Source organism: Schistocerca americana, chromosome 4 (assembly GCF_021461395.2).
Source record: "Schistocerca americana isolate TAMUIC-IGC-003095 chromosome 4, iqSchAmer2.1, whole genome shotgun sequence".
In the NCBI taxonomy this organism is placed as follows: domain Eukaryota; kingdom Metazoa; phylum Arthropoda; class Insecta; order Orthoptera; family Acrididae; genus Schistocerca; species Schistocerca americana.
Window position 1 is genome coordinate 196,105,187 of NC_060122.1, and position 72,089 is coordinate 196,177,275.

Below are 72,089 nucleotides of genomic sequence, written 5' to 3' on the forward strand. Positions count from 1 at the left end.
ACATCCCCAGATCTGACCCCAGAAATACATGGGTGGAACTAGTTTGGGCGTGAACTCTGCCGCGGACATTTTCAGTACATAAGGGCTACTTTTGGGTCAGATTGCTGCTGGAGAGAATACAACGGCTTTCTGACACGCTTAAACGCTTAATCAGTGCATGCATCCAGGTCAGAGTGAGGGCAATGTCTTACTGATATGTGGGCACACACTGTCTAAACCTTTGTAAATTTTACTCTATTTTGTAATAACTGAAATGGCATGATATACACTCCAACGCGTGAAAATTCACTCCGTTTGCTCCTCCCATTGTAACTGTTCCATCTTCGTCGTCAGAGAGAGTATTTAAAGTGAACTACCTTAAAAGTAATTGATTTAACTCAACTACTCGTTTCCAGAGACAATGCTCTCATCATCAGCCTACTGTCAGTCTGTGACATTTACTAAATAAAATAAAAGTCGCACTGAACAATGGCTCGTGAAGCCGTCGACTTACCCTGTCCAACCAGTGTAACAGACCCCTTCCAATTCTTCAGCGTTGGGTACGAATAATGCCCACTTGGCGCTTCATTGCCCGTCCAGCGATGGTCGTGTGCTGCTACTCCTGAGGTATTACTGTGTATACGCACCTTGAGTTTATATTTCCAAAGACGTTGTTTGGCCAGACTTAACTATTACTTCTCTGAAATACAATGTACCTCCAATCATTCATCAGCAATAAAATTTATGTAAACGTCATTAAATTACGTGTTCTACAGTCATTCGCTTGTATAATATAACACTGCTGAAGTTTTCTTCATCAATGGCTATTTCCAATTGTTCCAGCAAGCAAGTTTCCTTATTTTCTTTTCCATGTGCAAGAAGTCAGAATAGTCTTCGATACTGCATAAAATCCGTTAACTCTCTTCAGGGAAATACGAAGGCTGTTCGGAAAGTAAGGTCCGATCGGTCGCGGAATGAAAATCACAGCGAAAATCAAAAACCTTTTACTCGCAACAGTTAGCCACACCTTCCAGCTACCTTTCTAAATAATCACCGCCCCGACTAAGACATTTGTCGTGGCGTTGTACAAGTTTTTGAGTACCCTCGTCACAGAAAGTCGCCGCCTGTGCTGTCCGCCAATTCTCTATGCTGGTCTGCGTTTCGTTGTTTGTGCCAGTATGTTGTCTTCGTAGCCAGCGGTTCATGTGAGAAGAGATGAACAGCAGAGAGAGCCAATAATGGGCTGTAATATGAGTGATCAAACACGGCTCATACAAAACGTTGCAGAAGCATTTTCATTGCCCCTGCAGAATGCGGCTGAAAATTGTGTTGAAGGAAGAAACGCATGAAATTACTTAACATGGGCTGCATAGCTTCAGGCGAAATCTCTCACCAGATCCACGTACTTGGCGGGAGACACTGTTATTTTAGGCATTTCTCCGTGATCACCTTAAGCTCTGAACTTAACACAGCGACGTGAAGCGATCAACAGGCACACTAAAGACACTGCCCAACACGTCTGAACAAAGTTCCATTGGATTCTCACAGTGGCTTCCATTTCGCGCCTAATCGAGTCTTACTTTCCGAATACGTCTCATAGAATAGTATTAAATTGTAGTATTACTATGTGTTCATAAATTTTACTGTATTAGTAGACTATGTGATTCTATCCTCACTTACCTTGCAGCTCTTTAATCAATAAAACCGTACCCTTTGATTCAGAGCATTTCTACAGCGATAAGTGGCCCAGTTATTTTTGAGGAATCGTTCAATAACAGAAATCTAGGTGCCGTATTTTATTCGATTATTTTGTGCCGTGAATTGAGGCACGTTCGTCTTTCCCTACACTGGCGATACGTTTTGAGAGTGCTGTGGCAGCAGAAGACGTGAGAGTTTGCAAGCAGGGAGCGGCAAGTGCTCGGCGAGCCACAATCGGTCAGTGACATGCAGCTGCGGTGGAATGGAAGCGAATTTGGGTTCGGCCAGAAAACCTAATACCACCAAGCAGGTTTGAGGGCGAAGATCCCGTCCTGCAGAGAAGATGCGGGCAACTTGTGACGATCAGCAAGGCAGCCTGTCGGACGGGTGGTCGAGGGTGACAGGCGTTTGTGTCACCGCAGAGCGTCGTTCTGGCTTAAGCACTGGATGGCACTGGCCTCCGCGGATCTAAGGAATGCAGCACTGCCGAGAGTAAAGAGCTGGTTGGGCTGTACGTTTTCTGGTACAACAATTAGGTGAATGGGTGCTTGCTGTGATAGGTGCTGGCAGTAGGGAACTTGGCACTCAAGTGGCCTGCTGACTGTATAGAAAAATAAAACTTTGATTGAAAACTTAAGAAACCTCGACACTAAAGACCTCTGAAAGATAGAAAAAAAGTATTGCCCCTTCAAGCTTAATATAAGTAGTAATATTTTGATCCAACCGACAACGCGTCAGGGTAGTGCTAAGTAAATAAATTAAAAAAAGAAATTAATAGCAGTTATCCTTTCTATAGAAGTACGAGTATACTTTCATTATTGCTGGGTAAATCAGTCCCTTGTTAATTATCCTAACACTGTTAAAGAATAGAGTTACCTACTTATTTTGTACCATGTTTTTACATCATCATGTACGAACTTAGTTTGATACAGTACTCTATCTTACGAGGCGTATGACCTGCAGTGGTCTGATGATAGTGTACTAACTCACACTTCATTAAAACACGAGGGTGAGTCGCGGAGCGTGACGAAGTGCGGCGATCCGAACGGGCAGTAGAGTGTGGGGCAGGCGTCGTTGGCGGTGGCGTCCACACTGCGTATTTTTCTGAGATAATTAATTAAGACTTAGACTTAACGATTCGATGTCGTTGTTTTGATATTTACCTACGTTGGCTAGATAGCTTACATGTATTTAAATTTAATACTTTACCATTTCTAGATGTACTCTACTTTTATTTTATTTACTTGCCGATACCCCGACAAGTATATTGTAAGTAGGCTGTTTAGGGTTTTATATTGGTAACGTCACGTAGCGCTCTGTATGAAAATCACTGGTTGTGCTGTGTGCAGTCTGTGGCTGGTTTGTATTGTTGTCGGCTATTGTAGTGTTGGGCAGTTGGCTGTTAACAGCGCGTAGCGTTGAGCAGTTGGAGGTGAGCCGCCAGCAGTGGTGGATGTGGGGAAGTGAGATGGCGGATTTTTGAGAGCGGATGATCTGGACGTGTGTCCATCAGAAACAGTACATTTGTAAGAATGGGTGTCATGAACTGCTATATATATATTATGACTTTTGAACACTATTAAGGGAAATACATGGTTTGTTCTCTATCAAAATCTTTATTTGCTAACTATGCCTATCAGTAGTTAGTGCCTTCAGTAGTTTGAATCTTTTATTTAGCTGGCAGTAGTGGCGCTCGCTGTATTGCAGTAGTTCGAGTAACGAAGAGTTTTGTGAGGTAAGTGATTTGTGAAACGTATAGGTTAATGTTAGGGCCATTCTCTTGTAGGGATTATTGAAATTCAGATTGCGTTGCGCAAAAAAAATATTGTGTGTCAGTTTAGTGTTGATCAGAATAAGTAAAGAGAGTAATGTCTGAGAACGTTCAGTTCTGCTCAGCTGTTTGAAAAGCAAATAACGTAAGAGGTTTATCAGCACAGTAATTGATTAATTTTTCTAAGGGGACGTTTCATTATATATATATATATACACTCCTGGAAATTGAAATAAGAACACCGTGAATTCATTGCCCCAGGAAGGGGAAACTTTATTGACACATTCCTGGGGTCAGATACATCACATGATCACACTGACAGAACCACAGGCACATATACACAGGCAACAGAGCATGCACAATGTCGGCACTAGTACAGTGTATATCCACCTTTCGCAGCAATGCAGGCTGCTATTCTCCCATGGAGACGATCGTAGAGATGCTGGATGTAGTCCTGTGGAACGGCTTGCCATGCCATTTCCACCTGGCACCTCATTTGGACCAGCGTTCGTGCTGGACGTGCAGACCGCGTGAGACGACGCTTCATCCAGTCCCAAACATGCTCAATGGGGGACAGATCCGGAGATCTTTCTGGCCAGGGTAGTTGACTTACGCCTTCTAGAGCACGTTGGGTGGCACGGGATACATGCGGACGTGCATTGTCCTGTTGGAACAGCAAGTTCCCTTGCCGGTCTAGGAATGGTAGAACGATGGGTTCGATGACGGTTTGGATGTACCGTGCACTATTCAGTGTCCCCTCGACGATCACCAGTGGTGTACGGCCAGTGTAGGAGATCGCTCCCCACACCATGATGCCGGGTGTTGGCCCTGTGTGCCTCGGTCGTATGCAGTCCTGATTGTGGCGCTCACCTGCACGGCGCCAGACACGCATACGACCATCATTGGTACCAAGGCAGAAGCGACTCTCATCGCTGAAGACGACACGCCTCCATTCGTCCCTCCATTCACGCCTGTCGCGACACCACTGGAGGCGGGCTGCACGATGTTGGGGCGTGAGCGGAAGACGGCCTAACGGCGTGCGGGACCGTAGCCCAGCTTCATGGAGACGGTTGCGAATGGTCCTCGCCGATACCCCAGGAGCCACAGTGTCCCTAATTTGCTGGGAAGTGGCGGTGCGGTCCCCTACGGCACTGCGTAGGATCCTACGGTCTTGGCGTGCATCCGTGCGTCGCTGCGGTCCGGTCCCAGGTCGACGGGCACGTGCACCTTCCGCCGACCCCTGGCGACAACATCGATGTACTGTGGAGACCTCACGCCCCACGTGTTGAGCAATTCGGTGGTACGTCCACCCGGCCTCCCGCATGCCCACTATACGCCCTCGCTCAAAGTCCGTCAACTGCACATACGGTTCACGTCCACGCTGTCGCGGCATGCTACCAGTGTTAAAGACTGCGATGGAGCTCCGTATGCCACGGCAAACTGGCTGACACTGACGGCGGCGGTGCACAAATGCTGCGCAGCTAGCGCCATTCGGCGGCCAACACCGCGGTTCCTGGTGTGTCCGCTGTGCCGTGCGTGTGATCATTGCTTGTACAGCCCTCTCGCAGTGTCCGGAGCAAGTATGGTGGGTCTGACACACCGGAGTCAATGTATGTCTTCTTTTTTCCATTTCCAGGAGTGTATATATATATATATATATATATATATATATATATATATATATGTGTGTGTGTGTGTGTGTGTGTGTGTGTGTGTGTGTGTGTGTGTCAGTGTATTAGAGGTTTCTTTGTATGGATTTTTTAAACTTTTGATATAATTTATTTTATGCTTGTTGAACTTGATATTTTATTAGTAGATCGATACGGTCAACACACTATCCCACATTTGCACGAATACTTTCCAGGACGAAACACGAAATTTCATTATGGGACCTTTTTCATTTACGCAGTTTACGTGTTTCTTTTTTAATTGACACCTATATTCATTGATTTTTCAATTCAAGAATCTTTACCAACAGCCGTACACTTTATTTTTAGGTATTTTATTTTATTTAGAACGCAACCAGTTTCGGAAATTCCATTTGCCACCTTCAGTCCCCTGCATAATAAAAGAGTATACATGTAATAATATAAAGGTGTACAAATCAAGTTTACAAGTGACAGGTAATCATAATGCCATTTAAATTTAAAAATTATGGACGTACTGGCGTTAAATCAAATCTATGTGTACATTCCAGCACAATAGACTAAAACATGTTTATATACGAGTTGTTAGTACTATTAAAACAAACCTCTATGTATATCCAGCACAATAGATTAAAAGATGTGTACATACGTGTTAGTCATAAAACTATTTAACATCACAGATTTTACTAGGGAACAAATAAATTTATTAAAAAATCGGCACCGACAGGGTACAACCAAGAGCTCCGTAGAAACAAAGTTCGTCAGTGTTTTTAAAATAAAGTCCTACAAAATTCCTTTAGATGAGGAACCGCCTAGTGTATATGAGTACCAATCTTCATTCAAAGTAAAATGTCATGAATTACAATAGTATGCGTATTTAAAGCCTAGGCAATATCACGGATGGTAAGACAAGTAGTTGTCACAGATTAAAAACAACTTGATGCAAAAACCCAACGGCAGTCGAGATATTAAGAGAAAATAGCATGCATAGCGAACATTAAGAATATTCACAACTATCTTGTGACTTTAGTTGTACAGTAAATCGGAGTAAAAGATATGACTGGTTTCCTTTATATCACGTAACAGGTCGGTATTACCACAGCGAAACAAATCAATAGGAAAGTCAAATCATATTTAAGCAAGGCGAGTTCTCTAAATTCACAGCTGACAACTTCATACAATTATACTGGGAGTATAAGGCAATACCTAACACGACCTATCTATAGATGCCAAATTGTCTAAATTCTAAGACAATCAAGTTGTGTCGCGATAAAGTGTACGGCTGTTGGTAATGTTTATTGAATTGAAAAATACATACCAGCCGATGTTTCCCGCCCACAATGGACCGACAGAGACTATACTCACTGAAGATGCTTTAAATAGTTTTAGCTAATTTAGGTTACATATGTAATAAGCAGTGGCGATAATTCATCAACGAGGAATAAAGTGGGCTATCATTGCGCTCTCCTGCTGACTAAACTATTAGGGTAAAATCATTTGATTTAGTACTGAATTGTAGACCTCAAAAGGTACTACAAAAAAGTCTACTTAGTTTACTTTTATCTATCACATTTGAGTCACCGTCTCCCATTTTTTGCTCTATAGGTGTACAAATGGGCGACTTGAAAAGACAAAAATCAATATTCTTGGTTCAACCGTAAGAGATAAACGTATGTCCTCGCGGATTCCTACATAGATCTTTCTGAATTGTAGAAACAGGTATCACGTAACTTGATGTAACTCTTATGTATTAGCGTGTATCAACAGATAACAATGGCGGGAAACATTTTTAATTAATTTACCTGATGAATTTAAAAAGCTGAGCAACGTTTCATGGAACATAGCTAAGAGCCATCGACATTAAACTAGCTTTTAAATAAAAACTGCATTAAAATCGGACCTTTCATTTTGGAGCTATGGTGGCACAGACAGATACACATATGCATATAAAAGGTAGCCGCTGCTGCATGTAGTGTACAAACAGAAACTGTAATAGCTGAAGGAAGTGAGCCTGTCACAATCGAACTGCCGTTGTTGCTGGAGCTCATTGCTTCTTTTTTTCTCTTTTTAGTCTTCAGTCTTCTAAGTGATTTGATGCTGGCTGCCAAGAACCGCTAACCTTTTCATCTCAGATTAGTACCTCAATTATTTGCTGGATGTACTCCAGTCTCTATCTTCCTCTCAGTTTTTGCACTCTAAAGCTCTCTCTAGTACCATGGAAGTAATTCTTAACAGATATCCTATTATCCTGCCTTTCTCCTTCTCAGTGTTCCCATATATTCCTTTCCTCCCCGATTCTGCGTGAAACCTCCTCATTCCTTACCTTACCAGTCCCACAAATTTTCAACATTCGTCTGTAGCAGCACATCTCAAATGTTTCGCTTATCTTCTGTTCCGGTTTTGCGCCAAGCGTAGATTCTAAGAAATATCTTCTTCAAATTAAGGCACATCTTTGATACTAGTAGACTTCCCTTGGCCAAGAATACCTTTCTTTCCAGTGCTAGTCTGCTTTTGATGTCCTCGTTGCCACGTCCGTCATAGCTCATTTTGCTGCCTAGGTAGGAGAAATCCTTAACTTCATCTTCTTCGTGAACATCAATCCTGATATTACGTTTCTCGCTGTTCACATTTCTGCTACTTCTCATTACTTTTGTCTTTCTTCAATTTTCTCTCTATCCATACACTCAACTAATTAGGCCAATCCATTCAACAGACCATGTAATTCTTCTTCACTTTCACTCTGGATAGCAATGTCATCAGCGAATATTATCATTGATATCCTTTCACATGGAATTTTAATCTCATTCCTGAATCTTTCTTTTATTTCCATCTATCTTTCGCTCCAGGGAAATGCGGGGATGGTTCCTCTGAAAGGGCACGGCCGACTTCCTTCCCCATCCTCCCCTAATTCGATGAGACCGATGACCACGCTGTCTGGTCTCTTTCCCCAACCAACCAACCAACCATCAATCTTTCTCGATGTACAGGCTGAATAGTAGCGGCGAAAGACTGCATCTTTGCCTTACATCGTCTTTAAACTGAGAGCTTCTCTCTTATTCGTCTACTCTTATTATTCCCTCTTGGCTCTTGAACATATTGTATACTGCTCGTGTCTTCCTAAAGCTTGCGCTCATTTTTCTCAGAATTTCGAACATCTAGTACCATTTTACACTCTCGAACGCTTTTTCCATGTCTTGATTTTTCTTTATCCTTGTTCGCACTATCCACCGCAACGTCAGAATATTTTCTCGGGTGCCAATCCCGTTCCTAAAGCCAAACGCATCGTCATCGGCCGCGCGGAGTAGCCGCACGGTTTGAGCGCCTTTTCACGGAATGTGCGGCTGCTCCCACAGGAGGTTAGATTTCTCCCTCCGGCATTGGTGTGTGTGTGTGTGCGAGTGTGTGTGTGTGTGTGTGTGTGTGTGTGTGTGTGTGTGTGTGTGTTGTTCTTAGCAGAAGTTAGTTACAGTAGTGTGCAAGTCTAGGGACCGATGACATCAGCAGTTCGGATCTTTAGGGATTCACACACATTTGAACATTCATCGTCATCTAACACAACCTCTATTTTCTTTTCCGTTCTTGTGTATATTATTCTTGCCAGCAACTTGGACGCGTGAGTTCTTAAGCTTATTGTGAGAAAATTCTCTCACTTGTCACCTCTTAGAGTCTTCGGAATTGTGTGGATACTTTCCGGAAAGTAAGATAGTATGTCGCCAGAGTCGTACATTCTACACACCGATGTGAATAGTCGTTTTGTTGCCACTTTTCCAATGAGTTTTGAAATTGTTATGGAATGTTATCCATCCTTTCTGCCTTATTTGATCTTAAGTCCACCAAAGCTCTTTTGAGTGCTGATTCTAATACTGGACCCCCTGTCTCTTCTAAATCGGCTCCTGTTTCTTCTTCCCCCACATGAGGCCTTCAGTGTTCTGTTTCCAAGTATCCTCTCTCTCCTCTGTATTTAACAATGGAATTCCGGGCAGCAATCCTAATGTTACCACCCTTGCTTTTAACTCTACCGAAGGTTATTTTGACTTTCCTATATGCTGAGTCAGTCTTCCGATAATCAATTCTTTTTTGATTTCCTTACATCTCTCATGCAGCCACTTCATCTCAGCTTCCGTCTGCACTTCCTATTTATTTCATTCCTCAGTGACTTGTATTTCTGTTTTCCTAAATTTCCCTGAACATTTTTGTACTTCCTTCATTCATCGATCAACTGAAGTATTTTTTTCTGTTAATCATGTTTTCTCCGCTGTTACTTTCTTTGTACCTACACTTTCCTTTCGAACTTCTGTGATTGCCCTTTTTAGAGATATCCAATCCTCTTCACCTATGCTGTCTACTGAGTTGCTCCTTATTGCTGTATCTACAGCATTAGAGAAGTTGAAGCGTATCTCGTCATTCCTTAGTACTTCTGTTTTCGCATTGATTATTCCTGCATGGTCTCTTTAACTTCAGACTACTCTTCATCACAATAACATTGTGATCTCAGTCTGTATCTGCTCATGGGTACAACTTACAATCTAGTACCTGATTGCGGAATTTGTGTGACCATGATGATATCTAACTGAAATCTTCCTGTACCATCCGGCCTTCTCCCAGTGTACCTTCTTCTCTTGTGATTCTTGAACTCAGTATTACAGGACTCAATTAGTCTTTATCCTCTATCAGTCCTTGTCCCAATCCCATATTCGCCTTTAACCATTTCTTTTGCTCATTCCCCTACAACTGCATTCCAGTTTCCCATGACTGCTACATTATCATCTCGCTTTACATACTGTGTTACCCTTTCAATATCCTCATATACATCCTCATATACTTTCTCCATCTCTTCGTCTTGTCTTGGAATTTTGCCTTTTTTTTTGTTGGCTTTCGTCAGTTACTTCTGGAATTTGCTTTTGGCATGAGATCTGGTATCGAGTGACTTGATTCTTTCAGTGCGCATTCTTATTTGTGTACCTTAATTCATGGACTTACGTGCAGCCTGAATGTACTCAGAGAGTTTCATTTATCGGCACTGTCTATTGCGTACTGTTCTGGTGAATTATTTATTTGCTTGTGCCTTGTTATTGTAATGATCACTGATTCTATTAGGGCAAGTTAATTAAAAATGCACTGTCTGTATTAGGTCGTAATTCTGATTTTGGTTTCTCAGCATTGAGGTCGTACGTTGGCTTTCTTAATCTCAGTGTTGAGTACCTTGCTCACTGCTTATTCCGCAAGAATCCTGGGATGTTTGTACTTTTCAGTGAATTGAATTGAAATTTGTTGGAAGTTATGCCAACGTAATTCCCAGCCACTTATCACTCCCATAAGTTCCTGTGCCGCAACTGGCAGAAGAGTTTGGTTGTGGACTGTGTGTACGTGCAGTTAGTCGTAGTGTAATTTGTAGAGATATTATAGTTCTGTGCCCTTGCACGCTTTTGCTATGATGTTGCAATAATAGCATTTACGAACGCTCCATCTGTCAGCTGGTTGAGAAGGCATGAGTTGGCCAATAAGGTTGCTTTCTATGGAAATCTTACCTACAGACAGGCGTCTGAGTTTTGTTACGCGATGGGGGACTAGCATGACGTCAGTAACGCATTTCCTGCCGTCCAATCAGCGCAGATTGAAATAAACTATGTTGTCAAATTTTTCGAAGATGAGGTGCCGTCCCTTGCAGAGATAAGAATGTTATAATCTAGGGTGACTCATTATGTGTACTGGGTGAGTGATATGAAGTTCTTAAGAAGACTCGCAGGCCACCACTGTACAGATAAAATTGGTAATAAAAAATATTATGTCATCCAAATCGCTGCAGATTAGTTGGTTAAACCTTGATATGTTGCAGGACGAAGATAGCAGTCAGGGGACGAATTAGTGACTTCAGAGGTTGAGAATCAACATTGGAGTAAGCAGTTCACCAGCTTACGTCATCCTCTGTTAGAAATGATGAAGGCACGAGAGTTATAGAGTCTGGAAACGGTACGGTTTTTGTATTACTTGGTATTATCGAATGAACAGAAAGAAGTGATCGGTTTAGGAGACAGAGAGACATTACAAGTGTTTTCTCCACTTACTAGAGAGAGCTGAGAGGGCTACAGAGGTTATATTGGTAGACAGTCAGTTAGAAGCTTTCATCAAAAACTGTGTAAAAGGATGCCTCTCACTACGGCAATGAGAAAATAAACAGTTTCACATTATGGGCGTAAACAGTGAGTGAATGAACGACACAGGGTATACACGAATAGGATATTAATAGCTGTCAATGTATTGTGCCTTTCACATTCAGAGGCAGAGATTGTAGTGAACACTGTGTAAGGAGTTAATCCAAAAGAACGGCCATTCATACTATTTGCTCAACTCTTGCCTCCCAAACATTCTGCGATATGGAGGAATAAACCTACAAAGTCAAGGATGTTACGTTCACTGATCAAAAACGAATTTGGGGGCGGGGGGTCGGGGGGGGGGGGGGAGGCGCAGGTGGGGAAGTTAATGGAGGTAGAGGGAATGGTGCGAGGGTGTATGAAGTGACGTCAAGTGATTGTCTCTTTGGCGACTGTCCACAGAGAAGGGGCATACTCGAGTGAGTAAATCACAGTTTCACAAGGGTTGAGTGTTAATTCAATTGCTGCCCCAGGTGATATTAGGGTCACATTTGTGCACCAATGTAAAAACCCCGCATATTTGCTCTGAGGTCAGTAATGAGTCAATGTATGCCACCATGGATATTGGTAGCTCAGCAAATGTGTTAAGTGTGAAGTGGTTCCGAAAACATTAAGTGCTGGGTGACTGGGTACAGTAGAGTCAGTAGGTTGCTTCACATGTTATTGGACTTTTACTTGCTTACATATGCTGGGCTGAGTAAATGTGAAATTAAGAACTCACGATTATAACCTGAAAGGTAATTTGAGGGTTGCGGAAGGGCTTTCTACTGACGTTCCGCGATAAGGATGTGATCTTCCTTCGGCGACTCCCATTTGAGCTCACATAGCATCTCTGTAAAACTCCCACGTTGATCGAACCTACCGATAACAAATCTAGTAGCACGCCCATGAACTGCTTCGATGTCTTCCTGTAATTTGACCCGGTAAGGATCCCAAACATTAGAGCAGTTCTCAAGATTGCATTAGCGTTCCACCCACGGTCTTCTTCACGGAAGAACCACACTTCCCTACAATTTTCCCAACAACCAGAAGCAGCCAGTCGCCGACTCACCTCAGAAGATGTTGTCCGCAGTAGGCAACGAAACGTCAGAAAGGAGAAGAAATTTTATGTGTGGGCCATGGCAGTAAATCCAGGAAGTTTTAATTAATGAACCAGATGGCGACCATATACCTTCCTTACTAAGAACGTGACGTGCTCGTTCCATTTGATATTACTTTGCAACGTTACGCCCAGATGTATAATCGACAAGACTGTATCAAGCAATACACTACTAACGTTGTATTACAACATTACGGCATTGTTTTTCCTATTCGTCTGCATTATCATTTTTTTAAATTTAGAACCAAAATGTCGTTCATCACGCCGAAAAGAAAGTATTTTCCAAATTTTGTTGTATCCTCGTACAGTCACTCAAGTAAAACGCCTTCCTCTAGATCATAGTACAGCTGACAGCCACTGATCATGGAAGTTATTCACTGATGTCTTAACGTATGTCCTATCAGTCTGGCCCTCCTTCTTTGCAGTGTTTTCCTTACACTACCTGCCTTGCCGATACTACTGAGAACCTCTTCATTCCTTATCAGTCAACCTTTCAACATTCTTTTCTAGCACAACGTCTCAAATGGTGCGATTCTCTTATGTTGTACTTTTCCCACATTCTGTGTCTCGCTACCATACGACGCTGTATCCAAACGTGAATTCTCAGGAATATCTTCCTCAAATTACGGCGTATGTTTGATACTAGTAGACTTCTCTTTCCGAAGAATGGTCTCTTTGCCAGTGCTGGTTTGCTTTTTATGTCCTTCTCGCTCCGTCCATCACCAATTACTTTGTTGTCCAGGTAACAGAATTACTTATCTTCACATACTTTGTGATCAACAATTATGACGTGAAGTTTCTCGCTGTTCACATGTCTGCTACTTCTCATTACTTTCGTCTTTGGTTGGTTGGTTTCAACGCGGGGAAAGAGATGAGACTACGAGGTCATCGGTCCCTTGTTCCTAATAAACAATCCCATAAGTGTGAGAATAAAACGGACGAAGCATATAACAGAAAACGGAAAGAAAGGAAAAGCCACAAGAACGAAGGGAAGGCAACGAACACTGAAAGGAACGAAAGAGTACAATAAAACAACAGAGAGACACTAGAATCAGAAGAGAGTAAAACATGAAAGTAGATTACAGTGGCTGGCCAACCACGACTTTCGTCTTTCCTCGATTTAATGTCAACCCATATTCTGTTCTCACTAGCCTGCTCATTCCAGTCAACAGTTCCTGTAGTTCTTATTCACTTTCAATGAGGATAGCAATATTGTCAGCGAATCTTTTCATTGATATCCTTTCTACTTGAAGTAAATTCCGCTCTTGAACCGTTTGCTTCCGCCATTGCTTCTTCATCATATAGAGAGTACATCCGTGTCTTACACCTTTTTAACACGTGGACTTCGTTCTTGGTCATCCACTTTTGTTCATCCATCTTGATTCTTTTTTGTGAGTATTGTACTTTACCCGTCTTTTCCTCAGGATTTCGAACGTCTTGCACCATTTCAGGTTATAGAACGCTTTTCCCAGGTCGACAAATTCTATGACAACATACTGGAATCAATTACTTATGAAGTCTTCGAGCACCCTAATGCGTATGATCGTTCCTTCGTTAACAGTCTGCAATGAGGCACCGTGTCCAAAGCTTTCCGGAAAAGTAGGAAAGTGGAAACTACCTAGTGTCTTTCATCCATGGTTCGCAGAATGTCATGCGAGAAAAGGGCAAGCTGACTTTCGCACAAACGCTGCTTAAGTGAAAAACCTGTTAAGATTTGTAGACAGTCCGAACTACTTCTGTTGATCCATTATGGATGGGGGACATCAGCTGGTTAAATAAATGTCAATATCAATGAAAATCACGAACAGCCATGTAACTAAATTGTAATTTTTATTGTATTTTGATGACAACCACTTTCGTCATTCCACTAGGCCATCTTCAGGCACCACATGTATCTCTCAAAATAACCGATAATGCCATACAGTGCCATATATGCCTGGATTTCGTGAATATATAGCACGGCATGACATATCGTTTCTCGCTGGACTTTGTGTATATATGGCACTGTATGGCATTATCATTTAATTTGAGAGCTGCATGTGGTGTCTGAAGATGGCATACTGGAACGCTGAAACATGTTGTCGTCAAAATAAAATAAAATAACATCTTAGTTACACAGCTGTTGGAGAATTTCACTGATATTGAAAGTCCGAACAACCGTAGATTTTTCACAGCACACAAGTCGTTGCAGCTGATGAGGTTGTCAGCAGCCGTCGCGGCAGTGTCAGCTTCCCTCCGACCAATTTAGCGCCGTCTCGGCCTCCTGACCCTTCGGCCCAGTCTGAGTACGAAGAAAGCGTCGGCGGTCATCGTCCTCGGAGCGTCGCGACGGCCGTCCCCGGCGTCTGGCGGCTGTCCGCCGGCGACGGAGCGTGGGCGGCCGCTGTGTGTCAGGTGGTAATTGGGGTGGCTGGCTGGCCGGATGGCGGTTGGACGAGCGGCAGCCAATCGATAGGCTGCAGGCCGGGGCGCCGCTGACACCGGCGGCTTCGCGCTCCAGATTCCGCGCGGCACGACCTGCACAAAGGTCTGGTCGCAGAGGGGCCACTCCCAGGGCCACCGAGAGCCGACGCGTACGTCTATCCCGTGTCCAACGTCAGTCGCCCCATAGCGGCATTCTCTAATACCTACATCCAAATTTACATGGATACTCTGAGAATCACACTTAAGTGCCTGGCAGAGAGTTCATCGAACCACCTTCACAATAATTCTCTATTATTCCAATGTTTAACAGCACGCGAAAGAAAACGAACATCTGTATTTTTCCGTGTGTGGTCTGATTTCCCTCATTTTATTATTATGATCGTGTCTTCCTATTTAGGTCGGGGTCAACAATATATTTTCATATTTGGAGGAGAAAGCTGATACTTAAAATTTCGTGAGAATCTTCCGCCGCAACGGCCTTTATTTTCATGGTATCCAACTCAGATCCTGTATAATGTCCGTTACACTCTCTCCCTTATTCCGCGATAATACACAGGCGTGCTGCTCTTCTTTGAACTTTCTCGATGTACTCCGTTAATCGTATATCTGGTAAGGATCCCAGATCGCGCAGAAGTACTCTAAAGAGGACGGACAAGTGTAGCGTAGACAGTTTCTTTAGTAGATCTGCTACATTTTCTAAGTGTTCTGCCAATATAACGCAATCTTCACAGCCTTTGGTTTCCTTTCCCCGAAACATTTTCTTTGTGCTCTTTCGTATTTGAGTTTTTCATAACTGTAACTCCAAGGTACCTAGTCGGATTTACAGCCTTTAGATTTGACAGATTTAGCGTCTAACCGAAGTTTAACAGATTCTTTTCAGGACTCATGTGGATGACCTCACAATTTTTCCTCAGGGTATCACAATATACTTCACAGCGGAACTTTGCACCTTGAGAGAGGATATCAGACCAACCCCTCACAGTCCCAGACGACCGCTGCCGATAGTGAGGATTTTAACCTTTTCTTCAGAGCAGAAGTGGTGTGGTGCCACTCCATGAATTTTCGTTTGGTTTCCGGTTCGAAATGATGAAGCCACACTTCCTCTCCTGTGACGACGTTAGAAAAATTATTGTCTTGATCAGCATCGTGATGCGCAAGCAGTTACGCACAAATAGTCCTTCTCTGCTATCCATGGTGTTCTTTTATGTGGGAAGGCATCCAGGGGCGCACACACCTCTGTGAGTACGCCAACTGGTGAACGAGTGTGTCAGCACTATCGACAGTGACGTCCAGTTGTGTAGCGAGGTGATCGCCTCGAATGAGCGTGTCCGCAAGTTCCAACACAGCAGGGATCACAGCTGTGTGCGGAGTCCAGTACTTGGGAGATCGGACAGGTTTGCGCGATCTTGTTGCGATAACGACAGACGCTACGCCCAACGACTCACCGTGCATTCGTCCAAAACCAGGTTTCTATATACATTCGGCAAGCACCTATGAATATCTGCGATGCTCTGTTTTTATGCCAAAAGAGACTCAACGCACCTCCAAACGTCATTGTGGAGGCTACGAAAGGTGCCGCCACCTGTCGGAACTTCATGAAACTATAGGGGCTGAAGAGGAATTGCTCAAGACGTCCTTTCATCCTGAGTACTAATACCACTTACGTACTTTACTTTTGTTTCCGTTTTGCTTCTTCATTGTATAGGTTGAACAGAAGGGGCGAAAGACTAAATCCTTGTGTTATATCTTTCCCAATGCGAGCACTTCGTTCTTGGTCTTCCATCATTGTTTTACCCTGTTCTCCGTATCCGTAAAGATAAACGACGTACCAATAAAGTAGAGTATGTACCTTTTCGACGTAAATCAGTATTTACGGAAATATCGCAACTGCTCTGTCTTTCAAAAATCACCAAATCCGGTAAATATAGATACAAAAATAAATTTTATAATGTAAAATTATCACATTATAAAGATTTGAGAACTTTATCCTCTGAATGAAACATACTGGTTGCGTAATGCACAAATAGATTCGCTACTGAGTGAAACAAAGTAAGGTCTTATCTTTGGAAAAGTTTAACAGGTCGCGTTCTTGGAACGTACTGCCTCATGGAGGATATGTAATTCACTGTATTAGTCCTAATTACTGAGAACACATACGAAGAACTCCCCGCGCGATTGATATTCCAACACGAGCTTGGTATCGCTGTTCCGGTTACAGGCGGCTTTTGGAAAACCTTACGATAAAAAATGACGTTAATTTTACTCTAAATATTAGCAAAACAAAATAATGACGCACGAGTTTCCCCTTTTCAGATTTTCTGTACTTTATGAAGACGACTTTTTCGGAAGTATCACGAATTCATAATGCATAACAACCTTAACCAACATCTGGTGAAACTATGTTAATATTAATGAAACAAGAGAAAGATTCTGGATAGCGTTGTTTTCTTCCAATAAATGCCTCCGCTCTCGTTACCGAAAATAGTTCGAAATCAATTGTTTGCAGCTATGTTTTTTCTGAGCAGTAGTTCTGCATGAGACAAATCCCGCGGAATAATCCCCTTTTAGATGTTAGTAATTATGAAAACTAGGCTGAAGTTTGAGAGACTCATATGGAAGAATCAGTGCGGAAGGAAGGCGGGTGGGTACCCAGGTACTGAGAATAAACGACACGCTTTTGAACTTCACTAACGATGTGGATACTCCGACAATGAAGACCACATTAGGCAGTTCAGTTGGAGAAGGATGGAACTCTCGAAAGAGAACAATCGCGGATGCTGGGAAGACAAACATAGGCAGTTAACTGCTTAGAAACCTTCGATAATAGAGGGATTATCGATCGACGAAAGAAGAAAGTACAAAAATATTCAGGGAACGATGGTACAGCAATATAAATCAGTTAGCATTGAAATTAATAGGAATTTTTGGGTGCGAACGGAAATGGTTGCAGAAAGAATGCGAAGAAATATAAAAAGAGATGAATGTCGGAAAGACTGACCGAGCGTATAGGAAAGTCAAAACAACCCCCAGTGAAATCAAAAGCAAGAACGGCAACATTAGGAGTGCAACAGGAATTCCTGCGTTAAACGCTGAGGAGAGAGAGAGCGGATATATAAAATGAAAATGTAATTGTGAGTGCGCCTAGTGCTTCCCAACTTGCAGACCGTTCCTCTGGTGCAAGTATTTTTAGTGGACGTCATTTCGGCGACTTGACCGTCGATGAGAATGAAATCATGATGAAGATAATACGACACCCAGTCGCCAAGCGGAACAAACCTCCGACCCGACCACGAATCGGACCCAGACCCCACGGTGACCATTAACCTATTGAGGATAGGATTCAAGAGTACATTGAAGGCCTCCATGACAAAGAATAGTTATCTGATGACGTGGTAGAGGAAAAAACTGTATACGTCAAAGTTAGGAGACCCAGCATTTGAGTAAGAATTTAAAACAGCTCTGGAAAACTAAGATCAAATCAGGCAGAAGGAATATCTAACTTTATATCGGAATTTCGAAAACCATCGAGGAAATGGCAATCAAACGATTAGCCACATTAGTGTGTAGGATGTACACTACGCGATCAAAATTATCGGGACACCTGGCTGAAAATGACTTACAAGTTCGTGGATTCCTCCATTTGTAATGCTGGAATCCAGTGTGGTGTTGGCCCACCCTTAGCCTTGATGACAGCTTCCACTCTCGCAGGCATACGTTCAATCAGATGTTGGAAGGTTTCTTGGGGAATGGCAGCCTATTCTCACGGAGTGCTGCACTGAGGAGAGGTATCGATGTCGGTCGGTGAGACCTGGCACGAAGGTGTTCTATAGTATTCAAGTCAGGATTCTGTGCATGCTAGTCTATTACATGGATGTTATTGTCGTGTAACCACTCCGCCATAGGTCGTGCATTATGAACAGTTGCTGGATCATGCTGACAGATGAAATCGCCATCCCCGAATTGCTCTTCAACAATGAGAAGCAAGAAGGTGTTTAAAACATCAGTGGACATTCTGTGCTGTGATAGTGACACGCAAAACTACAAGGGGTGCAAGACCCCTCCATCAAAAACACGACCACACCATAACACCAGCGCCTCCGAATTTTACTATTGGCACTACACATGCTGGCAGATGACGTTCACCGGGCGTTCGCAATACCCACACCCTGCCATCGGATCGCCACATTGTGTACTGTGATTCGTCACACCACACAAAGTTTTTCCACTGTTCAATCGTCCGATGTTTACGCTTCTTACACCAAGTGAGGTGTCGTTTGGCATTTACAGGGGTGATGTGTCGCTTATGAGCAGCCGCTCGACCATGTAAACCAAGTTTTCTCGCCTCCCACCTAACTGTCATAGTACTTGAAGTGGCTCCTGATGCAGTATGGGATTCCTGTGTCACGGTCTGGACAGTTGCCTGCCTATTACACATTAAGACCCTCTTCACCTGTCGGCGATCTCTATCAGTCAACAGACGAGGCCGGCCTGTACGCTTTTGTACTGTACGTGTCTCTCCACGTTTCCGCTTCGCTGTCGCATCAGGAACAGTGGACCTAGGAATGTTTAGGAGTGTGGAGCCCTCGCACAGACTTATGACATACATGACATACAATCATCTGACCACATTCGAAGTCCTTGAGTTCCGCGGAGAGCCCCATTCTGCTCTCTCACGATGTCTAATGACTACTGAGGTCGCTGATACGGAGTACCTGGCAGTAGCTGGATCTGTTTCTGAATGTGTCCGGATACTTTTCATCACAGAATGTGTGAGACTGGCCACGAACAATCAGACTTTCGGCCAAGGACCACAGAGCAAAGCACCACACAAAATTCCAACGATAACAAGAGCTGATAAGCACGAGAACTAAAGAATAATCTGCAGAACAGCTCGTGCTTACTGACAAGAATAGTGTACTGAAGGACGAAGAAGAAAACTGAGGATCTGCAAGACGACTATCAGTTTGTTTCCTGGAAAGGTAAAGACGCAAGAGAGGCAATTCTGACATTGCAATTGATAACTACAGTACGACTGAAAAAAAAAAAATCAAGGCACGTTCACATGATTTCTGCACCTGGAAAAAGTGTCAGACAGCATACAATGGTGTAAGAAGTTCGAAATTCTGCGAGATATAGGAGTAAGCTATAGGCTAGGACGGGTAGAACACAGTATGCACAAGAACAAAGATGGAATAATAATACTAGCAGGCTAAGAACATAGTTGTCGGTTTACAATGTGTGCAAGACGGGGACGCGGTACTGTTCAATCTGTACATTGAAGACGCAATGGAGGAAATAAAAGAAAGCGTCAAGAATGGGATTAAAATCCAACTAGAAAGGATGTCAATGTTAGGATTCGCTGATGCTATCCTCACTCAATGTGAAGAAGAATTACAGTATCCGTTGAATAGAACGAACAATTTAATGTAAGTAGCGAGGCGTGATAGGAATGAGAATAACGAGAAACTTATCAAAATTGCTGGTGACGAGCAGACGAAGTTATCAAACCTGCTACCTTGAAAGCAAAATAACCCACGACTGTCGAAGCAAGGAGAACATAAGAAGGAGATTATCACAGGTGAGGAGGCCACTCCTGCCTAAGCGAAGTTGAGTGACAAACACAGACCTTAATTTGAGGAACTAGTTTCTGGGATTGTGCGTCTGGAGCAGAGGGTTGCACGACAGTGAATCTTGGTAAATGCAAAAACTGAACAGAAGAGAATCAAAGCATTCGATATGTAGTGCTACAGAAGAAGGTTGAAAATCAGGTGGACCGATAAGGTAAGGAATAAGAGAATTCTGAGCAGAATCTTCGAAGTAACGAGTATAAGGAAAACACTGACGAGTAGAAGAGACATGTGTTAAGACAACAGGAAATAACAGTAGTGGTACTAGAGGGCTATACAGAGTGTAAACATTTTTGGGGAGTACATCCAGCAAATAGTTGAGGACGTAGGATGCAAGTGATACTGTGAGATGAAGAGTTTAGCGCAGGATAGGAGTTCGTGGCTGGCCGCATCAAGACTTTCGGATGACGGATGACTCAAAAATATGATTGGGAAATATAAACTGCATACAGTGAATGGTGCTTTTGCATTTCGTCCCCGACCGGAAGTTTACACAGAACGTCGTGGTGTAAACTAGCGCCGCTGAGGTAAAAATAGGCAACGTACTGTGTTCGAGAAGGTACTGCGCTTATATTAGAATCAGTTCTAAGTTATACAGTTATTATTTCCATCTGGTGTACAGCAAACTAAATATTGCACTTGAAACACATTCGTTCAATCCCAGCATACGTGTCGAAACGGAAACTGAAGCTCAAAACTTTGTACACGAGTTTTAATCACTGTTCAGAAGACAGAATGTGTCACGAATACAAAATTACAATAAAACCAAGTACTGCATTTTGGAACATATCGCTGTTAGACGACGTAACCAAGTCTACTGGTACATGTCGGCCCCGTTACTTTGATTGTGGAACCTTCCTGTTTTCTATCATTGTCCACCGGACCGGAGGCAGCAGTTATGAAGATAATCGTAATTACTTTAGAATCGACCACTAATTTTAGTAACACAGTAGTTAGCAACAGGTTTCTAAAGACAAGTCCCCATCATTTGGGTTTCCTATGTTAATCCTACATGAACAAGCACTCACAAAGTACACCAAGTCAAAAACTGAAAACAAGTAAACGTCCTGGCCTCACTTTAAAAAACGGCACCACCAATTTTCCGCTCCTGTTACTTATGTTACTGCCCATCCACCAAGCGTTCCTCTCGAATGGCGGTGAACGCCTGACACCAGCTTCAAGTTCGGTCAGCTGTCTATGGTTCCAAGAAACCGAGCCGAACCATCGTCCGTTCCATAGCAACCCACAAATGTTAAAAGAAACATTAAAAGACAAGATACAAAGATTATCAGCGAAATATTGCTGACATTTACCGTCCCAACACTAACTTTGAAAAAGAGTAAAATACCGTCGAAAAGAGCATGATCAGTGCCTCACAAAGCATGAAGTTTGGAACAGAATAAGTAAATACAGTGTTCAGTCAAATGTAAAGGTCCAGTTGCAGATACCGGACAACGTGTTGAGGAAGATGTTACTCATGTATGTAGTTTTTGTCCACTATGCGTAGCCCATAATAAATTTTAAATTGGTTGCACATGGGCATACTGTGCTTCGTTAGTAGAGGCTGGTTTTTTATCACACTTCCTTTCTCTCCTCCAGATAAGGTGTGACACATTGTGACACAGAAATGGGAATGCCAGTGACGAACGTTACCAAAGAAGAACAATGGGTTGTGACACGCTTTCTTCGTGCGAAAGTGTCCGTCCAGTGGACATACACAGGGGAATGCAGGGTATGTACGGTGCGAAGTGTGTTACAGACAAAACAGTGCGTAAGTGATGTCAGCGTTCTCTTGGTGGCAAGGAGACACTGACGAATGATGCGCAACCCGGGCATGTGACGAATCTAATTCCTAATGAGACAGTTGCTGCTATCGGAAATTTCATTCAGACTCATAGACGGTCCATCTTGAATACCATTAGTGCTCAAGTACAAGTTTCCCATTCTATTGTGCATGCCATTGCGCGCAATAGACTTGATAACCAAAAGTTTTGTGCTCAGTGGTTCCTCAAATGCTTGTACCGGGAACACCAGCACAACAGAATGGGAATATCACTGAAACATTTGACCCGATATCAAAAAGAGGGCTGCGATTTCCTTTTCAAGATAATTGCCGGAGATGAATCCATTTTCCCACTATTTCAACCGGAGTCCCAACGTGAGTGTATGCAGTGAAAGCATACAGGGTCGCCTAAACTAAAGAAAATCCTTTCAAAAACATCAGCGGCTAAGGTCATGGTGACTGTGTTCTTCGACGGTCTGGGGCCTCTGTTAGGGGAGTTCCTCCCCAAAAGAGCAACAATAAATGCCAGTGAATACTGCGACGTTATCCGTCGGCTGCGGCTAGCAATCAAGAGTAAACGCCGGCGTAACCTCGTGAAGGTATCATCTTATTGCATAGCAATGCTCGGCCTCATGTTTTCCAAAAAAAAAAAAAAAAAAAAAAAAAAAAACGCATGATCTTTTGGCGTTGTAGAGGTGGGAAGTGCTGTGATTTCCACCAAGAAACACTCCGGGGGCACCACCATCACTGAATGAAGTAGTGCAGCGAGCTGTTGCAAGAACGCCCCCCCCCCCCCGCCTCCTTTACCCCCACTCGTATTAAACTTCCAAAAATACCTCAGCTTAGCCGGTGAGTCCGTTGAGATGGTATTATGGTCGTATAGTATAACTGGCCACGCTTTCCTGGCCAAGCTTTGCGATGATATTAATCCAGTTCGTCCTTCAAGTGACTTAGTGAGTCGCCGCGTAGGAGTTTTTCCTACCTTTTATGTGGAGATGCTCTCCAATTTTTATGTCCCCTTGCAGAGCCCAGCAGCACCGTCGGATTCTGTCAGTGCAGTACTACTGTCTATATTTTAAGTAATGAAGCGGAAGAGGTTATTTGTGCAAATTACTTTTATACAGGATGCCACTATGATGCGCTTGTTTAAGAAACACAGTAAAATGAACTTCTTCACACTGATTATTAGCTAACTATTAATGGTACGAGGGCATGCTTTACCACATGACTAGACCGAAAGGCATCCCATTGACGACTGCCGACTGTGAAAACAATCAGTAACTTCTACGTACAAACGGTAAGGTTCGTAAAGATTGTACATCTTCGGTTATGGCAAAGTTATTCATCTCTTTATTAATATTATCGTTTACTGGTATTGTAAAATTACTGAATGATAGTATTTATGACCCGTAGACTCCTCCTAATGTCTGAGAGGCAGAGGGCAACTTTTGTTAGCAAATATATTTTTAATAATAATTACTTAAATCGTGCCAGAGTAAATGCACTTTTCCTACATATCTCTTAGCTGACGTCACTAGCGATTACTGCACCGGTGCCGCATCCCACTAGCTCTCAATGCACCAGATGGTACTCCGTCTTTGCTAATTAGTGCAGGAGCCTACTGCTCGGTGTTTAATCCGTATGTACTGCACCGATGATACATTCACTTCAAGTATGTGAAGCAGTGAAACTGGAAATAACGTAAAATGTGCAGTTATCTGCTAATAATGGGCACCTTACACTGTGACAGACTGGTTCAAGTGAAGAACTTCTTCTTCCAGGGAATTCATCATCTCGTGCTAAGGTGGCATAAGTACGGCAACAGCCATTACATACAGCTCAATCCAGTAATAAATTCTGTACGAAAATGGACATTTTCATTTGACTGAACCTCATTTGAACAGCCAGGTGTCTATAAAATTCAGTGTTCATTGTGTGACGAGATATATCTAGTGTACACCAAGAGGAAATTTTCAGCAAGATGTAGCGTGCATACAGACACATTTAGAATGGCCATTTATGGAAGATTGGTGATTTCCAGACGTACTGTAAATATGAGATTGGTATAGAAGAAAAGTTAGAGGTATTGCACGTAGACAAGGGAAAAGTAAAAGAAAAAAAATAAATAAATAAAAAAATTTACAATTGCGCACTCGAGGAACTTGAAATAATAATTCACGGAGGTAGGTTTAATAACGTATGCTACAAACGGACGGGAGTGTTAATACTTTCCTAAGTAGTGTCAACCAATATTTTACTTGCCTGTCCAGATTCCTACAGAGGCAGACTCTTTGGCCTCCTTCCACTCATATATCATTAGCAGTGAGTTGGTAACATTTGGATCCTCGGAACATAACGGTTACAGACTCGCATTATAACAGGTTTCTGTGCATATTTTTTAAGTTTATCTCTAATGCGTTAAATGTGAGCGGTTTTGTACCACTAACCACTGGTATATTGTTGCTTCGTATCAGTTGCAAAATCGCTTAAAGGTACGGAACGGCTGAAGGCTCAGTGCTGTCTGTTACAGCCCGTACATGTTTACCGGACTAACCGGTGCACGTAGAGGCAGCTGATGGTACTTACGGTTCATGTGACTGGTGTTTACCGCTGTACGAAATTAGTGCTTGATGGATGGGCAGCAAGATGGATAAGTGGAGCAGAGAATTTGGTGTTTCACTTTTTTAAATGTAAGTAATGGACTTTGTGCTAGATATTTTCTTTTTTGTGCCTGAAGTGCGTGTTTATGTAAGGCTAACGCAGACAGCTGAATGAGGGGAGCTTGAGTCGCGAAACGCGTTGCTGAGAATTATATTCCTAACTACAGTAACTTTAGGGAAAACCCCCTTGTGTCTGACGATGTTCAGTCGAAAGTAATAGCAATAATAATGGTTCCCATTGCGGCTAATTGTGGCATGTGCCGGCCGAAGTGGCCGTGCGGTTAAAGGCGCTGCAGTCTGGAACCGCAAGACCGCTACGGTCGCAGGTTCGAATCCTGCCTCGGGCATGGATGTTTGTGATGTCCTTAGGTTAGTTAGGTTTAACTAGTTCTAAGTTCTAGGGGACTAATGACCTCAGCAGTTGAGTCCCATAGCGCTCAGAGCCATTTGAACCATTAATTGTGGCATGTGAATTACCACCTACTGAAAATTTCAAAAAAAATTTTGTCTGCAACGTATGCTATAACTGTCCTACCTGTAAGAGAATTATTAATATTTCATCATCTAACGTATATTGGCACAAAATATACATCTCTCATCTGCTTGCAGTTAAGTTATTAAAATGCGGAACTAAAATACACTGTTCTGCGGACAAAGAAGGCATTTTGTATTTTCTGACCAGTTAGAGACCCGCATTGGAAATTATCGATTAACAGACACGGACGCTGGTGACAGCGCAAACACCCCTGAATTAATGGCATCAGCTGACGTCTGACGCCCTGTCACACGAAGTAGACTTCCAATGGCGGCAACGAAACGAGTGTCCAATTCATTATTCACAAGGACATAAATATTTAAGTAACTCGTTACTGCATAGTTCGTTGCTTTTATGAATGCGTGCAACACTGAAAAACATTCAGTGGAATAAAAAACAATTCGTATTTACAGATGCTTATCACTGTGACAAATATATACCAGTAATTAGTTCCGTTTTACACTCATTACTTCTAGAACAATCATGTTATAAAGTTAGTATTACATTATATGATACACTGAAGAGCCAAGGAAATTGGTACATCTGCATGATATCGTGCAGGGCCCTCGCGAGCGCGCAGAAATGCTGCAACATGACGTGGTATGGACTCGACTAATGTCTGAAGTAGTGCTAGAGGGAAATGACGCCATGAATCCAGCAGAGCTGTCCATAAATTCGTAAGAGTACGAGGGGTGGAGTTCTCGTCTGAACAGCACGTTGCAAAGCATCCAAGATATGATCAATAATGATCATGCCTGTGGAGTTTGTTGGTTAGCGGGTGTGTCTAAACCCAGAAGGGTGTTCCTGGAGCCACTCTGTTGTAATTCTGGACGCGTGGGGTGTCGTTTTTCCTACTGGAATCTCCCAAGCCCGTCGGCATTCACAATGGACATGAATCAACGCAGGTGATCATACAGGATGTTTACGTACGTGTCGCCTGCCAGAGTCGTATTTAGGCGTGTTAGGGGTCCCATATCACTCCAACTGTACACGACTCACACGACTACAGAGCCTCCATCAGCTTGAACAGTCCTCTGCTGACATGCAGGCTCCATGGCTTCATCAGGTCGTCCCCATATCCGTACACGTCCATCCGCTCTATAATACTTGAAACGAGACTCGTCCGACCAGGAAACATGTTTCCAATCATCAACAGTCCAATGTCGGTGTTGACGGTCCCAGACTACGGGTGAACCTTTGTGTCGTGCAGTCACCAAGGGTACTCGAGTGGGCCATCGGTTCCGAAACCTCATATGTATGATGTTTCGTTGAATGGTCCACACGCTGAGCCTTGTTGATGTGCGAGCATTGAAAACTGCAGCAATATGCGGAAGGGTTACACTTTGGTCACGTTGAATGATTCTATTCAGTCGTCATTGATCCCCTTCTTGCAGGATCTGATTCCGGCGGCAGTGATATCAGAGATTTGATGTTTTACCGGTTTACTGATATTCACGGTACGCTTATGAAATGGTCATACGGGAAAATCCCCAATTCATCGCTACTTCGTAGGTGTTGTGTGTCATCGCTCGTCTGCTGACTATGACTCCGCGTTCAGACTCAAATCTGGATAACCTGCCATTTCAGCAATAACTGATGGAGAATTTCGTTCTGAAACTTACAGGAAATTAAATGTCAAATTGTTTATACTTTTTGGATACTGACTTTACCGATCACTCCAACAAATCGTGCCACACCATTACTAGTCAGCAAGTCCTCAGCAGTGTGTAGCTGTATCGGAAGCTATGTAGAGATTGCATTACAGGATTAACATTCATTCAGCAATGAAGCAGATACCTACTACAACCCACAACAGATGCTACCGTGTGTTTTTTCCTAACTACGGGTATATTTAATACCAATCATAAATTACTCGCATCTGCTTAGGAATTCATTCAAGTATACTAGCGGATGTAGACAGCCTATTCCCCAACAGCAAGAAGTTGGTGCTTTTTACTTGGTTCGAGCCAAAACAACTTATTTTCGGTGTTAACAATGAAAACGTAGTCTACTGGAAATACCGGGCGTGGAAACTCAAGTTAAATATGTGTAATTTTGTGAAACATAATAGCAAATCTCATTAAAACATACAAATTTAATTTCCTTTCGTTAAGTAGATACACTAACAGTACTTCTTGGACCTGAAATGAAGTTTCATTTTTTTCTTTGTGATTTACTCGTTTACATATCTATTTACCCGTGATCTAGGGGTAGCGTCTTTGATTCATAATCAAAACGTCTTCGGCCCCAGGTTCGATCCCCGCCACTGCCTAAATTTTGATAAATAATCAGCATTGGCGGCCGAAGACTTCCGGCATAAGAAGTCAGCCTCATTCTGCCAACGGCCTTGTCAAAGGGGGCGGAGGAGCAAATAGAGGTTCAGGGCACTCTCTTGTCCTAGGGGTGGGAAATTGCCCCTAAAGGCGGAAGAATCAGCAATGATCAACGACATGAGGATGCAGAAGGCAATGGAAACCACTGCATTAAAGACACATAACGTGTATCCACAGGACATGTGGCCTGTAATTGAAGAAGTGTCATGATGATCTCTCCATTGGCAAAAGATTCCGGAATAGTCCCCCATTCGGAACTCCGGGAGGGGACTGCCAAGGGGGAGGTTACCATGAGAAAAAGGTTGAATAATTAACGAAAGCATAACGTTCTACGAGTCGGGGTGTGGAATGTCAGAAGCTTAAACGTGGTAGGGAAACTAGAAAATCTGAAAAGGGAAATGCAAAGGCTCAATCTAGATATAGTAGGGGTCAGTGAAGTGAAGTGGAAGGAAGACCAGGATTTCTGGTCAGATGAGTATCGGGTAATATCAACAGCAGCAGAAAATGGTATAACAGGTGTAGGATTCGTTATGAATAGGAAGGTAGGGCAGAGGGTGTGTTACTGTGAACAGTTCAGTGACCGGGTTGTTCTAATCAGAATCGACAGCAGACCAACACCGACAACGATAATTCATCTACATTTATACTCCGCAAGCCACCCAACGGTGTGTGGCCGACGTCGCAAGCTGATGATGAACAGACAGAGAAAGTGTATGAGCATATTGAAAGGGTAATGCAGTATGTAAATGGGGACGAAAATCTAATAGTCATGGGCGACTGGAATGCAGTTGTAGGGGAAGGAGTAGAAGAAAAAGTTACAGGAGAATATGGGCTTGGGACAAGGAATGAAAGAGCAGAAAGACTAATTGAGTTCTGTAACAAGTTTCAGCTAGTAATAGCGAATACCCTGTTCAAGAATCACAAGAGGAGGAGGTATACTTGGAAAAGGCCGGGAGATCTGGAAGATTTCAGACATCATGGTCAGACAGAGATTCCGAAATCAGATACTGGATTGTAAGGCGTACCCAGGAGCAGATATAGACTCAGACCACAATATAGTAGTGATGAAGAGTGGGCTGAAGTTCAAGACATTGGTCGGGAAGTATCAATACCCAAAGAAGTGGGATACGGAAGTACTAAGGAATGACGAGATACGTTAGAAGTTCTCTAACGCTATAGATACAGCAATAAGGAATAGCGCAGTAGGCAGTACAGTTGAAGAGGAATGGACATCTCTGAAAAGGGCCATCACAGAAGTTGGGAAGGAAAACATAGGTATAAAGAAGGTAGCTGCGAAGAAACCATGGGTAACGGAAGAAATACTTCAGTTGATTGATGAAAGGAGGAAGTACAAACGTGTTCCGGGAAAATCAGGAATACAGAAATACAAGTCGTTGAGGGATGAAATAAATAGGAAGTGCAGGGAAGCTAAGACGAAATGGCTGCAGGAGTAATGAGAAGACATCGAAAAGATATGATTGTCGGAAGGACAGACTCAGCATACAGGAAAGTCAAAACAACCTTTGGTGACATTAAAAGCAACGGTGGTAACATTAAGAGTGCAACGGGAATTCCACTGTTAAATGCAGAGGAGAGGGCAGATAGGTGGAAAGAATACATTGAAAGCCTCTATGAGGGTGAAGATTTGTCTGATGTGATAGAAGAAGAAACAAGAGTCGATTTAGAAGAGATAGGGGATACAGTATTAGAATCGGAATTTACAAGAGCTTTGGAGGAATTACGGTCAAATAAAGCAGAAGGGATAGATAACATTCCATCAGAATTTCTAAAATCATTGAGAGAAGTGGGAACAAAACGACTATATGACTCTGGCGACATACCATCTGACTTTCGGAAAAGCATCATCCATACAATTCCGAAGACGGCAAGAGCTGACAAGTGCAAGAATTATCGCACAATCAATTTAACAGCTCATGCATCGAAGCTGCTTGCAAGAATAATATACAGAAGAATGGAAAAGAAAACTGAGAATGCGCTAGGTGACGATCAGTTAGGCTTTAGGAAAAGTAAAGGGACGAGAGAGGCAATTCTGACGTTACGGCTAATAATGGAAGCAAGGCTAAAGAAAAATCAAAAAACTTTCATAGGATTTGTCGACCTGGAAAAAGCGTTCGACAATATAAAATGGTGCAAGCTGTTCGAGATTCTGAAAAAAGTAGGGGTAAGCTATAGGGAGAGACGGGTCTTATACAATATGTACAACAACCAACAGTGGACGATCAAGAACGAAGTGCTCGTATTAAGAAGGGTGTAAGACAAGGCTGTAGCCTTTCGCCCCTACTCTTCAATCTGTACAACGAGCAAGCAATGATGGAAATAAAAGAAAGGTTCAGGAGTGGAATTAAAATACAAGGTGAAAGGATATCAACGATACGATTCGCTGATGACATTGCTATCCTGAGTGAAAGTGAAGAAGAATTAAATGATCTGCTGAACGGAATGAACAGTCTAATGAGTACACAGTAGGGTTTGAGAGTAAATCGGAGAAAGACGAAGGTAATGAGAAGTAGTAGAAATGAGAACAGCGAGAAACTTAACATCAGGATTGATGGTCACGAAGTCAATAAAGTCAAGGAATTCTGCTACCTAGGCGGTAAAATAACCAATGACGGACGGAGCAAGGAGGACATCAAAAGCAGACTCGCTGTGGCAAAAAAGGCATTTCTGGCCAAGAGAAGTCTACTAATATCAAATACCGGCCTTAATTTGAGGAAGAAATTTCTGAGGATGTACGTCTGGAGTACAGCATTGTATGGTAGTGAAACATGGGCTGTGGGAAAACCGGAACAGAAGAGAATCGAAGCATTTGAGATGTGGTGCTATAGACGAATGTTGAAAATTAGGTGGACTGATAAGGTAAGGAATGAGGAGGTTCTATGCAGAATCGGAGAGGAAAGAAATATGTGGAAAACACTGATAAGGAGTAGGGACAGGATGTTAGGACATCTGCTAAGAGATGAGGGAATGACTTCCATGGTACTAGAGGGAGCTATTGAGGGCAAAAACTGTAGAGGAAGACAGAGATTGGAATACGTCAAGTAAATAATTGAGGACGTAGGTTGCAAGTGCTACTCTGAGATGAAGAGGTTAGCACAGGAAAGGAAATCTGACTTGACCACTTCATTATGAAGTCTCTGATATTGTTAATAGAGATTTAGCAGATGTTTTGGTGTGCAATATCATTACGTCAAAATTTCAGCTGCTGCAGAAGTCAATTACCTGACAGTAATTTCCGAAACGCGACCTGAAAAACTAGATCTGAAATGTAGAAATGACGTACCCGCTTTGTGGAGTCAGGTTTTTCTAATAATTGGGCTTTTTGTGGAATCGTAACAATTGAAATTCATTAATTAAATTAAAATAATGACGAAACAATTACCACCTAATGAAAATATGAGGAAATGTTAATATTGTCATCTTTCGCCTTCTGTTTATATAAAAAATGTATAAATTAGTTTTTAACTGAATTAGTTCACAATTCAGCCATGTGGTGCGTTACAACATAATAAACATTGATTGATGAGCGTTCCTCTTAATGAATGCTATGGTAGGGACACATAAATTGAACTGCAGCCCGATATTCAGTACCTTCAATTAAATTTTGATTGTACTTCTAACACGATACTTCGCGTTAATTTGTCTGTATGCAGTACAACCATTCTTGCAACAACTGACTTGAATCAAAACCAGTCAAAGCTTTTGACATCCGTTCATAAACGAAAAGTTCTGAAAAGAAGATTAGGATTTAATATCCCGTTGGCTATGTCATTAGAGGTGGAGGAAAACTCTGGTTCGAGAAGGCTGTAATTTGTTGACAAATGAACATTTTAGAGTCTTGCAGAAGCAAATATAAAGGAGGTGAACTGGACATGTTAAAAAAATTGAGTTTCACTGTACATAACACGAAAGATGAATATATATTAAATTAAATGTCTATCGGCGATGCAAATAACGTTCTTTAAGAATGTTGTTGAACTACTGGATGTTTAATGTTACCCCTTAGGAACCTCAGGTACGAGGATATTAGTTATATCAGTGCCTTTAGGTCGTGCTGTCTTTAAATAGAATCCCCCGACATTTTCTTAAGCGATTTTTCTCTACTTTTTATTCTTACGTGCACGATATTCTCACTTGTGCTGAAGGTGTTTCCATGAAGTACAGAATCTTTAATGGAGACTATGGACAATTCAGATAAACCTACGGTGGTGCAGTTGTCGTGTGTGGTCGACATTTAGCCACACTGACCCTTCTAGAAAAATATTTTAGATACGCTTCTGGCATAGATGTCCTTCAGTACAATCTTGTTTTGGACTAAGCAACAGATCGGAATAAGGATACATTTTTATCTAAACTGAGTAAAATTTCTGTTTTTTATATTTTTGGCACATTTTTAGGTCTTCCCAACGACCAGCGATATCACTTTTCGCAATGAACTGAAAAGTGCTTTATGGTTCCCAAACAAGAGGAAACTTTAAATCAAATACTGTGCAACTTATACATGAAAATGAAGTGTCACTTGCAGAATACCTGCAGAAAACTAAGCGTACATATCTTTAAACATTTACAGTTACTCCAGCAATATGGCTCTGTCTGAAATTAGAGCACCTGAAATTTCAGTGTTAGTGTTTTTGGTTTATTACACTGCCAATTATGAGCAGTTGACGTATTGCCTACGAAATGGAAAAGAACAGAAATAATACACAAAATCCTTATGCATGGAGCTGCTACATACCCCAAAGAGACAAAGATAGGGAAAAAAGACTCCAATAATAGTTTATGTCAAAGAATTTTGTGACACAATTACGGTTAAAGCTGATTCCATAGGGCACCTCGCTGTAGTGAATTTACGCTACGGTCGCAGGTTCGAATCCTGCCTCGGGCATGGATGTGTGTGATGTCCTTAGGTTAGTTAGGTTTACGTAGTTCTAAGTTTTAGTGGACTGATGACCTCAGAAGTTAAGTCTCATAGTGATGAGAGCCATTTGAAACATTTGTAGTGAGTTTATTTTATTCTTAAAAAGACATCTTGAAGTTTTCTATCTTGGATGCTTTTGACAAGAATTACATCATGGACAACTAGCACACTCTACAGGGAAACAGATTAAAGACAGTACAAGTGTAAGTTTGGCTTACATAGAAAAAATAATGTGTTACAACGGACAGCCTATAATTGTAATTATAGGTGTCAATGAATTGTACAATTATCTGATAATAAAACGGCGGATATATCCGATCAGAGGAAGAGAACATAACGTGCAAGCGTTACAAGTAAAACAAGGAGGCTTACTACATACATTGATAGTCATCTTCCCAACTGATAGGAAGTTATAGGGCACAATATGTGCTCCTTTTCTTTGTTGTACAGGAACTGTCACTTACGTCCACACGGTAAATAGGTGCAGCAGAGATACAATAATTTGGATCAGTGCGTCCGTATATCGGTAAACGTGTCAGATATGTAACCCACTGAATGTTATTATAAACGTATATTAAAATATCAGAACTGTAAAAAACTAAATCCTGAACTAAAAGTGTGCCAAGGCGTCAAATGCCTCTGCACAACGCAGTGAAATCCAGGAAAAGGAGAGAAGTCTTCATTACATTTTTTTTGGAACGTAATTATAAATATACCTCTGCCAGACGGCACTTATTTATAAATATAGCCAGCGACTAAATAAATGGAAATGTCGTGTGGCTAGGGCCTCCCGTCGGGTAGACCGTTCGCCTGGTGCAGGTCTTTCGATTTGACGCCACTTCAGCAACCTGCGCGTCGATGGGGATGAAATGATGATGATTAGGACAACACAACACCCATTCCCTGAGCGGAGAAAATTTCCGACCCAGCCGGGAATCGAACCCGGGCCCTTAGTATTGACAGTCTGTCACGCTGACCACTCAGCTACCGGGGCGGACAGCGACTACATAATTACATATATGTGACAATGTTTACATAACTAGAAAGCAACGTTTTGTGACTAGAGCTAGCTTACATTCAGATTCTTCATAGTTGTCGAAATACGTGGCTCTCTCAGACGACACGAACATAAATACTTTTTTCGTAACAAAATACAAACGTAAAGATATGTTAAGAAAAACTAACAAGAATTATTTGCTGTATCAAAGGTATGACACGTTGAAAACACAAAATAATCAATTTATAAGTTATCATTATGGATGTAATTTCATCTTACGTAAAATTGGTGCTACGAGCAGCTAATTTGAAAATGATGCTACAAATAAAAAATATGTAGGCTAACTACCTAAAATACATTGTCGTCAAAATTTAAAGGGTGAACTGTGAAAGCTTGTTACAGCAATAATAAGTGACCGAGTGTAGCAACCACCTACCAGTAAAATGTGTAATCAATATTAACATTATAGATGCGAAAGTTACTCTGTCACATTGCCACGACGAAATTGCTGAACCGATTTTGATGAAATTTGTTAATGAGATAGCTTGAACTATGAGGAAAATTATAGGCTACTTTAGATTGTGTGTAGTAAATATCTATATCGATACTCTCCAAATCACGTAAGTCCCTGGCAGGGGGTTCACTGAAACATCCTCATAATAATTCTCTATTATTCCAATGTCGAACAGTGCGCGGAAAAAACGAACACCTACATCTTTCTGTGTGAGCTCTGATTTCCCTCATTTTGTCATGCTGATCGTTTCTCCCTACGTAAGTCGACATTAACAAAATATTTTCGCATTCAGAGGAGATAGTTGGTGATTGAAATTTCGTGAGAAGTTTCCGCTGCAATGAAATACGCCTTTGTTTTACTGTTGTCCAGCCCAAGAAGTGTATCGTCCAAGGCAATCTTTCCCCTATTTCAGTATAATACAAAACGTGCTGCTCTTCTCTGAACTTCCTCGATGTACTTTGTTAATCCTATCTGGTAATTATCCCAGATCGAGCGGAAGTACTTTGAAAGAGCGCGGACGAGCGTCGTGTACCAGTCTCTTTAGTAGATGTGTTACATATTGTAAGTATTGTGTCAATATAACGCAGTCTTTGGTTTGCCTTCCCCATAATATTTTCTGCGTGTTCTTTCCAGTTTAAGTTGTCCGTAATTGTAATTCTTAGGCGTTTAGTTGAATTTACGGCCTTTAGACTTGACTGATTTATTCTGTAACCGAAGTTTAACGGATCCGTTTCAGCAATCATGTGGATGACCATATACTTTTCGTTATTTAGGGTCGATATCCAATTTCTGCACCATATAGATATCTTTTCTAAATCGTTTTGGAATTTGATGTGATTTTCTGATGACTTTACTAGTCGATAAACGACAGCTAACATATGCAAACAACCTATGACGGCTGCTGAGATTGCCTCCTAAATCGTTTATATAGATAAGGAACAGCACACAGCCTGTAACATTACCTTGTGGAACGCCAGAGATCACTCCTGTTTTACTTTATGTCTTTCTGTCAGTTACTACGGCTATGACCGCTCTGACAGAAAATCACGAATCCAGTCACATAACTGAGACAATATTCCATAAGTACGCAATTTCACTAGACTCGCCTATGTGGGACAGTGTCAAGAGCAATCTGGAAATCGAGAAATACGTAATCAAATTTGCAGTCGCTTGCCAACAGCATTGCGTAAAGTGATAGTTGTGTTTTACAAGAATGAAGTTTTCTAAATCCGTATTGTGTGCATGTCAATAGATGGTTTTCTTCGAGGTAATTCATAACGTTCGAACACAATATTGCACGCCATGTTAAACAATAATTACTCTTAGAGTAAGCTGTTTACTCTTTGACTTTTGAACTTTACCATTTTGTGAAAATATTTTTATTTTTTGATAAGTTATGATAACACTATTCAACGTAATGAATACAACGCTTATACTATCCTCTGTGTGTTTAATCCCTACTTCCGTAGTAATATCCCTCATAAGCCAGTCGTGTGTCAGAAGCTTAGCGCCAGGCGTCCATTGTAACATTTAAGATTCATTCGAATTGGCGCGAAGAGCTCGCTGTCGTGTGGAAGCGTTACAAACCGTCGCCAGTGTGGTACCGCTTTAGATTCACGGCCAGGTCGGATTTTTTTCTGCTCACGACTGGATGTGTGTTGTCTTCATCATCTTTTTATCATCACAGACGCACATGTCACTAAAGTGGCTTCAGATAAAACGTCTTGCACCAAGTTCCTGAAAATTGTGACCGGGATCTCCCGGGCAGTAAAGACATACATACGTTTAATTTCATTTCAGTGTCGTACGAGCGCAGCCCGCGGTAACAGCTAAAATATTATGCACAACGCATTTAATTCCTACCAGTCCATATGTTCATATTTATATTACAAATGCGAACCTAAATCTGTAACGTTTCTCATGACTAAAATTTTGTGTTAGATAGGTTGAACCCTGAGGAAGAACATAAACTAATTTACAAAGTGTGTAATACAAGACATTTATTGACTTAAAGATTATTACGAGAATGAGGAAGAATATTTACTGTTTAAAAGAGCTACTTGCTTTTTTCGCCTTTCACCCTTATCATGTTTGTGAAAATGCTTTCATGTTCTACGCAAAACGGTTCAGAGTAATAAATACAATGCTTATTCAATTCCGAACATGTTTAATCCAAACCTCCAAAACAGTACCTATATTAATAAATGCGAAAGTAACTCTGTCTATTACGTTTTTACGACTCTGCCGATATACCAATCCGACGAAACTCGGTGTAGAGATAGGTAGAAATCCGAGGAAGGCCACAGACTACTTGAGGAAGTTTTACCTTTTTGAGTACTATTAACATTGTTAAATATTGTATAATGTACGTGAGTGGGATGCAGACGACGCTTCGTGACTATCAGAGACTCTTAGTGTCTATAGATTATTCTGCGATAGTGCACATCCCATGTTACTGTGTGTGCGATTTATGATATTGAGGTGCTACACATCGTGGCATAGACGGAGATTTTTTGTGAAGACACAACAATAAAATTCACCAGTATACCCGAGAACAATATTTCAAATTACAATGAAGAACCAAACACTGGTATAGGATATGTGAAGAGGCAGAATATGGCGCTAAGGTCGACAACGCCTATATAAGACAACAAGTGTCCGGCGCAGTTGTTAGATCGCTTACTGCTGCTACAAGATTTAAGTGAGTTTGAACGCGATGCTATAGTTATCGCACGCACGATGGGACACAGCATCTCCTAGGTAGCGATGAAGTGGGGATTTTCCCGTGTGATCATTTCACGAGTGTACCGTGAATATAGAAATCCGGTAAAACGTCAAATCTCCGACATCGCTGCGGCCGGAAAAAGATTCTGCAAGAAGGGGATCAACAACGACTGAAGAGAATGGTTCAATGCAACGCAAGTGTAACCATTCCACAAGTTCCTGCAGATTTTAGTGTTGGACCATCAACCATCCAACGAAACATCATCGATGTGGGCTTTCGGTACCCAAAGCCCACTTGTGTGGCCTTGATGAAAGCACAACAAGAAACTATACGTCTCACCTGGGCCCGACAACATACACATTGTACTGTTAATGAAATTGTATCGTCGGAATGGACGTGTATGGGTATAGAGACAACGTCATGAATCCATGGACCATATATGTTAGCAGGTGCTGTTCAAGCTAGTGGGGTCTGTAATGGTGTGAGGCGTGTGCATTTGGAGAGATATGGAACTCCTTTAACGTCTAGCTAGGGCTCAGACAAGCAAGCCGTCTGTTCACCTGCATCCATTAATGTCCATTGTGCCTTCTGATGGACTTGGGCGATTCCAGCAGGACAATATCACATTCTATGCGTCAAGAATTATTACAGAGTGGCTCCAGAAACACTCATTTGAGTTGAAACGCTTCCGCTGGACACCCACCCCCCCAGACATGAACATTATTGAGCATATCTGGGATACATTGCAACGTGCTGTTCAGAAGAGACCTCCACCCCTCGCCCTCTTACGGATTTATGGACAGCCCTGCAGGATTCACTCCCCTTGAGCACTACTTAAGACATTGGACGGGTCCATGCCATGTCATATTGTGGCCCTTCTGGGTGATTGTGGCGCCCCTACATGATATCGGGCAGGTGCGCAGTTTCTTTGGCTCTTCAATGTATTACGAAAAACCCCGCAAACTAAAATGTGATTTATCGCATAGTTTAAATAAGCTCGAACTGCGATAATTATTCAACTCCACCAATCCTCAGAGCAATCTCAGGACCGTGGAGTTTGAATGGAGAACGTCAGGCAACCTTAAGAGCTAGACAGACAGTGTAACAGCTTTCTGGAGCAGCTCCCGAAACGCTTCACCCACAACAACAGCATCATTATAAAGCCTGCATAAAGATAGCTCTTACTTTTACATGTTGCGCGTAGGAGGCTGTATTTGATTATGACCTATTAACTAAATACGTAAGTCATAAATTAGTTACCGTATGGGGAGGGATCAGGATGTAGGCGCTATAATGCATTGAAACGGAAAGATGAAAAGTTTGGTAAGTTTTTCTCTGGTCGCAAAACCACGTATCCACTACTAGGTGAGTCAGGGAAAACCCTAAAAACTCTGCTTCCGTAAGAATGTAGTGAATCGAAGAAATTTATGACTGCAATTAGAAACTATAATGCATGCTTTCAGATTCTACGTACAGGACAATTATTGAAACATACTGACACTGCAAAAATTTTTGATAAATACGTTTATGCAACAGTATATACACAGCAATCTAGTAATTACTAGCTTAGTTACCCACCATCAGTCGTCATAACAAACAACCGGGAAGAGACGTGACTCGTAACGGTGTTCGTCCCCGTCGGTGTGACCAGTTCGTGTGAATTGGTAAACTGCAATCGTTTATTTTTATTTTTACGCCCGGTTAGTTCCGTGATGAAATAAAATCTTGATTCTTGTTTCATCATTACGGTCGTTTTCCACATCGTACATAGCGAGGATGTAATTTTTCTGTCTACTATTCCGTTGCTACGCCGTTGCTATGTCCAGCTATAAACAAGGTCCGTAGTAATTCCAGAGATATCTTATGTTGGAGGAATTCTTTTTTTTAATACGCCGTAATTCTGGTTTAAACTAATCACTCTTTACTGTCCATTATTCATGTACTCACTTAAAATGTTTAAAAAGTTAGGCGACACGTAAGAATTACCTTTTGATTCAGATTTTATTGTTCTTTCTAAAAGCAATTGTTTGTCCCTACAACACACGCACACCGATATGTCATTCAAGAATAACTTCAGTTCGTAATCGTGACGATAACGACAACTTTTCACTTATCGGCGTACTTGTCCTTCTTCGTGTCTTCGTTTTATTGTGTCCTACTCGAGGCTACGAATTGTTTTTCTGTCGTTGATTCATTGCTCTCAAAGTTTGTAACTGCTCATCAGCACGAAGGCTAAGTCCGATAAACCAATATCTCTCGATCGAAGTGTAACACTCTTCTTACTACACCGTCGCGTTGAGAATGGTAAAGATTAACTTTCATCAGTCGAATGACTGAGCAGTACTTCGGTCTGTACCTCACGAGTTATCAAACTTCCAAAACTGAAACAATGTAACAGCGTTTGCATCCAGACAACTATCGCAAAAGTACTCTCGATTGACTCAAAAGCAAATAACTAATTGAACATTTCCATATCTAAGTTGCATTGTAGTCGCATTTAATTTCCTTTTCGGTACGGCTACAACTCCCTTCCATGGTAAATGTTATCTATGACTGAATTACTTTCTTGGATTTAACCTTCGCTCATATGATTTTGAATTTATTCCATAGATGTTTGATGAAGAATCTATGAAAATCCTTTCCTCTTATCTCCCATTTTTGTATGCTATTCTCAGTATTTGAATAATATTGGTGTTAATCAGAATATTACCAGTGTAAATATTATCGTCAATAGTTCCCGTCACTGTCAAAATGACTCACTTCCCTACTTTAAGTTTCCACAAAGTTTGGGTCGTTACAGACCACACCTGCGGGCAACAGCTAGTATATAATAAGACAATGGTCAGTTAATTCTCGTATCTTAGTTTGGGAACGTCTCATGTAAAGACGTACTAACTGTTAAAGCAAGGGGGGAATGGGGGGGGGGGGGGGGGCGGGGACTATAGCAAATCGATCAAGAATATGGAAGACAAAAATTTTGGGTTGTCAATAAAATTAAATTTAAAAGGCAAATGAAAATTTTTTGTAACAGAAAATTTTAGTGACAGGTGTAACTATAGCAAAGCGATAGTAGGCACAATAAAAGATGGACAATTAATGTAGAGTCATGGTCAGAGGCTGTCCAACATGAACGGTTCTAATAAACAAAAAAGTGGAATTCTGTTGAAACTGAACTCGTTTGTTGGCTGCATAGGAAATGATTGACTGAGAGCCTGGCAGGGTCGTACACAATGAAAGTAATCTTTGCAGGGTTGTTAAAGTAATCCTGGTAGGATAGTACAAAATGAAAGTTATCCTGGAATGGGACGCCACAATGAAAGTTAAGACTTGGGGTGACTACATAAAAGTGATGATTTGAATGAGAATGTATGCAAAATTTAGTTTACTAACAAGATTTATTTTCCCAAAACGAATAACAAAGACAGACATATTTAAAGTTAAACAAATTCTGGTAGAATATCGTAAATAACCAGCTGGTTAAAGACTACAATGGACAAGGATCATGAGTGGCAAAAGTGAGTCAAGTACACAGTACCGCTGGCATAGCAGGGTAGGGGAAAAACATCCCTTGTCAAATAGTAAAACAAAGATAAGTGACATGTAGCGTATACAAAAGGCAAGAAAATTGATTGGTGCACACACTCACGTAATCCAGAGTAATATGTGGTAAAGGCAATGGCCTTGCCGCAGTGGATACACCGGTTCCCGTCAGATCACCGAAGTTAAGTGCTGTCGGGCGTGGTCAGCACTTGGATGAGTGACCATCCGGGCCGCCATGTGCTGTTGCCATTTTTCGGAGTGCACTCAGCCTCGTGATGCCAATTCAGTAGCTACTCGACCGGATAATAGCGGCTCCGGTCAAAGAAAACCATCGTAACGACCGGAAGAGCGGTGTGCTGACCACACGCCTCTCCTACCAGCATCCTCATTGAGGAAGACACGGCGGTCGGATGGTCCCGATGGGCCACTTGTGGCCTGATGACGGAGTGCTATTTTTTAATATGGTAAAACAACAGTCAAGAGATGATGTCATCATCAACATCATCATCATCATCATCATCATCATCATCAGCCATTTCAATCATTAAATGATGTGGCCTCTTCGAGTCGGGGATTCAGGTAGGCTTTTAGCAGTCTTCTCCAAGTGGGACGGTCTAGGGCAGTTCTCTGCCAGGTGTTACCAGCGATCTTCTTGATGTCTTTGTCCCATCTCTCTGGTGGTCTTCCTCTAGGCCTCCGGTGCTCTCTCGGACTCCAGTCCCTCTGTTGTCTTTTCTTCTTGCGACGTGGCCAGCCCACTGCCATTTCAAGGAACCCACTGTCTCTACGATGTCATTAACCTTCGACACAGACCGGATGTCATCTGCCCTTTTCCTGTCCTTTCTTGTATAGCCCAGCATTGATCTCTCCATGGCTCTCTGTGCTGTCCTAAGTTTCCCTTTTGTAAATGAGTTCAGTGTCCATGTCTCGCAGCCATACGTCATCACAGGAAGAACGCATTGATCAAATACTGCTTTCTTCAAATTTACTGGCATTTTTGATCTGAATACTTTTGAATTCTTCCCAAATGTTTGCCAGCCAAGCTTGATGCGTCGATAGATTTCTGGCCTTATGTCTCCCTTCATATTTATAATCTGGCCAAGGTAGACATATTCACTGACCTCTTCTAGTCCTTGCCTTTCACATCTCCAGCTGGGACCCATTTGTTGGACATTACTTTTGTTTTGGAAAGGTTCATGTTCAAGCCAACCAGCTGACATTCCGATGCAAGATCTGTAACTAAGTTTTGGAGCTCTGCGAAGTCTTTGGCCAGTAAGGCAATATCATCAGCAAATCTCAAGTTGGTAAGCCTTCTTCCATTAACTCTAATTCTCTTACCTTCCCAGCTCAGCTTTGACATAGCCATTCCCAATACAGTAGCCTAACAAACACAATCGATAATAATTGTGTAGTAAAAAACTATTAAAAAGGATGATGTAGTACACAAAATATAAAGCATGATAAGGTGATACTAAACATAATGAAGAGCATAGGCACATTCGTCTGATGTAATGTCTGTCCATGTGATATAATAAAATACAATAGTTATAACCAAATGTGGTAAGCAGTACCGTAACAAACACAATCGATAATAATTGTGTAGTAAAAAACTATTAACAAGGAATCGTTAGAGCGGAGATATGGTTATCGAGACATCTACACTCATACAGACCAATGGAACATTGTGAATCGTGACGTATTTTAGAATAGTTCCTCAAACACACAAAGAAATATTTTTCTCTGAAATCCAGCTGTTCGTTAAGTAGATTTTCTTGATCTATTTTCCGATGTATACAAATTTCCAGTTCTTGAAGGGTAACAAGTAGAAGCCCTTTAGGGATCGTATACAAGATACTCATATTGTTATTAATACTCCCTTCATAATGCTTATTTTGGTTAATATGTTGCCCGAAGATAGACGTACTACGTATGTAACAGTAGTATGTTCATGATACCTTATCTTAAAACCTGTACCAGTTTGGCCAACATAATGTCCGTTACAGTTATTACATGTGATTTTATACACCCAAGAATTTAGATATTTATTACCCTTATCGATCATAATTTATGTTGAAGTAAATTGTTAGTAGTAAAGGCAATTGTAAGCTTTTTATCCATAAACATTTTATTGATTTTATCTGAAATATTGCCAAAATAGGTCATTTTGGTACCCTTGTATTTATTCGTCGCTTTGCTTTGTGTTGGATTTAGAACAGAGTAGCTAATTTTCTCATAAAGGGTATCAATAAACTTGTTTTCATAGTAGTTGGCATTAGGAATTTGTTTAAGTGTAGTCACCTCGTTTCGCACAGCGTCATTTTTTAATGGTAGTTTAGCGATACTATGTTCCATGGACTGGAAAAAGGCGTTTTTGTATCTATGTGGGTGACATGATGTGGAGCTAATTATTACATCTGTAGTAGTCAGCGTCCTATAAACTGCAAACTGGTTCTTTCCTTCATGATTAGTAATAGTAAATTCAAGAAAATTTATCGTCTTATTACTTTCATGTTCGACCGTAAATTTCAATATTGGATGGCTATTATTGTGTTTGCTCGTCAAATTATCAAACTCTTCTTTGGAGCCATTAAAAAGTAATAACGTGTTATCCACATAGCTTTCCTAATATATAATTTTATTGCTTATTTCGGGGTTTGTCTCCAAAAATATAATTTCTGTATGATTGACAAAAATATCACCGACTGTACCTGCTATCGAATTTCTCATGGCAAAACCATCTTTCTGAAAATAAATCTACCCATCAAACATCAAATAGTTAAAGGCTATTTTCAAGTAATGTAATGAATTCTGCTATTTCTTCACTAATTATACTTTTGGGTGTCATAAGATTATTTTTTATTATTTCGATGGTGTTGGCAATTGGAATATTTGTGTAAAGAATTGTAATATTTAAAGAAGCGAATCTTCCGCACTCGGGAATAGTAATGTCGTAAATTTGTTCTGCTAGTTGAAATGTATTATTAATACCAAAGTTCTTTTCGAAAACATATAAAGATTTCAGAATGGTGCTCAGCATCTTATTTAAATTATATGATGGACAACTTTTGTCAATAACAACGGGTGTAAAGAGTCAAACGCTACCATGAGAAACTTTTAGAACACTGCACTGATTACATCTGCTGTTTAGTACGGATTTAAAGATCGTAAAATGATGTAACTAGGACAAGATGCCTTCCGGTGACAAAAATAAAGTCGGAACTTAATTTAGAGCGACTGGGAACTACTGAGTGAAACTTTATCACTTATCGGAAATGTGTGAGGGAACTGAGGCTCCAAGAGTGTCAATAGCTGTTCAGTGTGACGCAATACAATAAGACTCCAAACGTGCTTTATTCCACTAATATCTGTTACGAAGGCCGTACAGTCCAGGAACGGTGTCCCAATCAGACAAAGTCACCGGGAGTACTGAGGCAGTCATCCGACCGCCGCAATAGGTAGAACATACACGTCTGCTGAAACACCGTGCACTGCCGTGTGAAATGGTCCGTAACTGCCTGATGCATGGCCGTGTGGTTCTAGGCGCTACAGTCTGGAACCGATCGACCGCTACGGTCGCAGGTTCGAATCCTGCCTCGGGCATGGATGTGTGTGATGTCCTTAGGTTAGTTAGGTTTAATTAGTTCTAAGTTCTAGGCGACTGATGACCTCAGAAGTTAACTCGCATAGTGCTCAGAGCCATTTGAACCATTTTTTGCCTGATGCACGTCCCTGTCCGACAAATATCGGCGACCATTGATGGCCATTTTTAAGGGACTGAAGGCGTAACAATCGCACGCGGAGAGGTCAAGACTATAGGACGGGTACACGAGTGTCTTCCGCTTGAATTGGCGTAAGTTCAGCGTTACGACATTTCCATATGGGGACGGGCGCAATTATGAAGCAACACCAGCTCTAGGAGCAATGTTCCACAACGGTGAGTTTCGACAGACATGCTGCCCAACACACGTGAACCTTCCCCAATCGAAGTTTAACAATGTTTCTCCTTCAGCAGCTGAGAAAAGGATAACAGTAATAGTACCACCTCTGTACCATCCCAAAGTACCGTTATCCAAGATGGCGGCCGTGACATCACATACACACTTCCAGTGACGTCATCCAAGATGGTGGCCGTGACGTCACAGACACAACCCCCGTGACATCAGTCAAGATGGTGGATTTTGGCGGTAAGTTTGAATTTTGGCGGGAAGAAGGTCAATTGGGCTACTTCCACTTAGCTAACCCCCTTCCCCCTCCCCCCCAAGAAAATGGCCGGAAGTTCAAATTCCAACATCATAATGCGTCACACAAGGAAAATGGCGGGAAAAATGAACTTGTCTTTATAATTTAACCAGTTTGAAGCATGTGTGTTCCCCACTGGGTCTGGACTCCAACTGACGTAGTTCATATCTTCGCCACCAGAGATCCCCACTGTGATGTCAGACTATGACAAAAGTACCGTTAATCAAGGTGGCTGCACCCAGTGTATAAATCACGTGTCTTGGCACACAGAGGACGATGTTGTGACGTCAGCTTATCACGCGAGTACCGTTATTCAAGATTGCTCTGGCATCCCGAACACACCATGCCGTCGGACAGTTTTCGAGCATGATGGGGCTGTTGACAGCTGCCACGTCGTCTGACACTTAGCGAGCACGTGGGACTGCCCGGTCGCCGCATCCGGCGCATGGGCCCGCGCTAATAGAGCGCCGTGGTCTTGCCTGCTGTACATCACCGTTTGACTCCACAGCCTCAAAACCGCACCTTTACACTCGCGCCATACGTAGTCTTCTGTAAATATGCTAACTAATGTTAGACCCACATCGCGCATCTAACCTATCAATTACCTAAGTATTTAATTTCAATTTTAATCATATTCAATAATTGTTTACAACTTCAATATTCAATGATCAGATGAGAAGTTCCACGTTTTCCCACTATGAGCACGGTGTTGATTCATGACGTAGCACCCCCTACCCCACCCCTGACCTATGTGATGTTGCATTCCTATTGGCCACGTGATCCGACTTCATATAGGTATGAAAAGTTGTTCACTATACTTTCAACTACCTAGTTTCAACTACTTTTCAAGGTCGGGACCGCCACTTCTTCCTAGGAACCGGCGCTGAGTTTGAATTCTGGCAGTAAAGAAAGGTCAATTGCGCTTTCGAGACCAGCCTAAAGTGGAGGTAGCCCAATTGACCTTGTTCCCACCAAAATTCAAACTTACCGCCAAAATCAGCCATCTTAATTGATGTCACTGGGGGGTGTGTCTGTAACATCACGGCCGCCATGTTGGATGACGTCACGGCCGTCATGTTGGATGACGTCACCGGGGGTGTGTCTGTGACGTCTCAGCTGCCATCTTGGATAAAGGTATTTTGGAGTTGTATGCATGTTGTTCCAATGCTACTAATTCGGCCCAGTTCAGACGCATTTAATAATAACGTCGCCATAGTTCACCTTTCCGTATTCACCGCAGGCATGTTGGAAAGACACGGATGACACTCTAATACCTTGCCTATACGTCGGTGCTTAACTAACTGCATCGTAGTTGCGCTACGTTACACATGCTCTTCAGCAACGCCCCCAAACGGAAAATATTTGACCACTCTTATATTAAAGCATTGTCAGCCAAGATATGATTATTAAACACTCGTACGTTAGTGTACATGAAACCAAGCCTTGATAAGCTGTAAACATCCGACTGCGCAATATCGATGGTCGCACAATAACAGGAGTTCTCATAACTCGTGTTACATGGCAGTTTTATTTATACCAATTATTGCATATGTGTATGTATAGGGAATATGAAACCAAGAAGGGTTATAGAATCACAAGTGAATTGTCTGAGACTCTGGTATGAGCCGACCACTGGGCTCAAAAGCAAACGACCAAGATAGTTTCTGGGCACATTCCGTAAAAAAAAAAAAAAAAAAAAAAAAAAAAAGAAGAAAGGGAGAGAGAGAGAGATGTGACACACCACAAAGGAAATATCTGAACACTACGAAAGTCGATAGATGTATCGTACACGTAAAAACAAACAAATGGTTACAATTTTAGAAAAACTAGATAATATATTCAAGAGAAGTTAGCAATTTCGCAAGGCAGTAACTCGTTCAACCACCTCTCGCTCTTATGTTAACAGTACGTTTCTGGTACAGATGTTGAATGCCCTCCGAGGGGTATCATGCCAAATTCTGTCCTCCTGCACATTAGGTTGGCACAATCCCGAGCCGGTTGGATACCATGCTCGTAATGCTCCAAACGCTCTCTTCGGAAGACATCCGGGGCTTTGCTGGCCAATGACGGGTTTGGAAAGCACGAAAGCTAGCAGTAGAAACACTCACCCTGTGCTGGCGGGCATTGTCTTGCTGAAATGTAAGCTCAGGATGGCTTGCCGTGAACGCTAAAGGAAGCGAGGGGTATAATATCTTCGAAGAGCCGGACCGCGGTTGACAACTGAAGGAATCCTGGAATGCAACGAAATGGCATCCCAGACCATCACTCTTGGATGTCGTACTGTATGGCAGTCGACAGTCCGATTGGTGTCCCACCACTGTCTGGGACATCTCCGGACTAGTCTTCGCCGCTCATTGGGGCTCTGCTTGAAAGGGGTTTCTTCACTGACGACAATTCAATACTCGTCAGTGAGATTCCAGACAGTTTTCGTAGTTGGAAACGCCCCAGACAGCAGTGGGATACCAAGCTGACTGTCGCTTGCCACACGGCCCAGCAGCCAGCAGTGATGATCTGCAGTGTCATTCCATTTCATAGCACGTCTCCTTAGATTGTCTTCGCGGTATCCTTACATCACAATGTCTCGTCGACGATATTCTATCCCCCGTTTTGTTGCCCTTCTCACCTAATCATTCTGTTCTGTGGCTTACGTTTCAGAAAGATAATGGTCGTCTGTACACGAAAACAGTTTCTACCGCTTTTCTTCGTGCTTGCCAGTAAGGTCTCCAGATCTCTCAACAATTGAGAAAAAAAAATGGTTCAAATGGCTCTGAGTACTATGGGACTCAACGGCTGAGGTCATTAGTCCCCTAGAACATAGAACTAGTTAAACCTAACTAACCTAAGAACATCACAAACATCCATGCCCGAGGCAAGATTCGAACCTGCGACCGTAGCGGTCTTGCGGTTCCAGACTGCAGCGCAACAGTTTAGAATATTATAGGGAGGGTCTTCCCCTCCCCACCACCTCAGAATTTTGACAATCTAACGCTCCAGTTGGACAGAATTTGGCACTACATCCCTCACGAGGACATCCAAGAACTCATCAGTAAATGCCAAGCAAAATAACTGCTTGCAAAAGGGCCACAGGTGGACCAACGAGTCATTGACTTGCTCAATTTGTGAAGTTCTTTCCCTAAATATATCTTCTCATTTTTTCTGAAATTGTAATAATTTGCCTGTCTCTCCATATGCGTCACATCTATCGATCCCCGACCCGTTCAGATAATTCCTTCGTGGTGTGTCTTTTTAGTCTTAGAGTGTACTTCAGCATCCAGTCGATTTTCGAGGTTACTGTGGTATCGTTCGCCATTAATACCATACCAAGCGATTCCACGTACTGAAGCTGGCAACAGAAACCATGTGACTGCACCGCCAATCTAACGCGGACTCCAAGGCATGACCTCATCAGCCAGCACCGCCTCCGCTCCAGCCGACTTCAAGACGCCGCAAGTCACATCCAACCAGTCTAGCTCGCAGTCTATTACCGATGCGTCGACACAGATCTTCTACAGCAGCAGTACTACATGGAACTGGCCGGACTCAGGGACTTGTACTGTACAGTGATATGGATTTATCACTGAAGTTCGTGTTAAATGAACATATTTTATGAGACACTTCTTGTAAATCTCATTATCGTGTTCTCTGTTGTAGTGTCCACTTACTCATTTTTGTGCATCAAGGGGCTACCAAACAGCTACCTGTCTGCAGCTGTTCGGCCTTCTGTCAGTAGCTAGCGGTAGAGCGTCTTCCACACGTCGGAAGAGACTATCGGATGAGCATTCCTAAGAAAGGGCAATTTGTTAACAGAAGTTTTAGGGGAGTGTGCCCCTTTACGGAAGTACAACGTGGACGATAAGCAGTTCAGAGAAGTAGACAATAGAATGTTTTGAAATATGCTGCTACAGAAGAGTGCTTCACATTAGTTAAGGTGACGCGAGTAATATTATGAAAGAAATTGAAGAGGATGGCTGATTGGGACATTTCGCCAGACATGTTGCACAGTTTTGTTTTTGTCTCCGACGAGGGTGCCAATGTAATAAAGGCTTTGGAAAATCACGAAAGGATTCCTTGTGTTGCTCAGCACTTAGCCATACTTCCCATGAAGATAACTTCTTGTTAAATCATTCCCCGAACTTCGCATCAACAATAAATACTGCAAAATGCATTGTAACGTACATTAAAAAAGTGGCCTCTACTCGTCTTTGAAATCATCGTTGAAACAAGAGGTCTGCACACTCTGGCCCAGCTTGTACACTATGCTGGAATCCTTAAACACTCAGTATAACGAAATTGCTGCTTTGCTCACGGAAAAGAACTCCGCTTACAGATTGCAAGGATATGATAATGAGCTTGCAGGAAAAATTGCGCGTTTTCTGAGACTATTTAAAGTGGCCACAGATGAATTAGAAGGCGAAAACGAAGCGACAATCCTGTCAGTTCTTCTTTGGTTTCACAAACTGCAACAAATTTGCAGTGTCAATGACACTGATTGTCAGTTGAGTAATTACTGCAGTTGAAAGCACTGTTTCATTATGACACGCGATAGATTCATAATTAACTAGCGTAATTGATGTGTACTAACAGATATGTATTTTTTAACAGGAGGTACAAAGGATTAAAAATCGAGCCTTGACTTTCGTTTGCGAGAAGATAGTGATCACGTCAAGACATAAAATTGCTGCGTTTATTTGGCAGTCTTTCCGCGATCTTAATACGCTTCAAATAAACTAAAAGCAGGAAATTCTTAGCAATGTGCGACAAATGTGTGCTACTTACGCAGGTACAAAATGCAATGATTAACATAATCATTTTTGCATAGTTAGTAGGTAGTGTATTATAGAGAAACGGGAATGTCATAATCCGTATAATATTTCACTAACGTAAGACACCAAGTTTTTACGGGAACGTTTCGATGGTTTTTCGATGGTTTCCACATCAGTTCTGTATTACTTGTCTCTTTTGTTTATTATCATAGATCCTCGAAATACTGTGTCATCACTACCCAGAAAGAGAGATCGTTTCAAGGAATAGGGGAACAACACATCATCCGCAGCGGATGAAATAGATCTCTACATTTTAATGTACCCCGGAGATGATGATGACATCTTAAAGTGGTGGAGCAGACGTGAAACAGATCTGCCAAGCCTGGCTGCAGTTGCACGACGTATTTTATGTTTCCCAGCAACAAGCGCAACTAATGAAAGATGCTTTTGTAAGGCCGGAGTGTTACTAACAAATCGCCGCAGCCAATTAAATCCGGAACGCGTTAGTGATTTACTGCTGATCAACAATAACTATAATTTTGTTTCTGTTGCAAACAAGTGAAAAGTATGAGAAGTTACATCTGTAAATGTTTAATGTTCTTTGTATGCTTCCTTTATGAAGATGGTTGTCCTCTAGATTACAGGGACAGCACTTATTTAATGTTTCCTATTAAAGAAGGGAAAAATACATCTTCTGTTTGGAAATGAGACTCGTCTTCTATCCACGATTGTATAGAAATATCATTTTACTTTCCAAATGCTTTATGAATTTAGCTGTGTCACGTAACCGTTCTTGGAAACGTTACTTTTGTATCAAAATAGAGAGAGAGACAGAGATAAGTACATTGTGTGTGTGTGTGTGTGAGAGAGAGAGAGAGAGAGAGAGAGAGAGAGGCGTTGGATTTGCACAGTACAGTGCAGCGAGGTGAGGTGAGACGTCAGCGGTGACCGGTCATGCTCGGTTATCCGCGTGTCCGGAATCCGGACATCAGACATGGGGCAAGTACGTGACCGAGCCGAGTCGTGTGGGGCCGGACATAATCGGCTCGGTGCCCCCGTCAACAGGCAAGCCGTGACCAGTCAAACACAGAGCGTTGCAGCACTCTACTTTGAAGTTCGCCAACGTCCTCAAGCGCGACCGAATCAACAATCTTCACGCCGCTGCCAACACTTCCGTGTTTTGATAAGCAGAGGTCATAGGCAACAACGGACAGTGCATGTTCGGTGATCACTTACGAAAGTTCTCACACAGAGTTCCAGAGATGCAGTTCATAGGTGCAGTTCGTAGTGGAGAACGGCCTAAAGGACTTAGCTTACATGTGGAGACACCTATGGCTTTCGCATGGGGCAACTGTTTACTACAGTGATTGACAATGTGGCGCCCAGGAAGCACAAAGCCCTGTTGACATTGTATTCAGTAAAGCATGCCCGGCCAGCCCACTGCTTAGATGTGCCTGTCCACGAGCACATCCAAAGAGTTGCTGTACAGTTTTAGTATCGCAGCACAATAAAGTGTATGTGTGTTTGTCATTAATTTGTTTACACTGTCAGCAGTGCACAGTCCACCTCACAGCCCCTTATCCTAATACATGTGTGAGCCTTTCTTCCCAGACCACCTGTACACATCAATGTGGATTAGAATTAAAGTTAGGTTTTTGGATGCATTGTCCCACGAATCCTGTCTGTAAATGACTTCACTAAACATGGTGAGATATTTCATTATACTAAATGGATGTTGCAACAGAGTACTGAGCACTGACGTTATTATCTGTAAATAATGTGTGTAGTATTATAAATAACAAATGATGTAAAGTAGTATCTTGTTAATACTGAAAAGCTGTGGTCAGTACATCATGTTGAACTAAAATAAAATGCTGGACATATTGCTAACATTCTTCCAATTTTTAATGCGAACACAGCAGGCATGCACTTGTTGTGAAGCCATAAGAATTTATCGCAATGCTTTGTTCTCAGGATGATGTAAATGTTTCGTATGAAAACAAGCACATCATTTACGATTTAGAAATAGCCTTAACGTGGGTTCCTGAGACAATTGTAAAATTACCAGTTTCGTTCCCTTAAAGGTAGATACTAGAAACCGACGTAATGAACTCAATGTGACGCATTGCAGCAGCATTATGGAGCTATCTAACGCTGAGCTGGAACGAACTTTATTGACAAGGGCGATTGTCAACACTTGCAACAGATGTGATCTGGACTATAATAACGAAATTAACCATGAAGCATAGCGATAAAAGGTGCGACTGACGAATGTAGAACAAGCGTTTAGATCCAGAGCGAGTCGGTAGATCCTTCGGTACTTTCGACTTTTCCCTTTACTTACGATATTTTCTCAATACTTTTCAATATTTGTTGATACATTCAGTAATTTCAAAATGTTTTATAGCGATGACAGGTGGCTTAGACAAGCATTAGCATAAAGCCAATGATTGTCTCACGCTTCCTTCCAATTTTTTTGCATATACCAGCGATGCCAGTGCTGTTTATGTGAGCTACTTGCTTACCAAAGATTAGGTTGTGAGTCTGTTAAGAACTCGATTTTTCTTCCGGTAGGTTATTATGTTCGTAATTTTATTGCTACCTGTTCTAAAATTGTGATTTTCGTAATTTGTCTTGCGTTCGAAATTTCTGTTATTTAACCTGAATATAAATAATTACTGCTTTATCTCTAGCGAGTGTCTTTCCACTGATCTGAGGAGCTACGTTTGAGACGATACAGTGACATTTGGTTTCGTTAACTTACCTTACTAACCATCCCCTTCCCGCCCCGCATACTTACGCCAGTGTCAGCACAGCGATACTGTTACGAAATTTCAGTATCTTCTCTCACATTAACTTTCAATGTACGCAGAATTGTTCCACATCCATATTCAACTCGTTGAAGCTTTTTATTCATTTGATCATCATCGTCACCATTAAAGTTCACAGCCGGCCGGTGTGGCCGAGTGGTTCTAAGCGCTTCAGTCTGGAACCGCGCGACCGCTACGGTCGCAGGTTCGAATCCTTCCTCGGGCATGGATGTGTGTAATGTCCTTAGGTTAGTTAGGTTTAAGTACTAAGTTCTATGGGACTGATGACCTCAGATGTTAAGTCCCATAGCGCTCAGAGCCATTTTATTAAAGTTCACATCAAAAACAAGACATGTGATCTCGAAGCAAATTACATTGGTCGATAGTCAGCTATTGTCCTGATTCTGATTTTGAAATAGGATAACGACGTATTAGCACTCTCTTGTTTCACCTGTGTTTGCAAAATTCCCGATGAGACCTACAATTATGGATAAAGGCGATAAGGCGGAAGTTAAGGGCCCATGTACCACCATGTGTCATTTCCTGTTAGTACGTTATTGATATAAGCCCTCTGAAAAAGGTAAGCCTTCGCCAATCACATTTTCAGTCAATTACAACACAGACTGAGTAAGATATACAAATTCAATAATAATGCATTAAAAACAGGTAGGCGTTGATTAATAAATATTTCAGCTAACCCAAATTATGAAAACAGCTCTTAATTTAATAAGAAGGGAAGAGTCAGACCTTCATTAATAACAACTTCGGTCACGTAGAACTGCCAAATAGAAAACAGGTAGGCCTTCAGTCAAGTAGAATTGCTAAATAGAAAACAGTCAGGGCTTCAATAATAACGGCTTCAGTTAAGTAAAATTACCAAATGCAAAACAGGCAGGTCTTCAATAATACCAGCTTCGGTTACGTAAGACTACCAATAGAAAACAGGTAGACATTCATGAATAACTGCTTCAGTTAAGCAACCAAGAGTCTGAATTGCCTCCTCACAAGGAGTGCATCAGAAGGCTGATACACAAAGAGCACAAAACTACACCAAATAGGAAAGTCAAGAAAGCCGGCAAAAGAAATATTAACACAGCAATGTTACTTAAGTGCAAGCAACGACAACTAGCTAAACGGTACAAACGCGGCGCTGCAAGAAACGGCCTCTACAACGACGACAAACGCCCGAAAGAAAACTAGGCTGCAACCCATTTACATAGCTTCAGCAGTTGCACATTTTGAGTCCCAGGCATCACCTAAACCAATATAATCAATAGATCAGTGACGTGTGCAATGCCCAAAGGTATCTCGAAACCGGCACCTGGCCGTATTACAAGAGAAATGTACTTATCCGGTGTTCGAAGATGTTTGCAATGGAGGCCGGCTAAACCCCAAGCTTGTAAGTACTGACTGACGATTGGAGGGGATTCTGTCCACAGCATGGAAGAAACACGTAGTCGCTCCGGCTCAGGAAACACAATGGGCCCACACAGTTAGGATATCGTTCACGAACCGACGCTGAAGCTTGCCGATTCCAAATGGGGCTCAGAATTCAGCATAGCGAAACTGGCTTCAACTGTCTCATCGGTGTGTCACGTCCCAGAGCTGGCTAGCCAGACTACACGGGAAGAAGGGAGTCAAAATCAGCCACAGATTCAAATCGGCCCACAAATATGCCCAGCAACCATTCGCCGCACTCCGCGCCCAAGGCGCTTGAGGCAAGCCCTCGCCTTACTCGCCGGGCGGACCTTTAATATCATCCTCCTCGCTCCGTTACTACATCCCAACACCTCACGCCACAACACACCCCTTCCGCATCAACAACCTCGACCAAAGATCTTAGTGGCCTCAGGCCAGAGGAACATCACACGACAGATCGAGCTAGTGGCGCCAGGAATTCGAATAGGCACGCCAGCAACCCCGCCACGGCTCACGGGAACTTTATTTCTAAGAACGAACATAATGAACTAATTGCGCACTGCGCCAGTGATAATAAAGAAAAGAGTCTCTCACGTAAAACATGAATCTATTGAATTTCAAAATTTTTGAAATTGTAAGAGAAACAGTTGCCATCCTCTCCCTGGCCTTGTTCTATTAAGATATACACTCCTGGAAATTGAAATAAGAACACCGTGAATTCATTGTCCCAGGAAGGGGAAACTTTATTGACACATTCCTGGGGTCAGATACATCACATGATCACACTGACAGAACCACAGGCACATAGACACAGGCAACAGAGCATGCACAATGTCGGCACTAGTACAGTGTATATCCACCTTTCGCAGCAATGCAGGCTGCTATTCTCCCATGGAGACGATCGTAGAGATGCTGGATGTAGTCCTGTGGAACGGCTTGCCATGCCATTTCCACCTGGCGCCTCAGTTGGACCAGCGTTCGTGCTGGACGTGCAGACCGCGTGAGACGACGCTTCATCCAGTCCCAAACATGCTCAATGGGGGACAGATCCGGAGATCTTGCTGGCCAGGGTAGTTGACTTACACCTTCTAGAGCACGTTGGGTAGCACCAGTGGTGTACGGCCAGTGTAGGAGATCGCTCCCCACACCATGATGCCGAGTGTTGGCCCTGTGTGCCTCGGTCGTATGCAGTCCTGATTGTGGCGCTCACCTGCACGGCGCCAAACACGCATACGACCATCATTGGCACCAAGGCAGAAGCGACTCTCATCGCTGAAGACGACACGTCTCCATTCGTCCCTCCATTCACGCCTGTCGCGACACCACTGGAGGCGGGCTGCACGATGTTGGGGCGTGAGCGGAAGACGGCCTAACGGTGTGCGGAACCGTAGCCCAGCTTCATGGAGACGGTTGCGAATGGTCCTCGCCGATACCCCAGGAGCAACAGTCTCCCTAATTTGCTGGGAAGTGGCGGTGCGGTCCCCTACGGCACTGCGTAGGATCCTACGGTCTTGGCGTGCATCCGTGCGTCGCTGCGGTCCGGTCCCAGGTCGACGGGCACGTGCACCTTCCGCCGACCACTGGCGACAACATCGATGTTCTGTGGAGACCTCACGCCCCACGTGATGAGCAATTCGGCGGTACGTCCACCCGGCCTCCCGCATGCCCACTATACGCCCTCGCTCAAAGTCCGTCAACTGCACATACGGTTCACGTCCACGCTGTCGCGGCATGCTACCAGTGTTAAAGACTGCGATGGAGCTCCGTATGCCACGGCAAACTGGCTGACACTGACGGCGGCGGTGCACAAATGCTGCGCAGCTAGCGCCATTCGACGGCCAACACCGCGGTTCCTGGTGTGTCCGCTGTGCCGTGCGTGTGATCATTGCTTGTACAGCCCTCTCGCAGTGTCCGGAGCAAGCATGGTGGCTCTGACACACCGGTGTCAATGTGTTCTTTTTTCCATTTCCAGGAGTGTATGTGTCACTGTTAGCTCGTATAAATGAGAACAGTTACTTATTTTCGCTGAAGCATTGACTCATGTCTTGTTATTTATTACGAATAATCTCATTAGTATGTTACTGACAGATTCCCAAGTGAAATCGTAGATGAGATTTATACGAGTGGAAGTAAACGGCTTGGGCGGTATCTGTTTATCTGCCGTTTTAGACCATCTCACCCAGATAACTTCGAGTTCTAGTAATTGCTTAGAAACTGTATATCCTTTAATCAAATTAGCGCATTTGACATATTCCAAATTTCATGCTCGCGTAGCTACGAGGGCAACCCAGTTATTCAGGGAGAAAATATTTTGGGTTTCACAAAATTTCAGTTCGTCGACTTTTCGTCGATTTAACTCACCCAATGCAAAATAGGGACTTTTAAACTTGCCGTGAATAAATTTTGTTTTCGTACAATTTATCCGAAAATTATAACTTTTACGAACAGTACTTGGCACAAGTAATGATTTCTGAAACTTACCCTCATCGTCCTGTGGAATAGATTGATCATCTGAAAACATCGTACTATTTAATTGTGTATTATCATTCAGTTTCAGTCCAGGGTGCGCATGTTCCTTCCAGTTCCTAATTATCTCCTATATATATACTGAAGATCACTGGAGAGAGGCTACAACTTTCGCTTACTCCTTGATTGAAACTTCCTGGCAGATTAAAACTGTGTGCCCGACCGAGACTCGAACTCGGGACCTTTGCCTACCCCTTGATTAATTAGAATATCACCCATTAACGTACTCCGCAGAACTAAGATAATTTTTTTCTTGGCATACGTAACTTGAATAAACTGAGTCATCTCTTTGGTGTATCCATTGTTTTTCATTATGCACCATAACTGCTCCAAAAGCTATTATGCAATCGACGAAGGTGATGTAGGTTTTCAAATAACTATGTTCTTTTATCCAGTATCTGTTTTGAGCTAAAAAGGTTATCTACACAATATTTCACTTGTCAGAGTCCGCGTAGTTCTCCCTGTAAAAGAGTGCGTGCTATAATCGTAAGCCTACTATTTAATATTTTAGCATACATATATTTTATGGTCAACATTCAGGTGACTTCTATCAGTTTTTTGAAAAGTGGGATTACTTAGCTATATATAGATCCTCCATATCTGTTGGGTAAATCCCTGTAACATTGATCTTCTTGATTCTATCTAGGCTTTCATTACACCGTAATTCTTTATAATTACAGAGCCAAGATATTTCTTCCGTTATGTTTATATTGACCTTTTATCTTTCATCACTGTTAATTTTTTTCCTTAATTTATCAGCACATCTTACCTACTTTGGACAACGTCTCTATTGAATTGATTAATTTATCCCAAAGTTCTTTCTTCATTTCTGCATCGTATATTCTCTTCCGCTTCGCTAAGTTCCACTTACATACGTATCATATTTACGAAACCTACTTGTTTCTGCTTGACGCGTTCTAAAATTTCTCCATCCCATGCCTTCAGCCCAGCCTGTCTCTTGATTATCCTTTTCCTCTCGATAACTTCAGCACATGCTTCCGTTATCGCTGAAGCAATATTTTTCCATTTTGTAGTAATACCGGTACTTGTTGGAATCTCAACTAAATGATGCTGTAACTTTAGTCAGAAGGATTCACGTAATAAAATAATCGAGTTTGCACGTACACTGCTCTCTAATACTCCCGGATGAGCTTGGTAAAGTAACATCACATTTCATCTACTCGGTGGAGACGACCATGTGCGGGATCAAGTTGCCGAAGGAAGCTGAACCTCAGATGCCGTGAGTTCGCGTTACTATAGCGCCAAATGGGACTGGCTCCACAACAGGAAGCAGTTGAAGGAACGGAACAAGACAGGGCGCGTCAATCAGCAAGCAGATACAGTGCACTGTTGTGGTATTCTGCAATATAACATGGCCTGAAGACAACATCTGGATGATTTCATACGTGAAAGACTCGTCGGGATAATGGAAGGCGACGAGTATAGCCAAGCAGTTTGGCATTGCTTGCAGGATTGTTTCACATGTATGAACCACAGGCACTGCTGGTCGAGAAGAGCAGGTGGTCTATAACAGCTCATTACAGCAGCAGATGACTGCTAAGTTGCGCAACACGCAAGACTGGATACACCTCAATCAGCAGGCGTTAATGAAACCAGATCTAACAAGATAACAAGGTAGGCGATCTCTTGCTCCACAGTGGAATGGCTATCGTCCCTTCACCCGGCGACCTGTATGTTGAGTTTCGTTGACACCCATACATCGACGGCACCGTTTGCGATGGCCCCCAGAGCATAAAATCGGGACCAACGAGGAATGGGATCGCATGATTCACGACGTACCCTCATATGGCGAGAGATGGGTACACGTAATACAGCCAGGAAAATTGTCGAAAATGATGGTTTCGATGTTCTAGGTCTTATGGAATGGAGAGGCATTAAGTTGCGTGGGCATACTAACATCCAAATCTTTGAACACGGTACACAGGTGCACTCGCCGGTCAACTTCTTCCCCATGCGCATCTTCTCTGGTGTGGCTCCGGCCTTGACCAAATATTTATGGATGACAGTTAGCGACCGTGTCCACAGTGCAGGTGCCGAAGATCTTGGAACGAGAGTATATTCGGCGAACGAACTTTACCTGCTCAATTACCATCTGTACAACGGAGTAGCAGTTCTTTCAATGTATGGTGAAAGTTTCATAGAGCTGTGCCCCTTAATAGTGGCACATCATGCGAAGTTACTCGTACTTTAGTCAGTAAGCTTTGCACTACAGTGTACTTTATTGTTATGCATTTTAGTTCCGCATGTACTGTTTTTGTGGATGTACAACACCACGAGGACGCAGTTACATATTCGGAAAAGACGACAACTACGGAAGGTGACGCTTGTATGGTATGTAGAAACCTCCGCGAAAGTCGTTCACGCTTTGCTGTGCTTCTGTCTCCGCTATTTTGCCTCCTGCGACTGTCGTAATGGATTCGTCCCCTCTGCATCACACTCTGCCGCGCCGCTTCCAACAGAATTATGGAAACAACGCACCACTAGCATTTATAAAATATGCTGCAATTTTACCTATATGTTTTAACTCAATTTGCATATAGATTGTGTGCTGATGACCCCCGATGCAATATGCATACGACTGAGAAACAGAGATCGTATCAGACAACCGAATATTAACTACGCGTTTGAGAAATTTATACGCCGGGCCTTTGTAATTCAAGTTCCGACTTTCGGCGTGTTCCTGCGTCTTTGTTTGCCGTCAGGGCTATCTCGATCACCATCTCCGAACTGGGTTAACGTCTTCATTATTGGTGCCGAACTTTCAGCCTGCTAGCTGGGGCCGCCGAAGAAACACTGCGTCTCTTCGTGTCTCATTATGCAAATAACAGTCGCCACCAATAACGCCGACCGTAATTACGAAACGTCCCGCCCACGAGGTTTACTGTAGGCCTACGGACAGGCTGCAAAATTGTACATCCGTCACCTCCTGTCGTTCCATTTTCAAATCTCAATACATCGACGTCATGCCTACCACCGCCAACGCTGATCCATTAAACAAAAAACCTACACTACTTCTTCGAAGCTCCAAAAAATTTATGAGGACCAGTAATAACTAGACAGAGTTATCCGTCGAGGTTTCTGATACAACGGAGCACGCTATGAAATATATGTTTTATTATAATATCGTTTTAACAAGCAGGCAGGACAAATTGTAAACAATACTGCGCTCCAAGTGAAGTCCAAATGCTACATCATGAAAATTCAGTTCATTACGTGAGCTTATTTATAAATATATCCAATCTTCCCCAGAGGGCTGAAACTGTAACACGAGCAATCCATTAACATTCAATCTTTTACACAGAGATGCTAAACTCCAATTACAAGTTTTCACGCTATCACTGGAGTACCGTCTCAGTAGTGTGACTGGATTAGTGATTTCGGATCACCTGTGTCACAGTTCCCAGTAATTGACGGGGAGTTATTTACTGAAACGGAAGTGATATTTGACGTTTCCCCGAGGCAGTGTTATAAACTCTTTTCTATTCTTCATATATTTGGTTATACTGATAACTGGTATCTTAAAATGTACCAACATCGGTGCGTTACTTGGTTTTTCTCTGCGTCTAGCAGCCTTCTCGCTAAAATGCCACGTAATTTGCATCATGATGTTTTCCGCACGGTCATAATTGAGCATCGAAGTGAGCAACACGTATCAGTATAGACTTCCCGTTTAATGTTCACTTGTCCAGACTTCAATACCTGACCTGGCACCCAGGAGAAAATTAATGTTAATGACTTGCTTGTTCCACACGTACTTGCAGGTACTAGTCAACCTTAAATCATACTATTCGCAATAGCTGTAATTAACAGTCTTCAGATAAAGTAAATACTAATGTAATGTTATTCAGTAGACTGTCCTCAATTATCAAGTGAAGTATCTGCGCTTATAGCCCCAACACGATCTAAGGAAAAATCTGAGCTGCGCTCTAAGATTTTCTGCAAATGATGCTGTCGTTTACCGTCTATTGAAACCACCATAGTGTCAAAAACAATTGCATAGTCAGACGAAACACCTGCGGGTGCAGAAAGTGACAGCTATCCTTAAATAACTAAAAGTGTGAGGTCCTCCATAAGAGAACGAAAAAAAATTTTTAAATTTTCGTCACGATAAGCCAAACAATTTTAGAGATTGTAGACTCAAGTAAATAACTAGGTATTAAAATTGTAAACAAATTAAACTGGAATCATCACACAGGAAAAAAAAATGGTTCAAATGGCTCTGAGCACTATGGGACGTAACTTCTGAGGTCATCACTTAGAACTACTTAAAACTAAGTAACCTAAGGACACCACACAGATCCATGCCCGGGCAGGATTCGAACCTGCGACCGTAGCGGTCGCGTGGTTCCAAACTGTAGTGCCTAGAACCGCTCGGCCACCTCGATCGGCCACATAGAAAATTTTGCTCGGAAAGCTCAGTAAAGACCGTATTTTACTTGCAGAATATTTAGAAGAAGCAAAAATCTACTGAGGAGACCTTCTACACTACGCTTGTTCGTTGTCTTCTGGAATATTGCTGTATGGTATGGGACCTTTACCAGACAGAACTGACGGAGTTACCGAGAAAGTACAAATAAGAGCAGCTTGTTCCTTACTATCGCGAAATAGGAGGGAGTGTCAGGCATATGATAAACTAGCTGGAGTGACATCCATTAAACCAAAGGTGTTTTGCGTTGTTGCGAGATGTTTTTTCACAAAATTTAGTCAACAGCTTTTCCTTACGAAAATATTTTGTTGGCTCCCAAATACGTAGGTAGAAATGACCATTGTAGTAAAATAATATAACATTCAGCTCGCGCAGAGACATTTGTGTGCTCATTTTTGCCACTGTGTTGTTGCAGAGTGGAGGGGTCTGGATGTAATTTGACAGTGGTTCTATGAATTCGCTTTCAAACACTTAAATCTGATTGGCAGAGTACTCACATATCTTCTAATTATTTTAGTGTAGGGTATCCGTGGTCTGCGTCACGTAATAATAATTTACTCTGTTTGTTATCTCAGTTGCCTTTGTTTCTTTGAAAATACCTTCACAACCGTGAAAAAGTCTGTAATATATACAGAACAAAAGGCAGAACACAAAACACTGAGTAATGGAACAACCCTCTACAGAGGGTTAATCCGAAGGGAAGCAGGGAAAATTTGAGCGAATGTTCACCCACTGCTGACACTTTTCAGTAATATGCTACATTTTATTAAACTCATTAATAATTTAATACAATAAATTTTCCTTGAGACATTTGAGCCTCAAATTTATCGACGATAATGTTAGAAGCTGAAAAAATGAATAAAATTTCTTTTTATTTTCCTTTTCCTTAAATTGTCGCTATTGCCGATGCTGTCCGGTATTTGAATAGCTCTCGAGCTTTGGACGTAATGGGTAAATCCTTCCTGTACCTTAGGTGTAGGCAATCTATAGATTTGACATAATTAAATTTTCCTTGAGACATATGAGTTTCAAAATTATCGGCAATAATGTTGGAAGCTGAAGAAATTTTAATTCGTTTCTTCACCTTCTAATATTATTGTACATAAATTTGAGTCTCATATGTCTCAAAGAAAATTTAATTATATCAGATCTAAAGATCGCCTATACCTGAGAGCCGGCCGGGTTGGCCGAGCGCTTCTAGGCGTTACAGTCTGGAACCTCGCGACCGCTACGGTCGCTGGTTCGAATCCTGCCTCGGGCATGGATGTGTGTGATGCCCCTAGGTTAGTTAGGTTTAAGTAGTTCTAAGTTCTAGGGGACTGATGACCTGAGAAGTTAAGTCCCATAGTGCTCAGAGCCATTTGTGCCATGTACCTGAGGTACAGGAAGAATTTCCCCATTACGTCCAAAGCTTGAAATGCTATATCAGTACTAGAGAGCCTTGGCAATAGTGATGATTTAAGAACAGGATTATAAGCTGAATAAGTTAATTGAAGTTTTTGTCAGAGAGTGCATTGGACTAGGGTTATCCGTGCAGTTGTTACCCATACCTGCCTAATAAATAAGGAGACACTGAACATACTGTTTCAAATCCTGTGGCTGTGGCACAAATTGTAATTCATTTCTTCAGCTTCTAACACTACCCTTGTTAATCGTCAAGAGAAAAGCGTATGGCCAGCCGCTGTAACCGAGCGATTCTAGGCGCTTCAGTCTGGAACCGCGAGACCGCTACGGTCGTAGGCTAGAATCCTGCCCCGGGCATGGATGCGTGTGATGTCCTTAGTTGGGTTTAAGTAGTTCTAAGTTCTAGGGGACTGATGACCTCAGACGTTAAGTCCCATAGTGCTCAGAACCATTTTTGAAAAGCGTATGAACTTGTACCCGGAGAGGATAAAGTTTGCTTTAGAAGTGATACAGAGAGAACCCCCTAGTATCAGCCACCAATTTGTATGGGGTTAACAAACTGAGAGAGGCGATGACCTGGTACAGTAAATTCTCTGTCGACAGTGCTTGAGAACCAAGGAACAGAATCTACCTACATCAGATTGCTGAGAAACTCGTGCAACAAAGCTACATCTTCCACTCGGGTAATTAATTTTTAATTTAATGGTCCAAGACATGAAATTGTTACGATACCACTCGGTTACAAGGAGATATTTAATAGTTCAGAACTGAAAAATAAATTAAGCTGAGTACTTTCATTTCGGCAAGACCATTTTTTGTAGACTCGAAAAAGATCTGGAAATCGATAAATCAGAATGAGTAACTAATACACTTAAACCAATCTCATCTGAATCACCTCCTATTTGCAGATTAAGTTGATTTAACGTTAGAGAGAGCTGTGCCTCTTCATACCGCTCATAAATGAAACCGTTGGCAGAAGATGACACGGCAGTCTTTCGGTCTCGATTGGTCCGTCTGGGCCAAACGCTGATAGGATAATATTACAGATTAATGATGACGCTAGAATGACACTGAACGAATCTGTGTGCTTAGGATAATAATAGAAAATAATAATAAAAAATAAACAACACGGTAAAAACGGCATGGAGTTCAACTAAGGAACTGACTGTTGCATTCACAATTCAGTTTCTTAACCTGCTTTAAATGGAAAGTTTGCTAGCATACTTATACCTCCAGTATTAACTAGCAGAACTGAAAAATAAATGTTTGAGTATTTAACATTCGGAGTTTCTGAACGATCAGTGGAAATATTCATGTTGGGCGGTAGGAGAAAGACATCAATACAAACTGAAAAGGTACAGTGGCCGAGGTCTGTGGTAACGACTGTTACGAAACTGAAATGAAGAAGTGCTAGAGAAATAGTGAAATAAAATGATGGAAATTGGACTAAGGAGATTCTGAGTTGCCTCGCGACAAGAAAAGACCTAAAGGACGAACTAACGGAAAACCTGTTAATGAGGTAAAGATACAAGCAGAGCGAACTTCCCCGCGAAAAGTTGATGATCGTAATACATGGAGAATTCCTGTGGTGCTTGATAAAAGCATTATAGTGATGATGATCACAAATACTGCTACTCCTCATTCATCAATGGTAATGCAACTGTTATAAATCGATTAGTCCCAGCATTAGTCGCAGTGACTTCTAGGTCTTACACGCGCACTATTGAAGGCAAGATTCTACCTTTCATATATGTGTGTCCATTACCAGCAATAATTCTTCCAGATATTTGAAATAATTAACTTAAGATACATTTCCGTGCAAATCGCTCGTGATATACTTTCGTCTCTTTCCTGGTATGTTACTCGTATCCACTGTCGTGGCCACGCATCTTACCTCCGTACTCCGTGGCATACGGAGAACCACAGCGGAAGCAACAACACATCATCCTATCTAAGATAAACGGTATGCTTCCATAGTGGATAAAACTCACTCAATCAGACTCATACACTTCTGCGACTTTCGCAATATACTGTCCATCAAAAACCTAACTCTGTATACATGTCTAGAAGGGAGTAGTGAAAATTAAACTCGACTGTGCTTCCAAGACATGAATATTAATGTCCACAATACTACATTTAAAACTATCTTAGATCCTTAAACCGGCTGTGTGCAGATATTATTTTATGAAGCAGCAAAACGGAAGACGTTAATCTTCCCTTGCCTAAGAAAGAGTCTGCTGTAACTATAGCAGATTTTTTGTCTGTCTTACCTGTACACATACTGTGCAGTGTTATTTAGAAATATATGGTGGCCTTACCATGCTGTCTTTGAAGGGTTGTTGTTGGGTGGTTTTTGGGGGAGGAGACGCAACAGCGAGGTCATCGGTCTCATCGGATTAGCGAAGGACGGGAAAGGAAGTCGGTCGTGTCCTTTCAAAGGAACCATCCCGGCATTAGCCTGGAACGATTTAGGGAAATCACTGTCTTTGAAGGATCACTACGTTTCGTGTAAATGAGTTTTCACTTTTGCTGTAAGTGGATCATTTGGTTGCAAGGCAATATGTCCCATAGGCGTGGATGTTGCACGTTCTGGACGTGGGAGTATATGTAAACTACGTCCAACTATCGATGTAAGCAGTCATAGAGGTTAATTTCTTTGACCTTAACTTTCCCGACGACTCCATCATATCCTCGTTTGTGAGAATATACGAATCTTGAATCCTACATAATAGAAATTATTTGGGGGTACTATTTGTTGGTTCACATTTAAGTAACTGCAATTCTCAAAAAAAGTTCAAACATAAAATCGTTTTATTCATATGTTAATTAAGATTAATCATTAATACATGCATACATATCGACAGTCAAGGACGCTGAAGATCACCTGTCGACAATATTTCTTCACAGATGGGCGATCATGTGCTCTTTTGATTCGTTTCTAATGGACGCCTAGCCGCTGGAGGTCCTTCTGCAGTTCATCCTTTCATACCGTCTTTAGGACAGATACCATTAGTTTTCCTCCTAAGCAGAGCATTGGCCCGGCAGGTGTCTGGATTCCTGGGAATGCACCCTGCCAGTATTATTTTCCGCGTTTTCATTTTCTGCACCATTTTCGATTATTTCATCAGGTCGTACAGTTCTTGGCTCTGTCTATGTCTCTAGATATTTTCTTCGCAGGTTGTCCAAAGATCTTACCCATTATTTTTCTTTTCTAAGATCAACACATTCTCTTCACGTCTTTTTGTAGTGTACAGTTCTTGGCTCTGTCTATGTCTCTAGATGTTTTCTTCGCAGGTTGTCCAAAGATCTTACCCATTATTTTTCTTTTCTAAGATCAACACATTCTCTTCACGTCTTTTTGTAGTGTACAGTTCTTGGCTCTGTCTATGTCTCTAGATGTTTTCTTCGCAGGTTGTCCAAAGATCTTACCCATTATTTTTCTTTTCTAAGATCAACACATTCTCTTCACGTCTTTTTGTAGAGCCTAAGATTTTGGCCCTTATAGCATCACTTGTAGTATCACTACATTACAGACTTTGTAGGTATTAAGTTTGGTCTTAATTGATAGATTTTAAAGACATTTTCTACTCCAGACTGCAATAAGTTTTAGACTCATTTACAATATATTTGATTTATTATTTTAAGCTATGATACCAGTTGAAAGGGTGTCAAGACATTTAAGACATTCTATAAAGGGGCATTATTAGGGCTTCTCTGGATACGTCAATCGTTTCAGTCTTCTCCGCATTAATCCATAGCCCAGTCTTACTGGCAATCTTCCCCTGAAGTTACTGTCACTTCTTCCTCTAATGGTGCCATGGCTGCAGTATCGTCTGCATATCCTAATAACTGTCTTCTTGCGTTTAGCTTCACCCCATTGTTCTCTCTTTTCATTTTACGATTTCCTTTCTCGAGGACAAATGAAGGAGCAATGGTGAAGGTGCATTACCCTGTATCACACCTGTACGGATGCTGAATTACTTCGGTAATCCCACTGGTATTTCACAAGGCTCCTTTCTCTGTTTTACACATCTACATAAAGTTATTATCTTCCCTAGTATGTCAAGCTCTCTCAGGATGCTGTACATAATGAGTGTGCACAAACGTAAGCCTTTGAGAAATTTAAAAATGTAACCAGAAAGTGATGGCTGAATTACCAGCACTTTTCCCAGATATGTCTCATAATGAAATTTCATCCAGGTTCGATACAACAGGCCGAGAACGGGTCTGGAATTCTCAAACAATTTCTTCAGCAAAAGCCTTCTGTTTTTCAACAGTTGCTAACGACAGTGGTTTGTATGGTACACTTACAGTAGCTACAATTACTCTTACCTTGGGACAGTGGTGGCTAACTTACGATCTTTTGAGATCTCCTGTTTTCTCCATACTTCAAGTACGAGATGTTATATCTCTTTCTGAAGTGTTTCACCTCTTGCTTTCACCACCTATGCTGTTATACTCTTTTGTCCTCGAGCCTTGTTATTCTTCAGTTTCTGAATCGCTCTATCTACTTCCTGCTGAGTCACTTCAGTTTCTTCTTCCTGTACAGCCTCTGCAAATATTCCTTCTGGGAACAAATAGTAGCATCTTCAGCATTCATCAACTCCCCAAATTATCCCTCCATCATTCCAGAACCCTTTTATTATCTGTCAGCATATTACCACCCTAGTCAGCGTCGTTTCTGTCACCATTGTTCACATGTTATGCTATTTGAAACTTTTTTCTACCGCCAGATCTCGGTTTCTTCCTTCCTATTTCATTAGTCATATTGGTCATGAATTTTCTGTTCAGCGTCCTCAGGATACTGTTTGTTTCTCTCTCTGTATATTCTTGACTGGATCCTGGTTTTCTGCAGAATTTGCTTGCAGCATATGTGTGTTCCCTGCTTTCTTTCTGGTATTCGCAACTTGTTCACGCATATCACTGAATCATTCCGTCTTAGTTGCTGACTTCTTTTCACATATAATTTACTTTTCTGCTTCAGTTACAGCGGTCTGTATTTTCACATTTATCACTAACACTTATTTCGTCATTGTGGTTTGACGCCAGGACCTCAAATTTCATATACACTCCGATATTAAGCTGGTGAATATTATACTGATGATACACCTCTGCATCTTTAAGCTTCTCAGTATCAAACTTTCCCCTAACTATGGTTGATTCTATCGTTTATAGCCCTGCTGCAGCTGTTTTTTCTATTACAAGGTAATCGTCTGTGTCCCCGTCAGCCCCTCAGTAATTTCTAGTATCTATCGTACATATCTTGTACCTCTTGTCTATAAGCCCATGTTCGATCTGATTGAGTGTATTGCCATCAGCGGAAGCCCAAGACACTTAGCGAATCCGTTTGTGGGGTAAGGTCGTCGAACTCACCACAAGGTTCTGGCTTATCGCAACACTGATGAGACGCAGCCGTCATTTGTTTCCTCACGTATACTGTCTTTTCCGATTGTTGACCTGTACATTTCTTCCTGTCCTCCTCTGTTGTCGAAATCCCCTAAAATGATACTAATATTTCTGTCACCAGTGCTTTCCTCTGTTCTTTATAAAACTCAGTTTTCTGCTCCTCGTCGCTTACATTTGTTGGTACATATGCATTAACCTTCATTCTTACGCCTTTGGTGATACAGGATAGGCTCTGGCTGACAGCACTGTACCAAATGGTCGCTCACTAAAATCCTATTCCATGTTCTTGCCTTCCATTCTCTTCGGGGCATTCATAAAAGGTTACTGATTTATTCTCACGTAAAATCCCCTCCGCAGACAATATAATTTCTTGGAATGCAGTGACATCAGTATTATGTTTCTCCAAGTCGGTGGCTACAGTTGTTGCTGCTCAAGGCCTATATAGACATCTAACATTCCATGTCCCGTCTCGTAAGCCAATGCTTGCAGCTGTTTCCATCTAATAGTATTGTATCCTATTCTGAGACACAGTGGTAGTGCTTTTGGTGATGTATGCATGCAGACTGATGCGACGAATAAAAATTTGTACCAAAGCCGGGATTCGTACAAATTTTCGTTCGTCACTTCAGTGTGCAAATATGCATCACAGAGGTTTGAGACTTGGAGAGGTCTGTGGGACCATATAGTTTCATTTGACTTTGGCAATGCTAAATGTATACTGGCCGTGGTACGGGTGCTGGGCATGCTTAGTCCAATAGTGTGGCTGCCTTTCTTCTGTTCCTGAGCTTGCAGGACTTGTCATCGGAATTTTCTCCCCTGGGAAGATAGCTTTCAGTGCCCCTCCGGAGCTCCCCTTTCCCTATTGTCCAAAAAAATTACAGGATAGGTAAGGAATGGAAAATAGGGAAGAAGGCTTGTTATAAGGCAGACTTTGTCTGGCTGCTCTGCTGAGACCTTTCTGGCTGGTTTGAACCTGCCGATAACTACGCTACCTCCGCTATAGCTCTCATCTTCATAGAAGGGAAACCAGTCTTCAACCCGGACGGACAATGTTGTGACAGTTTTCTCAAATGGTTCAAATGGCTCTGAGCACTATGGGACTCAACTGCTGTGGTCATAAGTCCCCTAGAACTTAGAACTACTTAAACCTAACTAACCTAACGACATCACACACATCCATGCCCGAGGCACGATTCGAACCTGCGACCGTAGCGGTCGTGCGGTTCCAGACTGTAGCGCCTTTAACCGCTCGGCCACTTCGGCCGGCGCAGTCTTCTCAAACGTCAGTCATATAGTAACAAGTGAATAAGCTAAAAAGTATTGACGGTACGTTTCAAAAACAAACGCTGAAACACATGGATTCCTCCTGTCGACGAAGATAACGTCTGCTCGATAAGGTACATTTTTAGTCAACCAGTGACGTCATATGTAGTAACGCATATGTTTACAGTCCCATTACACATACAATACGCTATATCCGTCCACAGAGTATTTAAAGGCAATATTTTCCGTTTGTTCCAGCCAGCAAATATTTAAATACTGACGGCTTCCACACCCCAGAGATCCGCCTATCATAAATTTAACTTCGCCAGCAATAAATGCTAATTGTTATAAAAGTAAATGTATTATTCCGTGAAAATCGATCAGCGATACAGTTAATATTTTACACCTTACTTTTCGTGTCATCTTCTAATCACGTGTCGTGCCACCGCCACTTGTCATTTTACGGCTGCGTTATGTTTTAGGCTGTCAAGTAGACCTGATTAACCTTTCATTGCATGGCAAAGGTTTGAAGGGGAAGGAAAATCACAATTTGAAATGAAATATGATACAAAATTAACATCTAGGAACTTAGATATGTTGGAGCCGTTTAATGTGAAAATATCAGCAAGATTCTGTCGAGACAGTTTAAGAAAAGGAGTAGAATTTTTAAGATTACGGGCTACTTAAAATATTGTCAATGTAGTGAGAAAGTGGTGGGTTTCCTACAGACCATATTAGAAAAAAAAAAGATTTTACGCATTGTAGCAGAAACGACAGATTTGCTAGTTACATTACAATTACCGTTTATCTTTAGAAATCATTATAGATGAACACAGGTTTTTTTTGTGCCCAGTTTACTTTTCCCTTACATTCAGGAGTGTCATGGAGTCTCACGGCATTCTAGCTCTGACGAGGAAACATTTCGAAAAATTAATTTAGTTAACTTAAAACGGAAGAATACATACTCAAATGAATACCCCTAGCTACATACAGGCGCTAATGTCAACATTACCACTGTCAACGGGGACAGTTGAAAATGTGTGCCCCGACCGGGACTCGAACCCGGGATCTCCTGCTTACATGGCAGACAATCTATCTTTTTTTTTGCATTTTTTTCGTTGTTGATCGTTGTATTTGGTAGTTGCGGACGTCACATGACAGCCATTCAAGTTCGTCTGTTGATTCTTCCACTCAGTTTTTTATTACAGAGCCAACCGGCTTTCTGACCGAACACGCCGAGCTACCGTGCCGGTGCCCATCTGAGCCACCGAGGACACAGAGGTTAGCGCGACTGCAGGGACATATCTCTGGCACGCCTCCCGTGAGACCCTCATTCCCAGGTTATTGTCCCGCTCTATATTCATAGCGCCCCTGCCCATTATACTCATTACTCTCATTGCACGCGGCTTTTTGCCTACTCCCGTAAGAGTTCGGGCACTGTTTTATGGATCCGCACAGAAGAAGATGGTCAAATGGCCGGTGAGCCTTAAGTGATGTTTTAAAACAGTAACAAATTCAAAGTCTAAAATTGTGAAGTTTCCTCATTTAACATGAAACCCAACCCATTTTTTGAAAGCAAGAAAGTTCTTTCTGTATGACATAGTGAATATGTTTTACACATAACGATATTCCTGTAAGTATGCTGTTCGACTTCTGGAGTGTTTTACTACGCGTCAGTGTAAGAGACATTTCTGGATTATGATGACTGACGAGTGGTGTTTATAAGAACAAGTTTCCTGACAAAAATGTTACTTTTCGGATGATGCGTTCCCATTTTAACGATTTTGAAATTGCCTTTTCCTCACCCTGTTTGTATAAACTTCTGGTAAGTGTCCATTTTACCACTGAATCTCATTAACTCCAAAAAAAAAAAAAATTCCTCGTGTTCAAATACCTTGGTAAAAATTGGATAATACGCTAGGCGGTGTTTTTCTTGTAATACATCTTGTCCGTTAATACATTTCCTATCTATCATCTACCGATTATACAATTATTTTAATTTCTTAGTATATTCTGTCATGAGGTCCTCATACACAAGAAAATATAATAATAGGAAAATATGAGCTCCGGCAGTTAAACTTTCACTTTCGGAAACCATGTCTCGCTGAACAGGAGCGGACTACTGACACATGACTTTCTCCGTCCGAAACACAGAGATTAAGCTTCCGGTCACGTTCGCGCAGTGAATGGGGGCAACTGGGCGACTGCACTTGGGTGAAAGGCTTCGTATTTTTCCGAGTCTCAATAAACTCTGTCGGTCCGTGCTGAGGCGCTGGTGCGACCGCTCACGTATCGAGTCTCTCTTAAAAGCATAGGGCACTCAGTCTTCCCAGCAGCGTTTCCTCAGGCGCTCGCGGAGTGCACTGCGACAGCTGCAACCCAACTGTTAATACATCAAGAGTGGCTAGTCTATTATTATTATTATTTTGTTATTGTTGATATTATTATTGTTGTTAATAATCGCATCCAGGACAGTGGAGTTATATATTTGAAAACATTATCGTCTATATCTGTAGAAAATGTGGCCTTGGTGTTGCATCTGACTCGTGAGAAAACATCTGCCTGAGTAAGAAACAGACAAAAAGCCGTGATGTGCTGGCTTGTTTAGTCATTTATTGTAAAGGTCGTTCACGTTCCTCTTCTGATTCATCAGCCAGCATTGTGGTGACACGTTACCGCATAGCAAAAGTCGATGGTGTTGATGATAATCTGTTTCCTTTCTTCATAATAGCTGTATTTCCTTTCCGTTCGGCTCTGGCCGATAGCCTTCCTTTACCTTTGAGGCTTACCAAAAGTACAGGGCTATTACAAATGATTGAAGCGATTTCATAAATTCACTTTAGCTCCATTCATTGACATATGGTCACGACACACTACAGATACGTAGAAAAACTCATAAAGTTTTGTTCGGCTGAAGCCGTAATTCAGGTTTCTGCCGCCAGAGCGCTCGAGAGCGCAGTGAGACAAAATGGCGACAGGAGCCGAGAAAGCGTATGTCGTGCTTGAAATGCACTCACATCAGTCAGTCATAACAGTGCAACGACACTTCAGGACGAAGTTCAACAAAGATCCACCAACTGCTAACTACATTCGGCGATGGTATGCGCAGTTTAAAGCTTCTGGATGCCTCTGTAAGGGGAAATCAACGGGTCGGCCTGCAGTGAGCGAAGAAACGGTTGAACGCGTGCGGGCAAGTTTCACGCGTAGCCCGCGGAAGTCGACGAATAAAGCAAGCAGGAAGCTAAACGTACCACAGCCGACGGTTTGGAAAATCTTACGGAAAAGGCTAAACCAGAAGCCTTACCGTTTACAATTGCTACAAGACCTGACACCCGATGACAAAGTCAAAAGCTTGGAATTTTCGGCGCGGTTGCAACAGCTCATGGAAGAGGA

The 72,089-nt window shown here is 42.1% G+C and overlaps 1 pseudogene; it reads left to right on the forward strand.

Moving 5' to 3' along the window:
- The first annotated feature begins 40,550 nt into the window (after positions 1-40,550).
- LOC124614209 lies at positions 40,551-40,668 on the forward strand (annotated as a pseudogene).
- The last annotated feature ends 31,421 nt before the right edge of the window (positions 40,669-72,089 follow it).